General features: G+C 40.6%; 1 protein-coding gene across 1 annotated transcript; it reads left to right on the plus strand.

The window, feature by feature from the left end:
* Positions 1-18,036: 18,036 nt before the first annotated feature.
* Positions 18,037-38,464, plus strand: Defb1 (defensin beta 1). Its single transcript, XM_020187914.2, has 2 exons — positions 18,037-18,195; positions 38,235-38,464. Exons 1-2 carry the CDS (start codon positions 18,135-18,137, stop codon positions 38,375-38,377), a joined length of 204 nt encoding a protein of 67 aa, XP_020043503.1. The 5' UTR covers positions 18,037-18,134; the 3' UTR covers positions 38,378-38,464.
* The last annotated feature ends 33,625 nt before the right edge of the window (positions 38,465-72,089 follow it).

Consider the following 72,089-nt stretch of genomic DNA (forward strand, 5'->3'; position numbering starts at 1 on the left):
TGACAGACTCCTCCCACCCTGACCCCCTTCCACCTGCCCTCCCACCTGCTGCCATCTCTCCTCACTCACCCTATACCCTCAGCTGTCACCAGGACTCACCTTTGTCCATTCCTAAAATGGACTGCTGATCCCCTGCTTAAGAAACTCATGCTTTCTCTCTCCCTTTGCCTGGACAGTTTAGCTCATCGTTTAAATCTCAGCTTCAAAATCCCAGCTCTGAAGGAACTTCCCTCAAACCCAAATGAAGTTTGTGCCCCTCGTATGTGCTCCTCCTCCTCCAGGGGATTTCACACTTGCTATTTGCGAGCTGTGCTCCTAACGAAAGCTCACATCTGCCCTGTCCATATCCAGTGCCAGGCACAGCACTGAAAATGCCTGCAAGCATGTTTGCTGGTGAGTGCAGTGCAAGCATAGCGTAGTATCCAATAGCCCAAGGTTTCCTTGTACAAGCCTCTGTCACTCAGATGTCTGCAGAGTCAGGAGCAAAAGTGGGCTAAAGGAAGGAATGGAAAGGGCAGATCCATTCTCCACACCCAAAGAATCTACAACGTGTTGTGATCCAAGCAATGATCGCAGGGCAACTCCCCCTTCAACCTCTCCTCCACCTCCACTGAACCTGTGCAGGGTCAGGCCAATTAGTCTCTTCTCTCCCAACAGATAATTTCTATTCTACCTCACTTCCTCAAGGGCTTAGTCAACCAGTTCTAGCTCTTGGTCAGCACTGTCTTATCTAATTTCAACAGTAGCCTCCCATTCTTAACAGGAGAAAAGAAACTCAAGAAGTTTAGCAAGTTGCCCAAGGTTACACTGGGAGCACAGAATATAAACATGTTTTTCTGTTGCCAAAGCCCACGTTATGTATCCACGGTCCACTTCCTTGGCTTCTCTGTCTCTGTGCATGGCATCACACAAGCGTCCCACATCCTTGTGTGGACCTCCTGCTCACTTTCAAGCCTCCCTGAAAGTGCTGCTCCCTCCACAAAGCCTTCCCAGCCCACAGCAGAGCTGATCACTCCTCTTCCTCCGTTCCCAGAGGGGCTTCTACAGCTGACACTTGATCCCACCAAGGACACGATTAGCTGTTCATTTCTTCAATGCCCCACAAGACTACAAGCTCCTGAGGACGAAGGACCAGGTCCTTTTTCTTCTTTGCAACCCCCAAATACAGTCCAGCCTTTCATTCAGAAGATGCTCACTGTCAATTTTTGTTGAATAAATCAATGAAGGATAATATGGTCTACTCAAGCCTGCCTATTCTGTGGAAAGAGGACACAAACATCACACAGCCTACTTCATAAATTGATATAAAGTTGAAAAAGTAAGTATTTTCTTAATTTAAAAATACCACTAAATGTAAGATTTACAATTTCTTATGCATCTGGAGAAGGGGGGTTGGGAGGGAGATGGCCACATCAGTTATTTACATCAATCATAAGATTGACCTTAACTTCAAAATTCTAAAATTGAAAAAGTATGAATTTTCAGATCTAGGAAATACAAGTTAAGATCTGTGAAAGGACAAAGCAATGGCATCGAGCCAGTTGTGGTGACTGGAGAACTGTTTAAAACCAGCTGCTCGTGATTGTCACCCAGGGACTGCTTCATGAAGGGGTGCCAGGTGAGCCTGAAGTGCTGCCTGGTTTGTTGACAGGTCCCTAAAATGACATAACCACCCCCTTCTTTTCTTAAGAGGGAGGAACATGAGGATACAGATGTCCATAACTTGCCAAAGATCCTGTACCAGCAGTTCTATCCAACCCTAGCTTCAGGGTTGGCCTCCTACCTGTGCATCCGGGGCTTCCTGCCAGACCACCTGGCTCCTGTTCAGGCCCTCTTCCCAGGTGCTGATGACTCTAGTAGTTCCAGACTCCTGACATCACATGGTCTTACTATTTCTGGAAAGCCAGTGAACAAACTATTGGTAGGAAAGAGCTGGTTACAGCAGGAAGTGGTTTGGGGGATTTCTGATGGGAATGACAATTGCACACACAATGCTGGTTTTAATTCCTTAAGGACTTGCAACCCTTTTATTTCACTCCCAAAATAAATTGCATAAGCAAATCATTCTTTGACTATCTGAAATGCCTCCAATTGCCTTTGTTTTCAACAATGTTGACACTAAGAAACACCCTGAAGCCTGGGTATAGCTCAGTGGTATAGTGCATGTGCAGTCAATATCCAGCATCCCCAAAATATATAAATGTAAGTACAGACATAGATATATGCCTAGAGAAATCTTGGCGGCATTCCACAAAGGACAACCATCATCTCATTTGATGTGAAGCAAATACAAACCCTATAAATCAAAGACTTTGGAGAGAGAGACCTATGTATACACAGATCCCGAGACTCCAAGAAACCAGGCTCAATCTCAAGGGTGAAAAGTGACTTAAGGACTCTTTGGGAAGCACCATTAAACCCCAGCCCAGGTGGTAACATAATCTTAGTGTCAGAACAAGTGAGTCATGGTGTGTTTACTTGGGAAGTTCAATGAAACCTCCCAATGTCCCCTTTTAAGCTCATGTTGTACCTTTGAAAATTCCCTTCACTCTCTGCAGTTATTTTCTGTATTTGTAAAATATCTGATCATGTAGAATTAGGTTCATTTTGTCTTTCTGTTTTTAACTCCCAGAAATCCTTTGTCACCCATAAGCCTGACTTTTGTTAAGAGGCCAGCCTTGTTAGGTATCAATGTATCGCAACTGTTCAGGTTGAGGCGAGGCAAGGTCACAGTTCTGGTTCTGCTTGGTGGAACTCCTAAATCCCCACAGACAACAGCAATGCACAGGAGCAGCAGCTCAGACACTAAGAGGCTGTGATTCTAATTAGCAGGAAGGGGCAATTTTGGGCACAAATGTGCAAATTTGATATCCATACTTGGAATGTGGCTTTCCTGGCAAGAGTCTGTCCTCAGCCCCCCTGTTAGACCACAACTTGCAGCTACCTGCCTGACACAGTTCAGTTATGACTGCGAATACTGTTTTGACTAAGAATGTTTATATACCAGTGAGAGACTGTCAAACACTCAGGTCTGGAAAGAAACAAGAGGGCTGTAACACTTACTGAAGTCAAGAACACCTTTCCATCTCTTTGCCATCTCTAAGACTTGCCCTACTAGGTACTGAAAGAGTATGCGGGAGTAGGAAAGAGAGGGAGGCCACTAATTAGAGCCTTTTCTGAATCTTAGAATCACTACTAACCCTGTGTTTCTTCCAACTGCATGCAGTCAGCTGACAAGGTAAACAAAAAGACTCCTACGCAATTTGTTTTAGCGTGCCAGTCAGAATGGATTATCGTGCCAGCACCATATTTTTCTTCTGCCTTTGTATTTCAGAAAGGATTTGAGCCAGGTGCCAGAGGCTCATGCCTATAATCCTAGCTGTTTGGAAGACTGAGATCGGGAGGACTGCAGTTTGAGGCCAACCTAGGCAAATAATTCACAAGACTCCATCTCCAGAATAACCAAAGCAAAATGAACTAGAGTTGTGGCTCAAGCAGTAGAGTGCCTGCTTTACAAGTGTGAAGGCATTAGTTCAAACCCCAGTCACACAAAATATAAAAGGATTTGAAATAGAATATTCGTATCTCCAAACAGATTGTTTCTCCAGAAAATCATTGATAGCATTTGAAAGTACTAGAAACCTAAAGAGTCAGTGTGGATCTGAACGATTTGCATTACATCTGTAAGATAAAATTAGGTCACAGACTTGTGTATCTTATATTTGGCACTGATGAAACTCAGGATTTCCTCACCGGCTTGCTGGAAACTTCTTCCTCAGTATGATATCCCATAGACCACATGCCCATCTCTGGACCCATCATCTCAGCCTGGGAAGAAGGAGTGCCATGATCGACCACCTATGGTTGCCTTGGGAAGTCACTCACAGACCACACTGTTTCCCTGAGAAACAGAACCTTGTGATGTCACAGGCACCCAAACTAGAATCTCCTGATTGCAGACTATTTTGAATGTGGTAGTGAGAGGAAGGGGGTGACAGAGCATATGGCAGAAAGAGTAAAGGCCCCGTTTTCTAGAGGAGGAAGAGGAGTGTTCATCAGATCAAAACTTGCTGCTCTACACATGCTGGATGCTAAGCTTTGTGAGGCAGGAACCATGTGTCCATTCGCATCTTCTCCCTCAGGCTCAATGCAATGCTCTGCACACAGCACTACAGTAAAGGGTTGTTGCTAGATCAATCTTCCCAACAGGGTTTTTTATTTTATTCACATGTGCATACAAGGCTTGGGTCAATTCTCCCCCCTTTCCCCACCCCCTCCCTTACCTCCCCCCGCCCCCTCCCTCTCACCCCCACCCCCTCCATACCCGGCAAAAACTATTTGCCCTTATCTGTAATTTTGTTGAAGAGAGTATAAGCAATAATAGGAAGGAACAAGGGGTTTTGCTGGTTGAGATAAGGATAGCTATACAGGGAGTTGACTCGCATTAATTTCCTGTGCGTGTGTGTTACCTTCTAGGTTAATTCTTTTTGATCTAACCTTTTCTCTAGTTCCTGGTCCCCTTTTCCTATTGGCCTCAGTTGCTTTTAAGGTATCTGCTTTAGTTTCTCTGCGTTAAGGGCAACAAATGCTAACTAATTTTTTAGGTGTCTTACTGATCCTCACTCCTCCCTTGTGTGCTCTCGCTTTTATCATGTGCTCATAGTCCAATCCCATTGTTGTGTTTGCCCTTGATCTAATGTCCACAGATGAGGGAGAACATACGATTTTTGGTCTTTGGGGCCAGGCTAACCTCACTCAGAATGATGTTCTCCAATTCCATCCATTTATCAGTGAATGATAACATTTTGTTCTTCTTCATGGCTGCATAAAATTCCATTGTGTATAGATACCACATTTTCTTAATCCATTCATCAGTGGTGGGGCACCTTGGCTGCTTCCATAACTTGGCTATTGTGAATAGTGCCACAATAAACATGGGTGTGCAGGTGCCTCTGGAGTAACCTGTGTCACAGTCTTTTGGGTATATCCCCAAGAGTGGTATTGCTGGATCAAATGGTAGATCAATGTTTAGCTTTTTAAGTAGCCTCAAAAATTTTTTTCCAGAGTGGTTGTACTAGTTTACATTCCCACCAGCAGTGTAAGAGAGTTCTTTTTTCCTCGCATCCTCGCCAACACCTGTTGTTGGTGGTGTTGCTGATGATGGCTATTCTAACAGGGGTGAGGTGGAATCTTAGTGTGGTTTTAATTTGCATTTCCTTTATTGCTAGAGATGGTGAGCATTTTTTCATGTGTTTTCTGGCCATTTGAATTTCTTCTTTTGAGAAAGTTCTGTTTAGTTCACTTGCCCATTTTTTTATTGGTTCATTAGTTTTGGGTGAATTTAGTTTTTTAAGTTCCCTGTGTATTCTGGTTATCAGTCCTTTGTCTGATGTGTAGCTGGCAAATATTTTCTCCCACTCTGTGGGTGGTGTCTTCAGTTTAGAGACCGTTTCTTTTGTTGAGCAGAAGCTTTTTAGTTTTATGAGGTCCCATTTATCTATGCTATCTCTTAGTTGCTGTGCTGCTAGGGTTCCACTGAAAAAGTTCTTACCTATACCTATTAATTCCAGAGTATTTCCTACTCTTTCCTGTATCAACTTTAGAGTTTGGGGTTTGATATTAAGATCCTTGATCCATTTTGAGTTAATCTTGGTATAGGGTGATATACAAGGATCTAGTTTCAGTTTTTTGCAGCCCAACAGGCTTTTTATAGTTATTTTCATTCCCACTTAATAAATGAGGAAATTGATCATCAGAGTAGCTTCATAGGGCCATCCCACTATCCAGGAACAGAACCAGGAACAAAGGCAGACCCAGATGTTTTCATGCAGGGCGTGCCATCACCAGTCTGCACTGCAGCTCTCACTTCCCCCAGTGGTGGAAAGAAAGACCTAGAATATTAAAATCCCTCTCTGGGTTCCAGAGGTCAGGGCATGGTGGCCAGTAATAATGGCAAGCACATGTCATTCCTATAGAGTCTGGTGGCTTTTAAACCAAAGTGGCTGGCCTGAGAGTCAAGATTCCTTTCCAATATCTTTATAGTTTTTGTTCATTATAAAATTAATATATGCTCTCTGTAAAACAAAAATTCAAAGCCATACCTTCCTATCTCAGTGAATTACTGACTCTGACTTCTTACCAAAGACTATTATCCTCACCCATGAGTAACTGACTGTCTCAGTTGATGTGTGGAGTGGACAAAGAAGAAACTGGAAGAAGAAAGTGAAGAAACACATCAGAAGGAAATCTACAGGGAAGAAGCATATGCCTGACCAGAAGCCAGCTGTCCATAGGTATCTTTAGCAAGGAGAATGCAAAAGAAAGTGTCCAAGGAGAGAATCTGGATGCAGAGGTGACGGTACAGAAGGGCCATGTAACTCAGTTGGAACAGAAACAATGACCTTGATACAAGTCAAGATTAAGCCACTGAGAGTCCCTGTGATGCACAAATTGCAGAAAATAATTCATAGCATGTAAGATGTGAGAGCTAAAGAGGTCCTGAGGGGCTCGACTGTCATACATCACTCTTTAGAGAACTGAGACACTGAGAAAGGAAGGACTTGCTCAAGACCTCAGATCTCCATCCTGAGCCAAGACAAGGCCATGAGATTCAGCTTTCAGCCAAATGCAGGGTCAGAATAACATTCAAGCAGTGGAGTTCTGAACCTTAGACTCACACTCTCCCTGTGCAGAGTGTTGGTCCTCAGCTGTAGAAAGTGTTTTTGTACTCTAAGTAGCAGAAAGAATATGAATAGTCCTAAGACACTAAAGAAAAAGTTTAAGGAGAAAGTTCAAAAGCAAGTTCAAGATGACTTGTTGGTTCTCAAGGCACTGGCGATCAGGCAACAAAGTGCAGTGGTCACTGAGAGATAAAATCCAAGAAGCAGAGCCGTGTCCCCCCAGCTTGCTGCCAGGAGAGAGGTCAGCCTGCAGCACAGGGAGGAGGAGCCCAAGCAGAGTCTGGAGATTTCCCTGGGATTAGGAGGTGAAATTGAGAATCTAGGAAGACCAAAATGGTGAGAGATCACAGCACAGGGAACTGGTGGAGAGAAAACTACACAGGGAAAGAACCCAGAGATCCACAGGGAAACTGAACAGCACACAGGTGAGGAAAAAACCCAAGACCAGGGAAAAATAGCCTCAAAGAAAAATTCACAATGTCTGGCTTCTAATATAAAATTGTCATGAAGAAAAGAAGGAAAACTATAACCTATAATGAGGGAAAAAAATCATTCAATTGAAGCTGACCATAGGTGACATAGATTTTAATAAAAAACACTAAAGTGTAAGTGATAGGGAGATAATGGGTGGATATTTTTATACTCTGAGAAAAAAGTCCGGTGTAAGTATTAAAGCCAAAGGCCAAAAATTAAGAGATTGATATATTTTGTTTTTATATATTAGCATATAATTGTTATACATTGTGACATTTACATATGTGCTTACAATATATCTTAATTAGATTCGCCCCCTCCACCACTCTCCCTCATCCCCTTCCCCTCCACTTCTTAGAACAATTTCAACAGGTTTCATTGTTCTATTTTCATACACATATACAAAATACATCCACCAACCACATTTACCCTCCTTCACCCTTTTCATTTGATATATTTTATTATTTCTGCTCTGTCAAACAAAGAATAAGCCAGATTAAAAGGGACAAAGGAGAAAATATTAACTTGTATGAGAAAGAAAAGCACTGAATTCAAAGAACAAAAAATTCTACAAAACCATAAAACAAATGACCCAATGGTAAAACTAACCAAGGATATGTTTATGCAAGCAAAGAATCAATTATATGTGCATGTGTGGATGTGTGTGTGTGTGTGTGGTGTGTGTGGATGTGTGATATGTGTGTGTGTGGATGTGTGTGGTGTGTGTGTGTGGATGTGTGTGTGGTGTATGTGGGTGTATGGGGGGGTGTGGATGTGTGTGTGGTGCGTGTGTGTGTGTGTGTGTGTGTGTGTGAAGTTAGGGAATGTCCATTCAAGGGGGTTTTCCATGCTCCATCATTATATTCAGTTTATCACCACAAAATGGTGAATTATCAACCCATATTGCAGAAGAGGAGGATGTTGATTATTGAGGTGACATTTCATGGGTTACATAGGATTTGAACCTGGGCTGTTTGGTAGTGAGGACTTTGCTCTTTCTTTAACAGAAATTACAGCTTAGCTATAAAGTGGCCCCCTCAAAAGGTCTGTGTGTTGAAACCTTGGTCTCTAGCTGGTGGTACTTTTGAGAGGTGACTGGATCTTGAGGGCTCTGACTTCATCCATGGATTAGTCCTTTAATGGAGTCATAATTTGATGACTGTATTGGGAGGTGGTGGACACTTAGGAGGTGAGGCCTGGTTGGAGGAAGTAGTTACTGGGTCATGCCTTTGAAGGGTATCTTGTCCCTGGCCCTTTCCTGCCTCTCCTCTCTGCTATACTGCCTGCCAAGAGGTAAAGAGCTCTGCTCCACCATGCTCTTCCACCATGATGCCCTGTCTCACCACAAGTCCACAAAGAATGCAGCCACCTAACTATGGAATGCAGTCTCTGAAACTGTGAGCCAAAGTAAATCTTTCCTCCTTCAAACTGTTTCAAACAATGACAAAAATTCTGACTAACACACCGGGTTTCTCGGCCTCAGCAGGGCTGACATTTTGGGTGGGGGGCTGTCCATGTTTAGCAGCATCCCTGGCCTCCATTCTGCATGACAGTAACACCTTCTCCCAAGTCGTGGCAGCTCCAAACACCTGTAGACATCTCCACAGCACCAAGTGGCAAAATTGCCCCTGATTAGAAATCTCTGCTTTATTCTGTTTTCAATCAGCTGCTGTAACTCCATCCAGATGGTCAGTAAGAAATTCAACTCACTAGGAAGCCCTTCCAGATGGGTGTGGAAATGTAACTGAACAATTTAAAAGGACATTTACTAGTTGTCTATCTCTCCCTGTGCCCAAGTAAGCTTCACGAGACACAGAACTGTATCTCCAATCTACCTGTAAGACTACCTCCAGCACGGGGCCAGCACATATCCCAAAAAGTTTCTGAATTATAAATGAAAAAATAAATGCAGTCCAGAATTGCTGGCAAGATAGAGAAAAAGGTACAAGCCTACACTTTTTTTCTGCCTGTGATGGAAACTTAGTGAAATCTTTTGAAGGCCAAGCTGGCAGTGTGCATTAGACTTCCCAATTTGGTGCCACGTGCACCATTCAGCTAGCAATTCCAGCCTAAGAATTTGTGCAGGAAACCACACGTCACTTCCTCATGAAAAGCCTCTGCGACTTGCCCTAAGTTACTCATTGTCACAGTGCCAGGTGATTTTCCTTCATAATATTTGTCAATCATCATAACCAAATAGATTGATCATATCTCCTTTTTAAGAGGAGGGCCAGGTACTTCTTAATATGTATTTGCCATGTGAAAAAAATGCAATATATATTGCCATAATAATCACTAAACCAGTCACATCAGCAAAAGAAAATCTCATGCCTATTAGGAGGAATGGCATGATAGGTAATTCTACCCGTCATTTGGGTACCTTCTTTGGAGAAATGTCTTTTTTAAAAACATTTTTGTTAGTATATGATAGTTACACAGGGGGTTTCGTGTGACATTTCCATATATATATATATATTATGGTTTGGTTCATCCCCTCCATTATTCTCCCTCTCACCCCATACTCTTTAACAGGACTTTGACAGGTTTCAGTGTTCTGTATTCATACATGTATACATATTCACACGCCTTTACCCTTCTCATTTACCCTCCTCTTCCCATTCGTGTCCCCCCTTAACATGACCTGTTTTATACTCCTGTCCTTCATTGTTTAAGGGTCTGTTTGTGTTCAGTGGGAATTTTGCCTTGGTATTTTTTTTACCTGCAAATGTATTGCACTTAAATCAGTCTAACCCTCCCCACTACTCTTGCTTGCCCTTTCCCCAAATCCTGTGATGCTCAACAGTTTTCAGTGCATTTTGGTGTGTCTTGTGCCTACACAGATGTGATGTGTTTCATTATTATTCACTCTCTATAGAAATACCTGTTTTTCCACTTTAGAATGAGGGTTTTGTTGTTACTATTGTTGAGTTTAGGAATTCTGTATATAGTCTGGGTATGAATCCCTTATCAGAAGTACAATTTACAAATATTTCCTCCCACTCTGTGGATTGCATTATTGCTCTATTGATAGTGTTATTTGATGCACAAGAGTTTTTTTTGATATTTTGATGAAGCCAAATTGTCTATTTTTTTCTATTTCATATGTGCCTTCAATACAACATCCAAGAAACCATCACCAAATACATTGTCATGAAGCTTTTCCTTTTTTAAATGTTTTCTACTAAAAGATCTAAAGTGCTGGCTCTTAACTTTAGGCCTTTTATCCATTTTCAGTTAATTTTTGTAGATGGGATTAGATAAGGTTCTCATTTCATTTTTCGCATGTGCATATCCAGTTTTCCCTGCACTGTTTGTTTAAAAGATTGTCTTTTCCCCACTGTGTGGTCTTAGCACCTTTGTCAGATGTCATTTAACCATATTTGCAAGAATTTGCTCCTGGGATCTTATTCCAATGGCCTAGGTCTCTGCCTTTATGTCAGTACCATACTTTTTTAATTACCGCAGCTTTTGAAATCATGAAGTGTGAGTCCTCAAACATTGTTCTTTTTCAGTATTGCTTTGGCTATTTGGGGTCCTTTGAGATTACAATATAAATTTTAGAATATATTTTCTATTTCTGCCCCCCAAAATGTCATTGTGGTTTTATAGAGATTGCATTGAATCAATAGAAGACTTTGAGTGAAAGTACATGAAAAGAGGCATATCACTAATTATTAGGGAAATCCAAATCAAAACCATAGTGCTGCCTCACTATCCTTATATCCATTAGAACAGTTATAATCGAAAGAAATAAAGAAAAAAGGCAGGAAATGACCAGCGTTGTTAAGGATTTAGAAAACTTGGAATTCTCGTGTACCGCTAGTGGGAATGCAAAATGGTGCAGTTGTGATTGAAAGCAGCATGCAGTTTCCTCAAAAAAAATTATATATAAGATTCAGCAATTCCACTCTTGTGTCTATATCCAGAAGAAATGAAATCAGAAACACAAGGTGTTTGTTCACTTACGTCTATAGCAGCGTCATTCACAACAGACAAAAGATGGAGGCAAACCAAGAATCTATCAATGAATAAGTGAATAAAATGTGATACATGCTTAAATATTATTCAGCCTTTGAAAGGAAGGCGATTCTGATCCAGGCTATAATGCAAGTGAACCTTGAAGAATTATGCTGAGTGAAATACACCTGTCACAAAGAGACCAATACTGTATGATTCCAATCATGGTAAAGTAATCGAATTCATAGGGCCAGAAGGTAGAATGGCAGTTTCTAGAAGTTAGGGAGAATAAGGAGCTTTTGTTTAATGGATACACAGTTTTGGTTTTGTAAGGCAAAAAACATTTTATGGCTGAACAGTGGCGATGGTCCTACCGTGTGCTGCCCTGCACATTAAACATGGCTGAAATGACAAATTATATGTATGTACACCTTATCACAGTTTAAATTTGTATTTTTAATTGACACATGCATAATAATTATATGTATTTATTGTACTCAGTGTAAAAATCAGATCAGTGCTGGGCACTGGTGGCTCGTACCTGCAATCTTATCTCTTTGGGAGGCTGAGATTGGGAGGATCACAACTCAAGGTCAGCCCAGGTAAATAGCTTGGGAGATTCCATCTCCAAAAATAACCAGAACAAAGTGGACTGGAAGTGTGGCTTAAATGATAGGCTGCCTACTTTGTAAAGTGTGAAACCCTGAGTTCAAACCCTAGTATCACCAAAAAAAAAATCTGTGTATACAGATTTTTAGGTACCCATACATGGATGGGTACCTAATGTTTGTGGAGGAAAACATCATAGACTGAAGGAAACCAAACTGCTGGCAGTTTTTATATCTGCAGAAAGTAGACTTCAAGGTAACTTTCACTTTCAGTTCATATTTACCAGTATTGTTTTAACTTCTTACAGCACATGTGTTATTTTTGCATATAAAAACCAACAAAATCAAAGGGAAGATTTCTAGGACATTCTAGGATGCTTCTGCCTGTGTGAAACTCTCCTGGGGTTAGGGGGTCAGTAGGGGGGAGCTGAGCTCACCTTCCTTAGCACCTGGGTCCCACAGTGAAAGAGAGGACAGTCCATACCCTGCTGATGAGCAGTGATTTCCGGACCTACTTCTTAGCTGTTTACTCCTCTCTACCTACCTAGGTGCTCCATCTAGGGAACAAGTGAGAATGACTTCACACCATGATGAGGATAGAAATAAACACTGTCAGAAGTGGCACTTATTAACACCACCCCCACCCCCCCGCTGTAAGCATAAAGATATTAAGTCCATATAACCTCCCGTGGTTGTGACAAAACTGTCACAACCACTACTAACAAGGGCAGCTGAGCCAGGAGCCACCCTGTCTCCATGTGGAACCTTGGAGCAGAATCCTGTCTGCCTGATGCAGGAGCTAGATGGACTCTCTTCAGATGTGCCCCTCCTGGTGCTGAGGACTGAACGCATCCACTGGGGGATGAGATGAGCATAACTCATGGACAGGAGTTGAAGCACCTGGAGGGCAGGAGGCAAACCTCACTTCTCTGGACCATGCCCTGAGAGGACTATGACTACCGGCAGATGTGCTGATGCAGCCCCCAACCTCCAACCCCATCATAAACACAGCCTGGGGAGGTGCTTGGTCATGTGACACCATTTTTCTTCCTCCTGGCACTAAGGAGCCAATTCCCACCAAACGAGCTTAAACTGGCTCTCTGAAGGGTGCCTGAGTTGGGACAGATGCCAACTCAACCCCACAATGAAAGGACTGTGTCTTGTTTGATCTTTAACAGGTGGGGCCCCAAGGCAGGTGCTGCCCAGCACAGCCCCTGTGCCGCCTGTTTCCCTCCCTCTGCACACCCAGGTCTAGAGCTATGCAGGTGTGACACACACCTGACTCAAACAGCTCCAGCTCCAGCTGCTTAGAGACCTGTCCTAGGGACCAGCAGCCAAGGCTGTGACCTTACAGGTCATGATCAAGGTTGACTACAGGTGAGGCAGGAAAGATAACTGTTGGAGGTTGTGCCCACCGTTACTGGGATTTGTACAGTCCCAAAACAAAATGAAACATCCACATCTGAAACACTGAAGAGGATTGGGTGCATATGCGTGGCCACTGTCAAATATTTTAGTGATTATAGTTCTACAAAGAGCAGTAAGCAGTAAGATGTGGCCCAAACAGTATAACTATGAGGACTTTCGTCTTTCTTGACACACAGTAGGGTAAGAGTTGCTGTTTGTTGTAAAATTCTGGAGACGGGATCTCAGACGGTATAGAAAGAAGCAAGTGGGGGTGACAGGAAGTCAGGGTGCTGCCAGGAAAAGGTTTAACCAAAAGGACACTTGTAATAGTCTACACCAGTGGCCATGACAAACATCACAGACAACAGAACGTCCTAAACAACAGAGCCATTTTATTCTCGTAGTTCTGCAGGATGCAAGTCCACGATCAAGCCTCTGGCTGGTTGGGTTCCTAGTGAGACTTTTTCTAAATATCATACCTTTGGGGATTGGAGATTCAACAACAGGTGGATTTGGGGAAGATGTGTTCCATCCCCGGCAATGCTCTTTTGCTTACTTACTACTCCCCAAACAGTTTGTTTGTGCCAGACTTTGTTCCCTCCCATGGGGGCAAATTACTAGGGTCCCAATTAACCCCTCTCTCATACTTCACCAACAATTTGGAGAGAGAAAGCATGCAAAGGACATGAGAACCCAATGATGGGGGAAAGCATCAGGGAGGCACTACCAAGTGTTAGGGTAAGGAGTGGAGAGATCAAGGAGGGATTCTTGGAAGAGGTGACAGGGCGGACAAGATGAGCGTAACTCATGGACCACAGCTGGAAGCGTGTGGTCCTCATCTCTCTGGACCTGCCGTTAGGAGGACTGTGACTACCAGCAGATGTGCTGATGCAGCCCCCAACCTCCAACCCCGTCATAAACACAGAGACATACCAGGAAGAAATGCCTGAAGCAGACACTAACATCTAGCCAAGAAAGAAGGAGCATAAATGAAATCCTCATGGGCCAGAAATGAAGAAGCAACCAGAACTAGAGCAGGAAAGAAAAGTCAACTCTGCTAGCTGGGAGCTGGGGTGGAGGTGGGCAGTGGCAGGAAAAGATTAGACCCAGGGACTCCAGCTGAACATCAGTGCCACTCAAACAGGACTGATGCCCAGACATCTGGCCACTCCACCAGCCCTTTCTTGTGTTGGGTATTTTTAAGATGGGGTCTCAGGAGCTATTTGCCTGGGGCTGGCTTCAAACCATGATCTTCCTGATCTCTGCCTCCTGAGTCGCCAGCATCTGGCCCTGGGATTTAAAAAAAAAAAAAACTGTCTCATTCACTACCACAGCTTCACCCAAGCCATGTAAAGAGACAAGTTCTAGATCCAAGATTCCGTCCCTCTCCGCGGAGATCCAAGTCCTGTCTCCACACACACACACACACACACACACACACACACACACACACACAGGTGTCCTGCTGCCGCAGGCACTGCTAGGGCTTTATCTGGGGTCCCTCAGGTCCTGATTATCATTCCCATGCAAATAAGTCTGCATTCTAGAAGCCAACACCAGTCTCTCTGACAGAGGTAATGAGCCCATTTATCTGCAGGAATGTTTGGACAATTCTGAGGAACTTCTATCTTGCCAGCAACAGCTTCTCCTCACTGCTGACAGATGTGGGGTGCAAATGCCCGGCTCCTCCACCCCTGACAGCGTTCACAGCTCCTCTGTGCACTGTTCCTGAGACTGGACAGAGCTCCAGTCTGCCTTCCTTCCACATCACTTCTCCCCTCTCTTCCTTATATTCCTTTCTCCTCTCAGTTCACCTTAACCGCTGAAATTCTTGGGAAACCAAAGTCAAGACACTCCTTATACTCCATGCTTCATAGATTTCCTTCAGAGGTCCTCCTCCCACATGCCCTATTTCAGAACACAATATGGCCGTCTGCCTAGTTGAGCTAGAAATGCCGCCCTTCCATCTATCATCAACCCCTGGAACTTCAGCTTCGCATGTCTCTTAGATCCATGTATCCTATCTGCCCTTTCACCACCTTACTCCAAACCTCTACTCCAACAGACCCTCACAGGTCTTCTCAAAGCACCCTTCCCATCTCCATGCATCACATGCCCCTCAGAATAATTCTAAAATAGCAACAGATTCATTTATTTCCTCGCTAAAATCTACCAAAGTCTCACTTTGCCTTTGAAAAGGCCATAACTCTTCATTAATGCACACATACACACACCCTTCTAACATTGGCCTTGGTCCTCCCTACAGTTGAAGCACTTCCCAATATCCCTTCATCTGCTTAGCTTTTATTAGCCATGGGCCTCGTTTCAGGCTTCCTTTGCCGCATTAGACATTCTTCTCCATCCTGGACAGGTCCAGGTCCTCTTTCCCTGGCCTTCTGAACCCTCAGAGCCTTCTGCCACCAAAGCACTCATCAATCTCCTTTGTCAGTCTTCTGCCACCAAGGGACTTCTGACAGCAGAGGCCACCAGGGGACTTCTGGTGGCAGAGGCCACACTTTGTTGACCTCTGATTGAGGAAACCAGGACTCTGCCCAGATCTCCCTCCAATGCTGACACTTTTAGAGAAGCAGAAACTGCATTCTGATCTTGTGTGACCCCCTGGGGGACATTGCTGTCATGGGCCTCCCACCCCCTTGGCATGTCCTAGGCTATAGCACCTCAGTTTTCCTGAGGAGTCCAGTGAATGAGCTCTGCTCTCCCCCTATGTACTGTTGAGTTTCATGGCGGAAAAGAGTGTGATGCTCCCACACTGGCAATGAGAAGCTAAAAAAGTTAATCACAGATGTTTGAGATTCCATAAACACCACCGTAAAAAGCCAAGTGTCTCCCAGGTTCCATGCAGAAAAAGCCAATTCTGAAGATCAGGTTTACCATCCTAATGTAGATTCCTTTCATTCCATGAATGCCTAGATAAATGAAATTATATTGTGCTTGTGCCCAGCAGCAGAATTCTGAGATTTTTTTCGCCTTGTCTTATTTCAGCCACACAATGATTGCATTACTAGATAAACTAGGAAGAAGAAAAAATTGAAAGCTGATAGAATCTCCTAGAGAGGCTGATTCTTCACCCTTCATGCTAATGGCCTCCCTGAGGGCATTAGACAATCCACAAGGGGGAAGAAAAAGGAAGAGACCAAAAGATAGAGCTCCTTTTTCCTCCAAGCTGAGATCTTGCCCTACCTGCTCTCAAGTTCTTGAAGTGAACTGGGTGTCTCACAGGGAAGCTTCTTAGCCGTCCTTCCCTACACCCTCCATGGCGTTCTCTAGGAACTGGCCAGCAGGCCCCCTACCACACAGAGGCAGGTGCTGGCCAAGGGTCCGAGGCCCGGGACTTCTGACATCCTGGGACTCCTGACATCCTGGGACTGTCATCTTCTAGCAGCAACCAGGATGGTCCCTATGTGCCATGATCAGAGCTCCTATCCAGCATCATCAGAAGTCCCTGTCTCTCCTTCTGCCTCCACAGTGAGACCTTTGAAGGAAGTCACTTTAAGGCTTGTCTCTTACTGTTCCCCAAGCCAGGAAAGATTTTCTGGTACATTTTGAATACCAAATAAATATGCTTTAATCAGTGAAGGAAAGAATTAATGGTCTTCAATATAATAAATTTGCTACTTGTTTTTGTCCACATTTTATATCCTTTGACAGTTTGGAGAATTCTCCATTGCAGAGCATGGTGGGAAACAAAAGCTATCCTCCAAGGTGATGAATGAGCACCCAAAGATCTTGCTTCCCCAAACTTCTGTGCAGTCAGCCTTGTGACTGAGATTCTGCCAGTTACACATAGTATCTGGACTTGAACCAGAGCTAGAAGGGCCAAAAGTTGGGATTAGGAGAGAAAAGGCACGAGACAGAGAGAGAGAGACAGAGAGAGAGAGAGAGTTGTGAATATTTCTGGAATGTGCATGACTTGCTGCAGAATGGTGGTGTGTTGGTGGTGGCTGCCATCAAGTCTGTTCTGGTATCTTATGAAAAGTGGTAATTCACAGATCCTCAAACCCAGTTCAGAGGCACAGGTAGGATGTGGTTCCTGGAAGCTGAGCCTCAAGCCCAGTTCTCCCCCATAATAATAATAATTCCATGTCCTCTTAATAAGTTCCTATCTTGCTTAATCTGCCGGGACCAGGTACTACTGCTCACAAATGAAAAAGACTCTCTTTTGATGCACTAGGAAAGCTATTCTCAGAAATGCCCTGAATATTACTAATAAGAAAGTACTTTTTAAACTTTAGAGTCAATGAACACTTGAGGGATCTTTAGAAACTAGCTAAGAAAAAGGCCCAGCCAGACAGTTGCAGTTCTGTAGATTCAACCCAACTGTCCTCTGGGGCCTCTCTGAGCCCACCCTGTAGGGAGCCACAGTGAACAATCCCAGCAAACATATCTATGTGGAAAAGCAAAGCTTTTGTTGCTTCCTCAAAGAGAAAGCTTTACACAAGGCGAGAGATGAAAAGTAACCTTGGCTGAGGAAGAATTTCCATCTCTGCAACCTGCTTAGCTTTTGTTCCAGAAAAGGGAGAAATCTGAGAGTTACCCTAAAGGGGCATGGCTAACCAGCAGGGACCAGCTCCAGCAGGACTTGTGTCTACTTGGATGTCTGGGGTTCTTGTGCCTGGACTTAATGAGCCATGAAAGGGGAAGGACTCCTACTATGAACTGCCTTGCCAGGAACCCCTCAGAATACTCTAATCTGGAAAATAAAACAGGCCTGGCAGGAGGTGCCAACTGAGAGCAAAATCCAGTCCCAGCAAGGCAGAGAAAATGTACCCACATGACTTGGAGATTACTCAGGGAAAATGACATGTGGGTTAGTTATTAGAACTTCACTCAGGATTGCCCAACCTCCTTCAGCTTGACTGTGAGGTGGTGCAACCCAGCATCACTGTATAAATACAGTCACACTCCAGCCTCAGAACACTTCTGTCGGCTCAGCTTCTGAAGAGTCTCTGGTTCTGTCTGCACTCTGAGCCTAGGGTCTGTGGCCACCATGAAGACTCACTGCTTTCTGCTACTGATGTTCTGCTTCCTCTTCTTCCAGATTGCTCCAGGTAAGCCTCGGGATCTGCTGGATGACTTCTAAGTCATCTCTAAGGAGAGCTGAGGGGAATTACCTCCTATTCCTGAGCGACAGGCAGCAGGAGAGCATCCTGAAAGCAATCAGCAGCCTTCAGGGTCTGCGCGGTGTCTCCTGGGCAGAATAGCAACGGGGCTGGCTGGCAGAGATGCAGGGCTGGTGAAGAGCAGTTCCCAGCATCTCCAAGCCCCAGCATTGCCCTGGCCATGGAGGACCATCCTGTGTTGGAAGGAATTCTGCTTCACCTGCAGGAAGGATCCTCACACCAGGAGGCCAGCTTCCTATGCAAAGAGAGGCACCCACACCCTCACCCTGGGTCACTGGGTGGGGCCTCCCCAGGTGCCCTTTGGCAGGACAGGTGCCACCACCCCTCCCAACAGGCCAGCTCAGAGAGGACATGAACTAAGCAATTATGCAGGCAGTCAGGGGACCATAAGTGACCTTCTACCTTCCCTGGGACATCTAGATACATGCTCCAGTCAGTCAGCAAGAGTGAGGTGTTCCAGTCAGAATAGAGGATGTCAGCTTCTTTGTGCCAAAGCAGTGGTGTCCCAGATGTGGGATAAGGTGTGACCTTGCAGGAGGAATCAAGGACATATTTTCCCAGCTCTGTCACTCACGGTAACCTTAAGCAAGTAACATATTTCTGAGCCTTAGTTTCCTCATTATGTATTATGAGCTGCATAATGAGAGTCCTAAGCAGATATCAGAGCTTGGAAATTCTCTGGAAGACACTAATCCTACTTTTCTCCAGGCTGTGACTTTATCCTACAGATGTGCTGAATTGACTCCAGTTGTGCCTCAGCTCTCCCTGTATACAAAAGCATTCTCAATGCCAAGTTTTTCATTGAGCTGGTTGAGACTCATTAGGGAAGCAGACAAATTAACAATTTTTAATAATTAGGCAATAACAGAGCCTGCCAGGCAAGACAGCACGTGCTGTTTGATTTTAGTCCTGTTTGGTTTGTATGTGCGAATATGTTTTTGTTCACTAAGAACAGTCCAAACTCAAAAGTTTTAAAGCAGCTTTTCCAGCGTAGAGTTCTTATTTCCATCTATAACATATAAGTGTGACGACGAGCAGCCCATTCAAATAAGCCAGTGTCCAGAGGGTGAGCAGGACCAGCTTCACTTCCTTAACTTTTATTATCAGATTGAAGCTGACACCAGGGAGCACATGTGTCAGGGTCACTTAGAGACTCTGGCGAGGCTGCTCTACTCTGTGCTTTTAGGTCACATAAGTCCTGTTAGTCAATATCTGAATTCTCCATCTCACCTTCTAGAAAGAGCAAAGAGCAGAGAGCCCACTCACAGCCAGGGAGACTCTGAGCCCCTGAGGTCCCAAGGTCAAATCACTAGCACTTTGGAGCCACTGCTGTCCTGCAATGTTCCAATTGGACCCCAGGGAGGGACACTGCTTAGGATGAACAATTTCCTCTAGAATTTATGTCCTGGCCTGAGCTTACATGTCAGGAGCAGGAGGAAGAACCTACTCCACATATATCTTCTGCATTAAACACAGGTTCCCGACCATTTCTCCTGCACCTTTGCATATGCTCTGCCTCACTTTTTTGTCATGGGTTTTTGTTTGTTTGTTTTGTTTTGTTTTGTTTTTCTTGGAGGGGGAGGTTTCTGGTTTGCTTTTTAAAAATTTAAGGTGTAGATGACAAATATAAATTGCATACATTTTTGGTACACAGAATGACGTTCTTGTTGTACAAACATTAGTAAAATAAGTTAGATCAAGCCAGTTAAAGTATCCATCACTTGACGTATTTTTTGTTGGGATTCTTGTCATGATTCCTGCTGTTGCTCCATCCTCACTGTCTGAAGGCCAGCCCTGCCTGCTAGCTAGACACTAACTGCTATTGCCTAGAAGGTGGTGCCTGCCTGGCCTGGTCTGTGGCTGCCCTGTTTCCTACAGGACACAATTCTACTCCCTTTTCTGGAAGAATCCTGAGCTGGCCTGGACATTTCACACCTGGCAAAACCCAGGCCTGTGGAATCTCATAGATGTGACCTTCTAGGTGTAGGGCTGCCCACTTTCTTCTCCTGGGAATGGTGCTTCTGTGAACAGAGAATGAGAAGAATATGATGAGGCCACTGTCGAGGTCTTTGGAAATCCAGGGCTCTCAAGGCTGTCCATGCACTGGCTGAGAAAATACTTATGAACAACTGAAGGCAAGAATTGTCCTGGGTTGGGGAAAGAGCCAGGAAAACACAGGCCCTCAGTCTTGGGACCTTCCTCTCTAAAATCAGAGCTTAATATGAAAAACTGATAGCAATTAAATACAAAACTACGGCTAGGTTGTGACAGGCTGTGGAACACAGCTGCCAAGAGAACTGTCACAGGAGCTGACCTGAACTAGAGGCAAAAAGAAAGGCTTTTATGAGGAGGCTGGGCTGATAGGAGAAATAGTGGTTTTGATGTGTATAGTGATTATAAAACATAATTCATTTTCAACAATTAAGAGTCAAGGTATGTCACATAAAATTTAGATTTTGATGTTCTTTTGAAAACACAGGTTTGGCAGCATTACACAGTGAGCTGCACCAGAACAGGGGCTACTTCTCTAGACAGGGACCCCCCCACCCCAGGTCACCACAGTTCCTCATTCCCTATGGCCTTCCCTCAGCCCATTGGGCACACAGCCCAGGTACATGTGGCTGCTTAGGGCACTGAATGTGCAGCTCGGGATAAAGTGCGTTTGTGATAGGTGAGAAGGCAGGTGGTTGGAAAGGCAGCATGTGTGAAAGCCCAGAGTCACAGAAGAATAAACGTTATCACCCTTATTTCCATGTAATCCTTACAAAGCCCCCGTGAGGAGCAAAGAATCGTTATCCTGAATCACATGATTGGTGGTCAGTGGCTCAAGGGATCGAACCTGGCCTTCAGCTCCCATGTTGCCTCAGAGGGACTCTTGAGATTCATGGTGTGGCTGGTTCTAAAGGAGGCAGCATGGAAGTGGAGGGAATCCATGCATGTCTGGGGCCAGATCAACTGAGGTTTGCAGGGCAGGGCTCACATCTGGAGTTAAGGAGCTCAAAAGGTTGTAACTGGGACATGAAGAAAAAGGAAAAGGGTTCTTCAAAGACCAGTTGATCTGGATGCTGGTTTTTCCAAGGGGCTGATGACAGGCCAGCCAGAGGTTAACAAGAGTGGTGTCATAGCAGCCTCTGAGCCTTCTCCCATCAGCAAAGTCATCTCAATTACCTCTGTATTGTCCCTGTGCACCAGCCCTGGAGGGCAAAAAATCAACTGAGCCCACAGAAGCTGGCATTATTGGCTCTACCACCTCCTCCTGCTTTCCCTGAAGGCTCCACCCACACTGCTGCCAGGCTAAGCCCAGTTCCTACCTTGAACATAAGGTATAGGCAAATGATTCCAAACTCCAATATCCTCTGGCCCTCCCAGGCCCACACCTGAGGATCTCACCAATTGCCCTAATTCCTTCTATCTCTTTAACCTCTAGCAACAGTTCCCAGGAACCCACCTACCGTGACAGGCAGGCTAGCCTCAGACACCAGGCTAGAATGGGCACTTGGTTATCAGGATTTGGGGGTGGGTTTCTCCCAAAAGCACCAATCAGGACAAAGCCTTAAGAACACTTTATAGCTGAGATGCAGCTCTAAGATGGTCATTGTCCTCAATCTCCAAATAACCCTGCCACAGAGTCTGCTGTGATGCCTACCCCATACATAATTACATACTCAGAGGAGTTGACATTCACATGACAGCCAGCAATGACAGGGACACACATCCAGCTCCGACCCCCACCTTGCATTCTTCCTCATACTCCCCCAAGACCAGCGTTGTCTCCTGTCACACATTCCACCTCAAGAATCTTCTAGGCAGAAAGTACACTGCAGATTCCAGAAAGTTAACCAGAGGGAATACTGAGAACTGGTGGCCAGCTCCAGTTTCTTGCTGAATGTGGGGCTTCATGGGCTACCTGAATTCAGGAGAGACCCTGCTTCTTTTGACATTTCCAAATTAGCTTGGAAATCTGTTTGGCAGGAGTGGCCTGTTGATTTCTTCCCCAGATAGCGTCAACACATTCATAGAAATGACCCCTGATCCTCTCAGTCCCCAGATAATTGCCTTAACATCAACAACCCACAATGAAGTGCCATCATCCTTTATTTTAATACCCACAATGTGAGAGCCTGCTTGCTCCTGGGACCTTCCCAAGACACTGACCACTAACCACCTTGTCCTAACCAGAGGAAAGTGCTTTCGATAACTTACCAATGTACAGAAGGTTCTGAAAAGCTATGTCCTGCCCTATCTCCTCAGTCTCTCTCCATGTCAAACCCATTTATTTATCACCAGAGGTTTGAAGCCTATAGAGACTGTGGGGAAAATCCAGGTTGTACCCTTGTGTTTAGCTTTCTCCTTCCTAGTCTCAAGTTGGCTGCTCTGTGTGCCCCACAACCCTGATCTCTCTACAGATATATGTTTTAATGCCAAGTCTGCCCAAAGGTCAGGGTGAAAGAAATGGGAGTGTTTGGGCCTGATTTCTTCCAAACCATGGTCCTTTTTGCAATTTATTTCATCTCAGGCTGGTAGTCCTTTCCTGCAAGAATTTTATGTTTTAGTCAACAGTTCTCCAGTTTCCCTCCATAATGTTTTTCCAGAACTTCACATTTACCAGTAATTGCATCAAACAAAGCCAACCTTAGCAACCCACAGGGGAGGCTCTGGTTGTTCTGTTTAAAGCAGAACAACCGAGGTCCAGAAGTTCTGTAACCAACAGCCTGATATATGCGTGTTCCTTCTCAGCGTCTCACCCTCCCTGCTGTCAGTCTCAAAAGGCCTCCTTAAGAAATTTTATCTTCATAGATCTTTTACATAAAGTCTAAAGATCCTCCTCTGTGTTTTTCATTCTTTTTCTTTTCTTTCTTATTTTTTGGAGGTAGTGGGGTTTGAACTCAGGGCCTCACAGGCACTCTACCAGGTGAGCCACGCCCCCAGCTCCTCCTCTGTATTTAACATATCTTCTTCATCATAGTCGTTTTACTTGTTTTTTCCTTAAGGCAGCGGCTGACTGGTGCTAGGTCCCATTTGTCTCAGTGGCATGAAAGTCCTTGTCGATTCTTCCTTGTGCAGATTTACTTTCTGATGATACCCTGAAACCAAGCCTGCCCTGTGCTCATTGCTACAGACTTGCTTTCTTCTGTCTCCTGTTTTCCATGGTGACCCATTGGCACACATTTCCTGTCCATTTCCTGCCACGTCATGACAACTGCCCTCCATTCAGCCAACACCTAGTGTTACACTTGAGAAGAGCAGTTGTTGCTGTTGCACCTAGACAAGATTACTGGCAATCCAGCCATATCTGACCTAATAAGTGCATTTGAAGGAGTCAGTCTTTTAGCCCCAAGCATAGAAACCTGCACAATCCTGCTTTCCCTCCATGCCCAAACCCCATTTACCACCTCATCCTTTATTCTTGGGCACAAGAGAGTTCTCTATGATCTACATTCTCATTTTCATGGAGCTCCAGAGTTCTCCAAATAATATGGAGTTTGAATTTCTCAGTCCAGCTTAAGTGAAGACCAGGCAAAAAGCACCAAGTTCAGAGAAAGCATTAGTATCTAGGAGAAAGGAACTGTGAGTTACCCACAGAGCTCATGTGTGCACTGGACAGAAGTGGAGCCATGGAGTGATGACAAAGGAGGCAGGAGCTATACACGCCCTGAGAGGTCCTCAGTTCTGGGAACAGGAAAAAGACTTAGACAACTTACTTAATTACTGTAAGGCAAGCATCCCGTCACAACAATGCAGGTCCTGAAATACGACTTTGCAGCCCCGAGAAGCTTCCTCTAGCTGCCAAGTCACACATCCCTCTCCCCTACGGTAACCACTCACTTGACATTGTGGTAATAGCTTCCTGTATTTCTTATATTTTTCCTATATGAATATTCATGTTGAATAGCAGGGCTTGGTTTAAGCATGTGTTTGTTTTTGCCAAGACAGGCCTATATTCTTGATTTTATTTTCTGAAAGGGGCATTGCCGAGTCATAGAATATGCAGATATTCAATTTTAAAAGCTAATACCAAACTGCTTATACTCATTTATATTACCACAATCAGTGAATGACAGTTTTTTACTCCGTATCCTGCTCAACACTTAATAATGTGAATTCATTTTAAATTTTATCCATATGGTGTACTGTAGTGCTATGTAATTCTAATTTCAATTTGCACTCCCCTGATGAGTAAAAACCTGGACACTTCTGCATGTGAAGTTACAAGCCACTTGGACATCTTTTGTGAAATGCTGTTTGTCTTTTGCCCATATTTTCTATCAGATTATGTCTTTGCTTATTGATTTGTAACTGCCCTTTGCCAGGTATGGGCATTACAAAGCCTGCTGTCTTAATTACTTACTGTCTTAATAGAAACCTTTATTAGTAATTTTTATTTTTATGCAGTTAAAGATGTCTTTTCTTTTGGGGTTAGTGTCAACCGTATTTTTTTTATCAAGTCTTTCTTTACATGAAAAACATGAAGACAGACTCTAGTATTACTTTCTAAAACCTTATTGGTTTTCCTTTTACATTAAGGCTTATGATGCACCTGGCAATGGTTTTCAGTCGTGTGTGTGTGTGTGTGTGTGTGTGTGATGAACAAAGAGTCAGTTGTCTTTCCAGTATGGATGCCCAGTTATCCCAGAAGTGAGAAACAATTTCCCCACTGCTTTGCTGGCTCACTGCTATCCCATGTCAATTCCCCATACATACCTGGATCTCTTTCTACCTTTGTCTGTCTGACCTTTGTCATCACCACACTGCCTTAATTGCAGGGCTCTATAATTAGTCTTCACACCAGTAAAGCAAGTCCTCCCACCTTCTTCTCCTAGACTATCTTGGAATCTGTGGCCCTTTGAGTTTCCAAATAGATTTTACAATCAGCTTGTCAAGTTTCACTAAGTGAAACTCAAGATTTTTATGGGTTATAGATTAATTTTGGGGAAATAGCATTTATAAATAATTATCATATAATTAAACATAGAATTTTCACTTGTTTAAGTCTTCTTTAATTTATATTGTTTATGTGAGTAAAGAGAAATAATACATATTTTCTTAGGTTCATAACTAGGTACCTGATACTTCATGCTTTTATTTTAATATCATTTTTGCTACCAGTTCCTATTACACAACTAAATTGATTTTTTTAACATATTGATCTTATATATAACAAACTTGCCAAACTAGTTTACTTAATCCTTTTTCATCTGTGTACAATTATGATGTCTGCAAATACTAACAATTATAATTTTTCCTTTCCCACATTCATACCTTTTGGGGATGTGTGTGTGCATGTGTGTGTGTATTTTCTTAACTTTGCATTCCCCTGGAATACAATGTTAAATAAAAATGATCATAGCCATTATTCTAATTTAGTTGCCAGTTACTAATGGAAAGGTTTTAAATTCTGATCAATCAGAGCACAATTGGTTGTAGGTTTTGTAGGTATTCTTCGCCAGTCAAAGGAAGTTCACGCCAGTGCATAAATTTGCTAGGAATTTCATCATGAATCAGTGTTGAATTTTTTCAAAAATCTTTTCTGACTCTATTAAGATGATAAGATTTTCTTCCTTATATTTAAGAGCATTACTGATTTTTTGTAATGTTAAATGAAGCCAATATTTGAGTACTAAAGTGAACCTGGTTTTCTTCTGTTTGGTAATACTTTATTTAGAAACTACCTTTCTGTTGATCAATGTTGACCTTTAACTTTGTTTCTTTACTTTCATCTCTATCTTGTCAGATACTGTTACTATCACAGTGCTGACATGAAAATGAGAGTCTGGGCGTCACTCCTTTGCAATTCCACTGAAGAGCATGCATACTTTGATACTTTCTTACTTCTTTATGGCGTGTATAGGATTTCCTGATGGTGCTGGCTTGGTCCAGAGGTTTAATGAAGAACTTTGGTGAATACAGGACTATCCAGATTTGCAAGCTCTCATTGTGTTTATTTTAGTAAGTTGTGATTTTTCTATTTAACTAAAAATGTCAAGTTTGTCATTAAATTGATAATTTATTTTTTTCTGTAAGTAGGGTGTGAGAACTCTGCTTTCATTCCTTACTTCTTCCAAATCTTGACCCAGAAATTCTTTAATTCTCTGACCCTACAAGGGGTGTGTGTGTGTTCTGGAAGTTTAGACTGTTCTTGGTGCTATTACTGGAAGCCAAAGACTGAAGTGCCACAAACGTCAGCAGGCCCTGTTTCCAGTTGAACATCATTACTGCTGTGAGGAAAACCGCACCCCTCACCTCTAAAGTAAGATATGTGCAGTCAAATCCGGCACTTGGCAGACAAATGTCATGAGCAATGTCAAGGACGCACTTGGTGACGAGCCACTAGGTAGACTGTTCTCACAAGAAAGAACCTCATATTCTAGATGGAAAGGTTCTCCAATGTGGTCTCTAAACTAACAGCTTCAATGTCACCTGGGTTCTTGTTTGAAACACAAATTATCAGCCTCTACCCAGACATAGAGACTCAGAAACTCAGGATGGGGGAGGATTATGTTTCAACAAGTGTTCCAGAAGATTTAGATATATTCTAAACTTTAAAGATCGGAGATCCACACTTCTAAGTTCTTTCCTGCACATCAAGTTCATCTGAGTTTCTTTTTAACAAAAATGTATAGACCATCCCAAACAAATAAATCAACATTTCAACAGCATCTCACATAATTCAGATGTGCACAAAGGGAGAAGAACCATGGTACTAGACCAAGATGTCTCAATCTTGGTGCAGCCAACATTTTGGCACAGATAACGCTCTGTGATTGGGCTGTCCTGTGCCCAGGAGCATCCCTGGAATCTACCTCTAGATACCTGAAATAGCTCTGCCAAGCTATGACAACCAAACATTGACAATGTCCAGTCACCACAAAAACCTACAGTTCTAGGCTTCATCAGCTGATGACACAAATTGATAGGGTCCTTTAGCCCATTCCTAATTCCCTTGGTTGGCGCTGGAAGAGGAATGGAGTAAGAAGAGTGAGGGTGTTGTAACTCTCTTAATAAAGAACCACAAATTGTATCCTCAAGTTTCTAACTAACCAAATAGTAAGGCAAATCATAATCCCTCACTCCAAAGTATGGAACATATTTACACCAAGGTGAAGACCAACTTTTCTACAAAAGTTGTCTAAGAAGCCAAACCCTCTTCCTGGGAGTCATTCATGTGTCAGAAACATGAATTTCATAACTCAGCAGAACACAGTTTTGTTGTGATGGAATAATAGACAACTCATTCAATCTCTTTCTGGGCCTCAGTTGCCCTGTCTATGAGTTAGAGAAAAATAATGCATTCCTTGGAGGACTAAGTATAATTATAAATGTATCAGTCACCCACAAAAGGGAGAAGAACAGCCTTAGAATGGAAGAAACAGGTCGAATCGCGCAATCTAGTTTGAGAACCTGGGGCTCAGACAGGCCACATCATAGATCACTTCTAGTGCACAGAATGTGACTAAGGTACTTAGCACTAAATTCATTACTATTTATTTGATGTACTTAAAATATGAGATTATTGAAACCCATAAAAATTAGTTCTTGTTTTTAATTAGCCTATCTATTATCCTGTCTTATCTCACTTTCACTCCTCCTTTTCTCTTTCACAACCCTTCTCCTTTCATATCCTCTTTTTCCCCTATGTTCTACAAGTGAGAGAAAGCATGATATTAATTTTTCTCAGTTAATTCACTTAACATGATCATCTCTACTTGTATCCATTACCCTGCAAATGACATAATTTCATTTATCTTTGCAACATTGTGTGTGTGTGTGTATGTATATATATTCCAAATTTTCTTTATCCACTCATCTGCTGATGGGCACTTAGGCTGATTCAATTACTTGGCTATTGTGAATAGTGGCAGGATAAACATGGATATACAGGTATTTCTATTTTTGTGTGATACTGGGGTTTGAACTCAGGGCTTTGCACTGTCTAGGCAGGTGTTCTCCCACTTGAGCTAAATCTCCAGTCCCCCAGGTATCTCTATTGGATTTCTTTGGTTATATGTCTAGGAGTGGTATAGGTGAATCATCCATAGTTCTATTTTTAACTTTTTTAGGAACCTTTACACTGATTTCTATAGTGGCTGCACAAATTTACACTCCCACCAACAGTGTGTAAGTCTCCCTTTTCTCCATATCCTTGTCAAAATTTTTTTATTTTTTATTTTCTTTATAATAAACATTCTGACTGGGGTGAGGTAGAATATCATTGTAGTTTTGATTTGTATTTCCTTAATGACTAAAGCAGTAAAGAATTTTTCAGGTATTTATTGGCTATTGAAACTTCTTCATTTGAAAAGTGTCTATTTAGTTTCTTAGCTGATTTGTTGATTGAATTTTTTGTTCCTTTTTGCTATATGAATTTCTTATATATTTTGGGTATTTATCCCTTATCAGATGAATAACTGGCAAAGATGTTCTTCCATCCAATGGACTGTCTTTTCACTCTTTTAATTGTTTCCTTTGCTATGTAGAAGCTTTTTAATTTGATGCAATCCCATTTGTTAATTCTTGCTCTTATTTCCTGAGTTATTTGAGTCCTATTCAGAAAGTAAGCTCTTGCCTATGTCTCTATCTAAAGAGTTTCCCCTATGCTTTCCTCTAGTAATCTCAAAGTTTCAGGTCTTACAATAAATTCTTTACTGAATCTGGAGTCAATTTTTATACAGGATAAGAGATAAGGATCATAGTCTTCTATGTAGTTATTCAATTATCCCAGCATTACTTGTTAAAGTGACTTTTTTTTCCAATGTATATTTTGGCATCTCTATTAATCAAACTTTTCATCACTGTGGCAATATAACTGACATAAGGGAAGAAGGACTTATTTAGGTTCACAGTTTCAAAAGTTTCAATCTATCATGGTGGGAAGAGTGTGGTAGAGAAGAGCCCTCACACCATGGCAGCCAGAAAGCAGAGAAGGAAAATGCTACCACTGGACCCTTTTATTCCTTCTATTTCATTTGGGCACCCAGCCGATGGGTGGGTCTGCCCCCTTAATATTCTCTGGTAATGCCCCCACAGATACAACTAGAGGTGTGTTTTACTAATTTTCTAGATAATTCTCAACCAAACCAAGTTCACAATCAAAATTAATGATCACAAGTGCACCTCTTGTCAACTTGACACACACACATCTCCTTAAAACATAACATTCTGCCCCTGGTCCCAAACTGTCGTGTCCATCTTCTAATCCAAATCATCCAGTCCATCTCCAAGAGTCCCCAAAGTCTTAACAGTTCCAACAGTTTTCAAAAGTTCAGTCTCTTCTGAGACCCAAGGTAATATAAAATGGCTCAGAGTGAACATTCTCATTCAAAAAGGAAAGAATAGGAGACTAGCAAGTAAGATATTTGTCCAAAGCAAGACTGCAACCTAAAAGGTCAAATATTAACTCTTATGGCTCGCTGTCCAGCATCTGGGATGTGTGATGGCATGGTCTGGGCCCCACAGTGCTTGGGCAGCCCTGCATCTATGGTCTTGCCAGTTACAGTCCACGTAGCCTCTCTGGGGTTGGCTCCACTCATTATCAGCAGCTTTCTTTAGCAGACTTTTCAAGTTGCTGGCACTAGCAAACATGTAAGCCCTGAGTTCAAACCCCAGTACCACCAAACACAAATAAACAAAAAATCAAGCTCCTAGCATCTCTAGCCTCCTGTGGTGTCTTTAGCTTCACACTCACACCTCCAGGCATTGCCTCCTCAGGGGCTTACATAGGGTTCCTGATCCTGGCTTTGCAGGACTTCCTTTGACATCTGGGTACAAGATTCCAGGGTCCTGTAACTCTTGCATTCCTGTACTTGCAAAACCAGCAACGACACCAAGGTATGCTGCCAACTCATGCAAAAGCCAGTCCCCCTTAGACTATGGCTATAATGGCCTCTGAGCTCCGGGTGGGCTGAACCTGGGGGAAATCTTCCATAGGTGAACTTATAGGAGCGGGATACCCCAGAGGCACTGTCTTCTCAAGGGAAGGTCATTCAAATTAGTTTTCTCTTTCATGCCATTGAGTCTGCCATGGGCGAGGTCTGACCAATTCCTAACATGCCCTCAAGGCATCTTTCTTATTAACCTGACGGGAAGCACTTGGCTTCTTTTTAAGAGTGCTGCTAATCTCTTCAGAAACCATGTTTTCCTTACCCCAACTTTACACAAGCTCTTTGAAAAAAAATTGCAAATTTTCAAGTCTTTCCATTCAATTTTTTTATCATACTTCTCCCTGTAAACGTGGCAGAAAGCAGCCGTAATAACCATGCCACAGCCTGAACTAGACTGCCTTGAAGTTTCCTCCGTTAGATTAATTAGTCTGTCACCTTTACACTCAGCCTCCCGCAAGGTTTTGGGACAGGGACAAAATGTAGACAAGCTCTTTGCCAGAGTATAACATGGATGGCCTCTGACCCAATTTCTGATACAGTCCTGTTCCCTTCTGAGGGAACCTGTGAGCACAGGCTTTACTGTTCACTTTCCTAGGGCCATTCTGAGTTCCCACCAGAACCACCCATTAATCTCTGTTTACAGCATTCATGTCTCCATCTCCAGACTCCTCCTGCACACCAATGCAAGGGCTTAGCAACCACACGTTCAGGTAAAGTCACAGCCACATCCCCACTTCTCTGGCGCTAATTTTCATGTCTGTGACAAAATACCTGATATAAACAACTCAAGAGACGAAAGATTTATTTTGGTTCACAGTTTTTGAGGTTTCAGTGCACTGTGGTGAAAAGGGCATGGCAAAGCAAAGCAGTTCACATCATAGCAGCCAGGAAGCATAGAGAGCCTTTGTCCTTTTTCTCCTTTTATTCCATCCAGGCCACTATCCTATAAGGTGGTACCAACTACCTTTAGGGAGGGTCTTTCCCCTTAGTGAATTCTCTGGAAATGCTCTCACAGGCTCATTCAGAGGCATGCTGTAGTCACTTCTCACTGCAATCAATCTGACAATCTCAAACATCTCAGTTCCTTTGTCAAGAATCAGGTGGCAGTTGTTGTGTGGGTTATTTCTGCATCTTCTTTTCTAATTCATTGTTCTTCATGTCTGTTTTAATGCCAGCACCATGATGTTTTTGTTACTGTAGCTGTGCAGTATAATTTGAAGTCAGATATTTTGATACCTCTAGCATTGCTCTTTTTTGCTCAGGATTGCTTTAGCTATTCAGAGACTTCTGTGTTCCACATGAAATTTAGGATTTTTTTTTCTCTATTTTGTGAATAATCCCATTTGAATTTTGATAGGGAATGCATTGAATCTGTAGATCACATTTAATAATATGCCCATATTGGTAATATTAATTCTGCCAGACTATGAAGATAGCTAGGGGTCAATCTTCTAGCATCTTCTTCAGTTTCTGTCTTCAGTGCTTCATAGTTTTCATGGTAGAGGTCTTAACATCTCTGGTTCACTTCATGCCTAAGAATTTTTATTTGAGGCTATTGTGAATGGGGCTATTTTCTTAGCTTCTATTTTCAGTGAACTCATTATTGGTATATTTAAAAAGCTACTGATTTTTGTACTGATTTTGTATCATGCTACTTTAATGAAAGTGTTTATCAGAATTTAGGGTCCTCTGGTGGAGTCTTTAGAATCTTCTAAGTATATGTTATCTACAAACAGGAGCAATTTGACCTCTTCATTTCCTACTCATATCTGATTTTTTCTTTCTCTAGTGTTATTGATCTAACTAAGATTTTAAGCACTGTACTGAATGAGAACGGTGAGAGTGGATACTGTTGTCTCATTACCAATTTTAGAGGAAATGCTTTTAGCTTTTCCCCATTCGGTAAAACATTGGCTGTCAGTTTGCCATATATGTTATGTTGAGGTGTGATACTTCAATTCTTTATTTCTTTAGGGCTTTTATCATAAAGAGATGCTGAATGTTGTCAAAGGCTTTTTCTGCATCTATTGAGATGATAGTGCGATTTTTGACCTTTTTTTATGTGCCTTATTACATATATATGCATACATTCTTGCATCCCTGGAATGAAAACAACTTGATCATGGTGTATGATCTTTTTAGTGTGTTGTTTAATTCAGTTTGAAAGTATTTTCTTGAGAATTTTTGCATCTATGTTCATCAAGGAATTTGGTCTATAGTGTTTTTTGTATCCTTAAGTGATTTTTGGAATCAGGTTAATACTGGCTTTGTAGAATGAGTTAGGGTTCCTGTCTGTTTTATAAAATAGAGAGAGAAAGAGAGAGAGAGAGAGAGAGAGAGAGAGAGAGAGATTGTTCATATTCATATTCTCTTGGTTCGATTTTAGTAGATCATATATATCTAGGAATTTATTCATTTCTTCTAGATTTTCCAATTTATTGGAGTATAGCTTTTCTAAATATTACTAATAGTCCTCTGAATTTCAGGGGTATCTATTGTGACAACCCTTTTTATCTCTAATTTTATTGACTTTGATCATCTATTTCTTTCCTTTAGTTAGTTAGGCTAAGTGTTTGTCTATCTTGTTTATTTATTCAAAGAAGCAACTCATTGCTCCATTGATTCTATGTGTTGCTGTTTTGTTTTCTATCCCATTAATTTCAGCTCTGATCTTTATGATTTCTTTCTTTAACTAATTTGAGATTTAATTTGTGCTCCATTTTCTAAGACTTTGAGATGCACCATTAGTTATTTATTTGAGATCTCTCAGCTTCTTCTTCTACATCAAGGATTCTTAGGTTTGGTCTCTTAATTGTGTCTCAGAGTTCATAAAGTTGTGGTCATGTTAGAATTTTTTCTTCATTGTTATTTGAATGTAATAATTGAATGCTTGTCTACACTCCCTGTTGTTCTTTCTTTCTCTTGCTGTAGTCTGTCGGCGATGCTTTTCACTGAGTTTTTATTTGATTTATTAAATTTTTCAGTTCCAAGATTACTATTTGGTTTTGTCAGAACCTCTCTTTGCTAAGCCCCTCAGCCCTGTTGCTGACTTTTACAACTGGTTCTTGAATTGAATTATTTTTATTTTATTAACCTAATTGAATCCTCTTTGATGTCATCTATCATTTTTAAAAGTAGAATTTTGAATTCTTTGTCTGGCACTTCAATATCTTTGCATTTGGTTATCAAAAAGTTATAAGCTTTTAGAGGAGTCTTATTGCTTTGATTTTTTCATATTTCTTGCATACTTTTGAGCTATGGTTTATACATCTGTTTAGATAGATACTTCTTCCATTTTTATATAGATGTCTTTTTAGTTTGCAGCAATTTCTTGAAGTCTTAATCTTCAATACACTCAAATGAGAGAATGCAAACTGCAGAAATACCAACAACAATTAAAAACAATCAAGATACTTAAATATAGTTGAAAATATAACAAAACTTCAATCACAATAAAGACAGAAAAGAAAGGAACTAGGATAGGTATAGGATACATGGAGAATTTAAAAATCAGTAAAAGTATTAATATTTAATAACAAAAAGAAGGCAGAATGTGGAAAGAAAAAAAGAAGCAAAATAGGAAAGAGAGGAAGAGTGTATGGGGTGGAGATATGAGAAATAATTTGAGAGAAAACACAATAAAACAAATACAGAGCATGACAAAACAATTTTTTAAAATGAGCCAATATTTCTGTCTCGCTGAAGTGATGGAGGATGAGATGCTTCACCTATAGTTTTGCACTTTACTTCATATGGGGGAGGAAAGGTATTGGGTCATTTTCACTCTGGAGTCCAAACAGGTTAGACCAGAAATGGATGTCTCTGGCTAAGCCCCACCCTGCTTTCCCCATTAAGGCCGCTGCTGGGCTGAATCCCTACAGTGTTCTCTGTATGCAGGTCCAGACATGCTGCAAGTGTAAGAGCCCCCTCAAGCCATTCCCACCGTCTGAGCCTGACCACTCCTCAGGGATTGGGTGCCCCTACACCAATGGCACTCTGCCAGTGCCTGTGTGGGAAATGCCCAAGCACTGGCTGCATTTCCACCAAAAATCACTGGGGCCCTGAGAGTATAGCAAATAGTCAAACCAAAACAATCTGTGTTGGAGTGGCGTCACCCAGGCACTGCACGCCCTGGGAATACTGTACTATTCCAGACTCCAACTCAAATTCACAGACAACCGTGCTCACTCACATTCCCCAGAAGTTAATTCTTGGGGCATACCATGACTAATAAATGAGCACTGTGTTGAAGTACAACTAGAATTAAGATGTAGATCAGGAGACTTCTATTCTGGTCCTGATTTTGCCTTGATGGCTATAAGCCCTACAGACACCCAGAGACCAAGAAACCTAATTTTCTTTATCTGGAAGAGGATCAAGGAGAAATGGAATTGGTTGAGTCGCTGGGTCTCTTCTGTTTACTCAGAGCCAGAAAAGAGAAGGAATAACAATTTGATAATTAAGAAAACAAAAAAGGAGGATGCATAAATGTTCATGATTTCTAAGCATATAAGAAATTTTAGCTCCCTTATCTTCCCAGTTAAAAATAATCACTTGGAAGGATTCGATTGTGCACTAAGATTCCTCTAGGTATCCTTCCTGCCCAGAGATCCTTCCACGAAAGGAAAAAGAAATCTGGAAGTAGAAAATTCTGGAGAGACTTGCTGATTATTATTCCACTTGAGGTCAATATTGCAATGAGACCATTAACACTTAGGGCACCAATAGGAAATAGTATGGCATGCAATAAGAAAATAGCTGCAGATCAAAGACTGCTTTGTGATCCACTGAGTGGTCTTGGCTTCAATGCTTCTGGACATCTCTCCCTTCTTTTTCATCTCCATGGCAGCACAGTGCCCTTGAACTGTCTGTGGTGGTGGGAATGGTCTACATGTGTCCTGTTCAATAACCATGAGACATCTATGGCTATGGAGCACTGGCAAGGGGGCTGGTGAAATTTCTAAGTGGAAATTGTCTTGTCTAGCTAGTGGCCACTATATTGGACAGCACAACTCTTCAGTGAACAAAACAAAAGCAATGAAGCCTTTTTTGCTTTTGGTTGGAGATACATCTAAGGTGTTTTGTGTATACTCAAACCTCAAACTTTAGGAAAACTACTGTCAAACTCGAACGCCTCCAGAGGAGAAGGATTGAGAGCATTGAGAGGGTCTAGAAATTAGGCACAGAGAAAAATGAGAAAAGAATTTTTAAAAAGGAAAATAACTAGAAATGGGGTTACTGCTAAAGTAATAATTCAATTTAACTGCAAAAAAAATTCTAAAAAGCAGGCAAAGATTGCATAGATTGAAATTCCTAAGAGGACAATTCTAGTCAGAATGCAAACCACCTTTCCAACACAGACATATGATTTTGGGATGTGCTGTTTCCTAGGTGGGGGTATCCTATAGTATTGGTCTACTAAAACTGCCATAGCAAAATCCCACAGACTAGGGGACTTCCATGTCAGAAATTTATTTCCTCTCAGTTCTGGAGGTCAGGAGTCTGAGAATATGTGGCAGAAGAGTTGGCTTCTCATGAGACCTTTCTCTCTGCCTTGGGGATGGTGCCTTCTCATTGTGTTCTTACTCATTTTTCTTCTGTGAATCTGTGTCACAAACTCTTCTTATAAGGACACCAGTCATACCACATTAGGGCACTCCCTAATGACCTCAGTAACATTAACTATAAAAGCCAGATCTTATTCTGAGGAATATGGGGTTAAGGCTTCAATACAGGAATTTTCAGGGGTCTTGCATCAACCCATAACCACCCACAAATAGAGGCAGACAAAATGATGCTTGACCTAAATAGCCAAATCAATCCCGCATAAAAAGAGCAATGCTGGATGTATCACAATGGCTGACTTCAAATTATACTACCAAGCCATAGTTATTAAAACAGCATGGTACTGGCACAAAATCAGACATGTAGACCAATGGAATAGAATAGAAAGCCCAGAAATAAGCCCACATTGAAACAGCTATTTGATGTTTTACAAAGGATCCAAAACAATATGTTTGAGAAAAGATAGCCTATTCAACAAATGTTGATGGGGAAACTGGATTTCACCTGTAGAAGACTAAAAGTAGACCCCTATCACTCACCCTCTACAAAAATCAATACAGAAAGGATCAAAATTTTAATGTAATATCTGAATCTTTGAAGCTACTACCGGCAATCATAGGGAAATACCTAAAGATATAAGCAAAGGCAATTACTTTCTGAATAAGGGTTCCATTGCTTAGGAAATAAGAGTAAAAATTGACAAATAGGATTATATCAAAGTAAAAAGTTTCTGCAAATCAAATGAAACAGTTACCAAATAAAGAGACAACACACCACAGAATGAGATAAAATCTTTCCCAGTTATTAATCACAGGACAAATATCTAGAATACATAAAGAGCTCAAAAAATTAAACAACAAAATAACTAGTAACTCAGTTAATAAATGGGCAAATGAATTGAATAGACAGTTCTCAAAAGAAAAAATACAAGTAGCCAACAAATACATGAAGAGATGTTCAACGTTCTTATTCATAAAGGAAGTGCAAATAAAAACAAGAGTCCATCTCACCTGAGCCAGAATCAAGAAAAAAACAACAAATGTTGGCAAGGATATGGAGAAAAAAGAACCCTTATACACTTATGTTGGGAATGTAAATTAGTGTGGTCACTGTAGAAGTCAGTATGAAGGTTCCACTTTTTAAAAACTAAAACTATACTGCCATCTGATCCTGGTATACCATTCCTGGGCATATAGCCAAAGGAATTTAAGTCAGCATACAATAGGAACTGTTTACTCCATGCTATTGCAGCACTATTGACAATAGCCAAACTATGGAATTAGCACAACAGAGTTTTATTCAGCAACAAGATTAAATTATGTCATTTTCAAGAAAACAGATGGTACTGGAGATCATTGTGTTGAGAAAGATAAACCAAGCTCAGAAGACAAATAGCACATGTTCTCACTCAAATATTGAATCTAGACCCCTCCTCCAAAAAATAGAACATGATTGTGAAAGGGGCCTGTTTAGGGAGATGAACCAGCAGGATGGGAGAGGGGGAGGAAAGGAGGAAAGGAGCAACGCGATCAAAGTACACTTTAAATATATGTATGTGCATATATGCACGTATCTCTGATGAACATAGCATAATGAAACCTACTAAAAACTTATAAGGGGAGAGGGAGAAGAGTTAAGAAAGAGTAAAAGACAGGAGAGAGACATTGAAGGTGATCTAGCCAATATATAATATAGGCCTATTTGGAATCCCCACAATGAATCCTCCTTGTACAATGAATATATCCTAATAAAAATTAATGAATATAAATAAACAAAAATGAAAGAGTAATTGAGGGGCTGAATTTGATCAAAATATATTATATGCATGTATGGAAATATAACAATTAAACCCTTTTATACAATTAATCTACATTAATAACAATAGCAAAAAATGCCTGAAGCTCACTTACAGGAAGATCACAGGATATGCCTTGGTTCTCTGGTGCATACTGAAGATGTGTCTAGAGGTTCTCTTTTTTTGGGTGCTGGGAACAGAACTCAGGGCCTTGCACTTGCCAGGCAAGTGCTCTTCCACTGAGCTAAATCGAGTTTCTGTGATACTGGACAGGAGGCAGAATAAATGCCAACTGGAGGAAGTAGTGCAATTATCATAGAGTATTGGTGATTGCAGCCTGACAGTAAGGATTATAGGTCTGAACAGAAATTGTAGTGGGAAAATGGTGTGTGTGACTCAGGTCAGAGAAACCAGCATGGAGGCAGGAAAGTTCAGCCTGTGCTCACAGAAGGATGTGAGTTTGGGGGATGGTAGGATGGAGTAGAATCTTTTGAGGGGGAAAGTCTCAGCAGAAGCAAAACCCCACACAGCACCTGCAGCTCATCTTCGAGGAGTGAGCTCTTCTCAAGCCTGATTCCATTAACAACCCCGAAGATCACATGCAAATTCTTTGTAGGAGAAAATCCTCTCATGGGCTTTGCAAAGTTTTATGTCCTGCATTCACCAACTGTCCCCAATCTTTAGCATTACAGCCCTGATTCTGACATGTTCCTCTTCCTTCCATACAGGTGCTGGTCTCACAAGTCTGGGACACAGATCAGATCACTACCTCTGCGTCAAGAATGGAGGATTCTGTCTCTATTCCAGTTGTCCTCTGCACACCAAAGTTGAGGGCACCTGTTACCAGGGGAAGGGCAACTGCTGTAAATGAGTGAGAGTGACTGGGAGAATAAACACAGAAGCCAAGTGAAGGACTTGTACTCATTGTTTTAATAAAGGAAAGCTTATTTTAAGCATATGCTCTTCAGACCAAAATGTGTCTTCTGTCTCAATGTAGAAGAGGTTGAGAAAAATGTGCGACTAGGGTGGAGGACATGGAACAGGGATGGGGCAGTCCACAAGCCTCCCTATTCCAGAAAATGCTGGACAGGGCTTGAATGACATCACTTGCACTTCTTTCCACCAAGCCCACATGTGAGCAAGGCAGAGGTCCATGTGAGATTTGGATACACAACGAGAGCACTGGGCATGGCTGCAGGGCCTCCTGGGGCCTGGCAAGGGCCAATTCCAATACAGGGACCTCAGCAGTCTGCTCCAGGAGTTGGTCCCTAGGCAGAGCCAGTGACTGTTTCCTCTTCTTTTGGGTTCAAGGCAATGGGTTGTTAACCTTAGAATTAGAGCCTCTTTCATGACCATTAAAGCATCTCACTGAAGTTGTATCCTCTAGGGTTAAATGTCAGAGTTCCCGAATCAGCACTTTTCACTTAATCCCAGTTATACAACCTTGCTACACAGCACAAAGAATCTTTATCACTAACCCACATCGGCATTTCAGGACTTCATCACCAGGGGCCTTCAGAAACCTACAAATGAGGCAAAACACACTCCCTTTTTCCCCCATACACTTTCTGACTATGCACACGAGGCTGGTGTCTTCCTTGAACTGCAACTACAAGTCCTTCCACCTCTACCAGTCATGAAAACAATACATGGTTAAAGCATTCCGCCAGCCACAGTGGTAGACTTTCATGTAACGCCCTCTTCTGCAGGGGAAGGCTGACAGAGGAAGGTGCTGGTCCTAGGAAAACTTTACCTGGACCTGGTCATTCCCAGTATCCCAGGCACAAGGGTGTGAATTACATGTCTCTCAGCTCTTCCATCACCTGAAAAGCTAAGAAACAATCCAGGACTGTTCTGCTCTGAGAAGGAGTCTCAGTTGGCAGGAGCAGGGAATGTGGACTTTGGGGCACTTCTTGCTGTAACTGCCTTGTGTCTTCAAGGCCTGCTCAGGCCAACCACAGACGAACTCCTTCCACTGATAGTGGGCCGTTCTGTGCACACCCAGCTTTATAACCTGGCAGGTCACATGACAGCCAGCTCATCATGGGCAGCTCAGGCACAGGGTCACTTGCTGGCCATGATCAACAGAGAAAGAGCAGTGCAACTTTTCAGAGGTATTCTTGGTCCTTCCACAAGGAGGCCTGGCCTCCCCTTTATTGAAGGGATTCTATGTTTCTAAACTAGCTCAAATTTGGGAATACATAAAGGGTGAGGGGAGTGTGAAGAGAGGAGTGCGGTGTTACAGTACCAAACCGGTTCTCACTTTCCAGTAACCTTGGAATCCTTCCCCATGTATTAATCCAAGGAGATCAGATATTCCCGGGTTGCTCACAGTGGGCCACATTTCGCTCTGCGTTTCATCAAACCAACTTAACACACAGTTACAGCCTTTTCTCACTCCTGAGTTACAACATTAAGTGCAGAATGCTCTGGTAATTAGGCCTTTATCAATAAATACGATTCAACTTTGTATTTTTCTCATTATCCTATATCCTTAATATCCATTCCCACACATAATTCCCAGACTTCAAAGACTAAAGTATCTCTTTTGGAAGATAGTGCACCTTCTCATGGGTCACTCTGTGTGTCTCACATTTAGGGGTCTTTTTGGGATATTTCTAGATCTCTAGAAGCAAAGAGGAAGTGTGCAGGGCCCTAGGGAGACTTGGACATGTCCGGCCTGGCACTGCCTTAGGAGACATGGTCACCATTTCCTCAGGAATTGGAGAGCTCTTTTCATCAAATGGGATGGAGAGGTGACGTCTATTGCCACAACACTCACCAGATGTGGCAGCTCAATCTCTCCAGCTTCATCAGGATCTTCCTCTACACCCATGTTCTACTCTCAGAATCCTATTTCTTCCCAAATAATGCTCCATTTTAATAGTACATACCCTGTGCATCTGAAGATGCAATTTATGTTTTTATATTATTATTAGCATATTATACTAGACAGGGGTATACTGTGACATTTGCATACATGCTTACAATACATCTCATACAATTTGTATTTCAATTCAACATTCTGGTTTTGATATTCAGAAATCTCAGTTGTTCATCTTATATCAGAAACAAAATCAATTCAGAGTGGACTAAATACCTAAATATTAAACCTGAAACCAAAAGTACAAGAAGGAAGCGCTGCAACAGGGTCTAGCAACAATTCTTAGATACAACACCAAAACATAGACCGCAGACAATAACAGAAAAAATACAATTATTGGTATTCTTTCCAATTAAAAAGCTACTGTATGATAAAGGAACAACAAAACATTTCAAATACTTAGCAAAATGCTAATATCTGCATTGTATTGGGAACTAAAGCAACCAGGTAGCAAAAAAGCAAAGAACCCAATTTAAAGGGACAAAGGACATAAGAGATGCTCGCAAAAGAAGACCAAGAATGGATAAGACATCCCACTCATCATTAAGGAGATGCTAATTAAAGCCCCAAAGCGATATAACCTCTACTTGTTAGAACGGCTATTAGCAAAAAATGACAGATAAGTGTTAGTGAGGGTGTGGAGAAAAGGGAACCTTTGTGTGCTGTTGGTGGGAATGTAAATTAGTGCAACTTTTGTGGGAACCTATTCATTATGTGGAGGCTGCTTTAAAAACTACTGGGCAATCCCATACGGTAGTAACACCCAGCGATGAGTGTATGTCCAAAAGAATTGTAAACAGTGAGCTAAAGACATGTCAACAATCAAATGTTCATTATAGCATCATTCACAATAGCAAAAATACAGAGTCAGTCTGTGTGTGCCTCAGTGAAGAATGAATAAAGTGCTGTATATGTACCCAGTGGAATACCATTCAGGCATCAAAAAGAAAGATGCTGTCACTTGCAAGGATATGGATGAACCCAGAGGACATTAAGTGTGTGAAATAAGCGGGCGCAGAAACACTAATACCCCATATTCTCATTCATATACAGAATACAGACACTCAAATTCATATGAACAGAGTAAAAAGGTGGTTCACAGAGCCTGGGCGGCTGAGTAGGGAGTCACTCGAGGAAGAATAAGTGGTTTTGGTGAGGATGAACAAATTTTGAGACTATTGCATAACATGGTGACTAGAGTCAAAAACCATTGGAATTTCAAAATAGCTGAAATAGTAAAACTCAAAGTTCTACCACAAAATGACAAGTAAGAGAGGTAATGGATATGTTAACAGCTTGACTGACTCATTCCACATTGCATGCTTCTATCTGACAAAGATGGATGGAACCGGAAGTCATCACGCTGAGCGAGATAAGCCAAACTCAGAAAGACAAATAGTGTTTGTTTTCATTCCTATGTAGAATCTAGACCCAACAACAAGACATGAATGTTAAAGGGGAACTGTTTGAGGGAAGCAGAGGGAGAAGGGAGTGGGAAAGGAGAGGCCACAAAGGGGTAAACATGTATGAAAATAGAATAAAGAGGAGTCTTTGCTCCCGTTGCCTGTGTGGGGGAACAGGAAATGTTTCTCTCTTTTTTGTCCTGTTATACTAAAATAAATTCTTGCTAAAACTTTAAAAAAAAAAAAAAGGAAGCTAGAATAATGAAAACCAAAAACTGTTAAAAAAAAGTGGGGGTAAGGGGGAAATAGGGTTATGAAAGAGTAACAGAGGGGTTGAATTTGATCAAAATATATTATATGTATGTATGGAAATACCACAAGGAAGCCCCTCTGTACAATTAATATACACTAATAAGGAAAATAATATATGACAATGTGAATGCACTTATTGCCACTGAACTATACACTTAAAAATGGTTAAAACTGTAAAGTTTTAGTTATGTATGTTTTACCACAAATAAGAAAGGAATTTATCATTAAAAATTACATTTGGCCGGCACCAGTGGCTCACTCCTGTAACCCTAGCTACTTGGGAGGGTAAGATTCAGAAGATAGGTGTTTGAGGCCAGCCTGGCAAATAGTTTGTGAGATTCCCATCTCCAAAATAAGCAGAGCAAAATGGACTGGAAGTGTGGCCCAAGGGGCACAGCGGCTGCTTTGCAAGTCCAAAGCCCTGAGTTTAAACACCAGTCCCACCAAAAACGAATACATTTGTCCCACAAGTCTATACAATTATGACTTGTCCATTGAATATTCTATCAATGATTTTTAAAAAGCAATCTCATCCCTGGGCTATTGGAGACCCACCCCCATTATGGAGAGTAATCTGCCTTGCCCAATGTCCACCAATTTAAATATATTATATTGCATTTTTACTACATGCTCTGATATGTTGACACTGTAGAAAGAAAAAAAGAAAGGAAAACAATTGCATGTTTTACTACATACTCTGGTATGTTGACATGTAGAAAGAAAAAAAGAAAAAAATCTGACTACAGACAGAGGGGCTTTCGCAGCAAGAGCCAGGTTTTAAAGGCTGCAAAGGGCCCCTCCCAGAACAAGCTTATAGCATGCAAACTGAATCATCCTCCTTTCTCAGGCCACACACTCCTGGGGACAATATTCCCCTGCCTCAGTCATCCCAGGGCCAGGCTGCAAACCAAAGTCTGCTGAGGCTTTAGACTAACATCCTACACTACTCTATCGCCCAGCCTTTCCCAGAAACCCCTGAAAATTCTCTGGCCTCCTCTCCCCCAACCCTGTTCAGTCTTCTTCCTTCCGACAACCAACGTGTTCCCCTGAGTGTGCCACAACTCCATCTCTGGACCTGTGAAGGTAATGATCTTGCTTTCCTGACCCTCTGCTGTGTCCTCTTCTCACCACATTTGACTGACCATGACATAAAAGAAGATGCATCAAATATTAATCTCATCCAAAACATACCTTCCAGAAACATCTAGAATAATGTTTCACCAAATATCTAGGCACCTCCTCCTAACAAATAAAATTAAACACCAGAGCATCTTTAATGCCATCTTATTTTTTTCATTTTTTAGCATATATTCATCTTCCAGGGGAGATTCACTGTATCAGTTCCCAATAGCCTTATATTGACACCCAGGACAACCAGCAGGTGATGGAGACAGCCTACCAAACACCTAGAAACTGCCTCAGAGAGGTCTCATCTCGAAGACAGTAATAAAATGCTCTGGGTAAAGATCAGAGAACAGAAATGACATTAAACAGTTAAGAATTATTGGCAAAATGAAGAATTTTAAATAAAACCCAAAAGATGAATTTGAGCAAAAGTGACCAAAAGTGGAAGAGATGAGAAAAAAAATAAAATATATTGACAAAACATCTGAGAAGCTCTCTGATTAAGGGAATTGCAGAAAGATCACCCAGGAAAAAAATTAGAGAAATAAATTGTCAAAGAAGAATGAAATAGAGAAAACTATAATTTCTGAATTGAAAGATAATTATCAAATGTTGAGTAGGCCTTGAATGAAAAAAAAGACTAAACCCTAGACACATCTTCAAAAAATTTCAGAACACAAAGTAAAACAGGGAGATCCTAAATTTTCGAGAAAGAAAGAAAAACTTCTGCAAGGCCATAAACCAGTCTGGCATCAGACTTCTCTGTAAGAATGACTTCCACACCATCCTAGAGAAATGCATTCAGAGTTCTCAAGGAAAATCATACTCTAGTTAGCATTCATGTCATCTAACATATCAGTCATGTAAATGTAAGAGCAGGCTATTTTCAACAAAAAGGGACTAGACATTTTACTCTTCAGATCCTTTGCAAGTGAGTGTCTAGAGGGTGTTTCACCAAATTGATGTGGATTTTTGTTTTTGATACAGGGACTTTGTGTGCAGACTACTCTAGTCTTATTCTCCAGGGTACTGTGATTACAAGCATGTACCATGATCCACAGTCTTGAAAAAGAACTTTTAAAAGGGGGCACATTGTGTAACGAGACAATTATTTGACTTTTGATGGTGCAGAATTATTACAGTGCAGTGAGCAGCATTGACTACACTGCCTCTTAAATCTAACTGCGAACTGCCCTGACACTAAAAAGTGAGCAGAGGGCTCTGTGGAGATGTCTGTGTAGCTCAGGGGTAGATTGCTTGCCTAGGATAGGCAAAGCCCTGGGATCAGTCCCCAGCACCACAAAAACTAAAAATATAATGAACTTAATGTTTCAAAACTAAATGTGCAAGTGTCCAGAAGAAAATCTATAAACCAGAAGACAGTGAAAGACAGTTTCCCCTTGATTTAAACACTTACTAAAATTTCATTTTGATGAACTATGTATATTGTAGAAAACATGTTTTCAAAATGGAAGGCATCATTTTACCTCTGGAAAGATCACAGCCATTTGACTACTGTGTGACCAGTGTCCAGTCTCAGATCAATTTTAGAGAATTGCTGCAGTGGATTTCTCAGAGCACGACAACAGCACTGCAATGTTATTGGAACTACAAAGACCTGAACGTCCCAATCTCCACCTCTGAAGGAGCTGGAATTACAGCCGTGCACCACCAAGTCTAGTTTCAAATCTACTCTTGACCTGTTTTTCTCACATATTTCTCTAAGCTTGGTCGGCACATACACATTTTGTTTTTCAGAACTGTACTCATTGCTCAGAGTTGGAAGCACCACCCGCCCACCCACTGAGGCTGCGTGATCCCTGCCCTGCCAGAGGAGTTAGGAATCCCTACCCTGCCTACTGGAAAAGCCCAGGTGCTAAGAGGGGCACTGCCCCAACAACCTTACCTGCCAAGTAAGGAATTCCCTGCCCATCTGAAAAGTCATGGAGCTGGGAAGCACTGTTTGCTTAGATCTGTGCTCCTGAAGGACCTCCACCCACTGGGGTCACTCCCACCAATGGCTCTTCCCCCCCATCCCCCTTTACCCCCAGCCAGAAAGCTGTTGTTAAAGAACCTAGAGCTGATCTACCATCCCAGGATGCACCTAGAGGGGAATTTCTCCAGGCCCCACCCCAGACAGAATCAGCACCAAAATACCAGGTGATTCACAGAGCAATGTGTGAGGGCCAAAGACTGGAAGAAAATACTAGACACCAGGACAAAGCACAGCCTGTATCACAAATATAGATTGTTGATGTTGGTTGTTTTCTTTTTTTGTTTTGTTTTCCTCTTTACCTGACCATTCTGTATTTCTCTGTAATAGTTATACAGTGCTCTCTCACACTTACCTTCTTTTTCCCCACCCCCACTCATTGTATTAAATGGGATATATGTAGACTTCTATGTACAGGAGGTGTTTCAAACTCCCCAAAAGATATTATCAGAGAACTTCACCATGCCATATCATAATTAAAATACCAAGACTATAGAACAAAAGAAGGATAATGAAAGCTGCAAGAGAAAGACGCCAACTTACATGCAAAGGTAAACACATACAAATCACCTCACACCACTCAGCACAAACCCTAAAAGCCAGTAAAGCATGGGACAATATATTACAAGTTCTGAAGGAAAATAACTGCCAATAAATAATGCTATATCCACAAAAGCTATCCTTCAATTTCGGTGGAGAAATAAAGACCTACCAGGAAAAGAATAAGCTAAAATAATTTATGTCCACCAAGCTTGAATTGCAGAAGCTACTTCAGGGAATACAACACACAGGAGGGAAGAAAGAATGTCATAAACAAAAAGTATGGGAAAAATAAAATTTAAAAAGAAGTAGATGAACACATGAGAACTATGAAAGTATCAAATACATTAAACTCAGCAAACCAGCAAACCCCAAAGATGAATAATGGTAAAGGAAAAGAACAAACAACACTATAATTAACCTGGAAAAACCAACAGAATCACAGGAAATAGAAAATACCTCTCATTCATAACCCTAAATACAAACAGATTTAACTTTCCAATCAAAAGACATGGACTGGCTGATTGGATTAAAAAGCAGAATCCAACAATTTGTTGTCTATAAGAAGCTACCTCACAAGCAAAAACACATAGACTAAAAGTGAAAGAATGGAAAAAGAAATGCAAAGCAAGTGGAAGTTAAAAGCGAGCAGGAGTAGCTATCTTTACATCGGACAAAACAGATTTCAAACAAAAATTAGTCCAATGATATAAAGAAGGCTGGTGCATATTAATAAAGAGAGCAATCCACTAAGAAGATGTAACAATTCTAGATAAATGTGCACTGAATGTCAGTTCCCCCAATGTCATAAAACAAACACTCTGAGCATAAAAGAACAGATAGGTTCAGGTACAATAATGGTGGGGGATTTCAACACCCCAGTCTCATCAATGCATGAAACATCCAGACCCCCCAAAAAATCAATAAATATATCTCAGAAATAAACACCACTGATGAAATGGACAAAAAATAGATGCATAGAACAGTGGCTGATTACACATTCTCTCCAGAAGCCCATGGAACATTCTCCAAAGTATATCACATCTGAGGCCATAAACAAGTAATAACAAGTATGAAAACAATAGAAGTAATTTCCTGTATTCTAATAAACCATAATGGATTAAAGTTAGAAATCAATAGCAAGGGAAATTATTCAAACACTTGGGGATTAAACAACACACTTTTAAATGGTCAGTGGATCATTGAAGTAATTAAGAAAGAAATTATAAAATTCCTAGGTTCAAATAAGAATGAAAACAAAACATATCAGAACTTGTGGGACACAGCAAATGCATCACTGAAAGGAAAGTTTATGGTCATGATTGCCTACATTAGAAAATCAGAAAGGTCTCAAATAAACAACCTAAAGATGCATCTTAAACTCTTAGAAAAACAAGAATAAGTTAAATCCAAAATCAGTAGGTGGAAAAAATTTAAAATTTAAGGCAGACTTAAATGAAATGGAGACTGAACGAACAACACAATGAACTGATGAAATGAAAAGCTGGTTCTATGAAAACATAAAAAGATTGACAAGTCATTTGCCAAACTAACCAAAAGAAGGGAGAAGACCCAAATTAGTAAAATTAGAGATAAAAGGGGGGGCATTACAACAGATACCAGTGAAATTCAGAGAATATTAAGGAATACTTCAAAAGCTTATATTCTAATAAACTAGAAATTTTTAAAGTAAATGGATATAATTCTAGATGCAAATGACCTACCAAAATTGAACCAGGAGGATATAAACCACCTAAGCAGATATAAAACAAACAATGAAACTGACGTAGTTATAAGGAGTCTCCCTACACTAGACGATGGAAAGACCTACCGTGTTCTGGATCAACAGAATCAATGTGAAAATGTCTATACTCACGGAAGCAATCTACAGATCCAGTGCAATCTCCATCAAAAGTCCAGTGACATTTTTTGCAGAAATAGAAAAATCGGTCCTAAAATTCATATGGAGACACAAAGGACTCCAGATAGTCAAAGCAATCCTGAGCAAAAGGAGCAGTGCTGGAGGTATCACATACCTGACTTCAATCTCTATTACAGAGCCACAATAACAAAAACAGCATGGTACCAACACAAAAACAGATGTGTAGACTGACAAAATAGAGGATCCAGAAATAATCCCATATAACTAAAGCCAGCTGATTTTTGACAAGCTGCCAAAAATATATGTTGGAGAATAGTCAGCCACTTCAAAAAATGATGTTGGGGAAAATGGATATCCACATGTAGAAGACTGAAACTAGATCCCTGTCTCTTGCCATGTACTAAAATCAGTTCAAAATGTAACAAAGACCTTAATGCAAGATCTGAAATTTTGAAACTACTACAGGAAAAAGCACTGGAAGAGACAGACATAAGCAATAATCTCCTGAGTAGGACTCCAACAGCTCAGGAAATAAGAGCAATGATTGACAGATGGGACTGCACTAAACTAAAAAGCTTCTGCACAGCAAAGGAAACATAATAAAAATACAACCTAAAGAATGGGAGAAAATCTTTACCAGCTCACCGTCTGTCAAGAGTTTAACAGCTCTTTTATATATAAAAGAATATATAAAGAGCTAAAAAACTAAACTCCAAAGAATTAATAACCCTATTTATAAATGGGCAAATATATTGAACAAACAATTCTAGAAAGAAGTACAAATAGTCAATAAATACATGAATAAATAGTCAATATCCCAGACTATAAAGGAAATGCAAACCAAAACAACATAGAGATTTCCTTTCACCCCAGAGTAGCTATCATCAAAAATACAAACAACAACAAATGCTGGCAAGGATGGGGGGGTGGGTGTAGCTCTTCTTCTCTGCTGGTGGTAATGTAATTTAGTGCAGCCACTATGGAAATCTATATGGAGTATCCTCAAAAAACCCAAAAATAGAACTGCCATACGATTCAGCATTACCACTCTTTGGCAATATATCCAAAGGAACATGCGTCAGAGTACAATAAGACACCTGAATATCCATGTATATTGCAGCACAATATTCACAACAGCCAAACTATAGATTCAGCGTAGGTGCCCTTCATCAGAAAAATGGGTAGATAAAATGTGTTATATATGCACCACGGACTATTTTTCAACCATAAAGAAGAATCACATTGGGTCACATGTAGAAAAATGAATGGAAATGGTTTATTTCATGTTAAGTGAAATAAACCAGCTGCAGAAAGGCAAATATTTCATGATTTCTCTTACATGCAGAATCTAGACCTAACACACACACACACACACACACAAATCTCTAATATTGGCTTTCATCTTGTTATGCCTAACACACCCTTCCTCTATACCTAGGAGTGATATTTCTGGATCATGTGGCAGATCTATGTTTAGTTTTTTAAGAAGCTTCCATATCATTTTCCAAAGTGGTTGTACTAGCCTACATTCCCTCCAGCAGTGTATGAGGTTTCCTTCCTCCCCTACCCCAGCCTCTCTAACGTTTGTTGGTGGTGGTGTTCTTGAAGATAGCCATTTTAACAGGGGTGAGGTGGAATCTTAGTGTGGTTTTGATTTGCATTTCCTTTATGGCCAGGGATCGTGAGCATTTTTTTCATGTGTTTTTTTTGGCCATTTGGACTTCTTCTTCTGAAAAAGTTCAGTTTAGTTCAGTTGCCCACTTCTTTATTGGTTCATTGATTTGGTGGGGGGGGGTTAGTTTTTTGAGCTCCCTGTATATTCTGATTATCAGTCCTTTGTCTGATGTATAGCTAGCAAATGTTTTCTCCCACTCTGTGGGAGAAATGATCTTTTCAATTTAAAGAATATTTCTTTTGTTATACAAAAATTTTTAATTTTATGTAGTCCCATTTGTCCATCCTTTCTCTTAGTTGCTGGGCTGCTGGAGTTCTACTGAGGAAGTCTTTGCCTATAACTATTGCTTCCAGAGTGTTCCCTGCTCTTTCCTGTACTATCTTCAAGGTTTCAGTTCTGATATTAAGGTCAGTATCACTAGTATCACTTTGAATTGATATTAGTACAGGGTGATAGGCATGGATCTAGTTTCAGTTTTCTGCAGGCATATAACCACTTTTTCCAGCAACATTTGTTAAAGAGGCTGTCTATTCTTCATTGTATGTTTTTGGGGACTTTGTCAAAAATAAGGTGGGCATAGCTGTGTGGATTCATATCCGGGTCCTCTATTCTGTTCCACTGGTCTTCATGTCTGTTTTTGTGCTGGTACCATGCTGTTTTTATTGCTATTGCTTTGTAATATATTTTGAAGTCAGGTATTGTGATTCTTCCAGCATTGCTCTTTTTGCTGAGTATTGCCTTGGCTATTCACGGTCTCTTGTTTCCAAATGAACTTCAGGGTAGATTTTTCAATCTCTGTAATGAATGTCATTGGGATTTTGATGGGAATTGTGTTGAACATGTTGATTGCTTTTGATAGTATAGCCATTTTTACTATGTTGATTCTACCAATCCATGAGCATGGGAGATCTCTCCACCTTCTGTAGTCTTCCTCCATCTCGTTCTTCAGTGGTTTGTAGTTCTCCTTATAGAGGTCATTTACATCCTTTGTTAAGTTTATTTGTAGGTATTTGATATTTTTTAAGGCTATTGTAAATGAAATTGTTTTCCTATGTTCTTTCTGAATTTGTTCACTGTTGGTGTATAGATAGGCTACTGATTTTTGTAAGTTGATTTTGTATCTTGCTATATTGCTGAAGCTGTTTATGATGTCTAGGAATTTTGGGGTGGAGTTTTTTGGGTCTTTGAGGTATGGGATCATGTCATGTGCGAATAGGGATAGTTTGACTATTTCTTTACCTATTTGTATTCCTTTTATTCCTTCTTCTTGCCTAATTGCTCTGGCTAGGAATTCCAGTACTATGTGGAATAGGAGTGGAGATAGTGGGCATCCTTGTCTCATTCCTGACTTAAGGGGAAATGGTTTCAGTTTTTCCCTGTTAAGTATGATGTTGGCTGTAGGTTTGTCATAAGTAGCCTTTACAAAGTTGAGGTACATTCCTTCTGTTACTAGTTTTCTTAGAGCTTTTATCATGAAGTGGTGTTGGATCTTATCAAAGGCTTTTTCTGCATCTGTTGAGATGATCCACTGGTTTTTGTCTTTTCTTCTATTAATGTGCTGTATTACATTTACAGATTTGCATATGTTGAATCACTCCTGCATCCCTGGAATGAAGCCAACTTGGTCATGGTGTATGATCTTTCTGATGTGTTGTTAGATTCAGTTTGCCATTATTTTATTGAGGATTTTTGCATTGATGTTCATTAAGGAGATTGGCCTATAGTTCTCCTTTTTGGATGTGTCTTTGTCCAGTTTTGGGATGAGGGTAATACTGGCTTCATAGAATGAGTTACGCAGTGTTCCTTCCCTTTCTATTTTGTGGAGAAGTTTAAGAAGAGTTGGTATTAGTTCTTCTTTAATGGTCTGATACAATGCAGGAGAGAATCCATCAGGTCCTGGACTTTTCTTTTTTTGGAGACTCTTGATTGTTGCTTCAATTTCATTTTGTGTTATAGATCTGTGTAGGTGGTTAATATCCTCTTGGTTCAGTTTTGGATGGTCATAAGTATCTACAAATTTGTCTATTTCTTCAAGATTTTCCAATTTTTTGGAATATAGGTTCTCAAAGTAGTCGCTGATGATTCCCTTGTTTTCCTTGGTGTTTGTTGTTATCTCCTCTTTTTCATCTCTGATTTTACTGATTTGGGTCTTTTCCCACCTCATTTTAGTCAGATTTTCCAGGGGCTTGTCAATCTTGTTTATTAGTCCTCCTCAGTTTTTGTCCCTAGTCCAGAACTCTAGAATTTGTTGTTCTTCTTGCAGAGATAATAGGTTGGAGATATCTAAATCTGTTTTTGATGTATGTTTAATCCTATCCCCAATTTTGACATTAAGTTTCAGCCCAAGAGATTGATTGGTTCCTTTTTCAGAGACAAAGAGAAAGATGACTTTTTCAGTCTATCTTTATATCTTATAGGGCTTCTCTGAATGAAGTGACATGGAATCCCTCTCCTTTCACCCCAGAAACTAATAAGCTATCAGATGACAACTGCATACAAGGGGAATGGAATGGTGAAGATGAGCAAGCTACTCCAGAATCAATTAAAAAGGTTATTTCATTTAGTTCAAATACTACCTCTGGATTTATCAAGGGCTCTTGGTAGGATCCCTTAAAATAAAAGAGCCCCTGTCACCCCTAATCTTCATTGAACCACATGAGGGATATCACCTGCTCCTCCTTTTTCCTATTTGGGCATTCTTTCTTGAAATGTCCCTCTGTACCACATTTGTAACATTTGTTTCTCTCTTTTTACCTTGGTTGTCCTTTGGAGTATTCCCCTTTCTGGCATCCTCCTTGAGGAGCTCGCTGTCCTGGGCTCATAGGCCTGCTTTATTCTGAGTCATTTGCTCTATGGTGGACATTATCATTGCCTTTTGGGTTTGTTTTTCTTCATCTCTTCTTATATAAACATTTTGGGCTTCTCTTAATAGTTTTTTCATATTTTTATTTTTCCAGCTTTTTTAATTTTTATAAATTTTGGTATGTCAGACCAGCTAGTTGTTACAAAATGAAGTTTTAACATCCCCTGACTTAAGGGGTCCTCCACATTTACGCCTGACTATTTTCTCCTCTGCTCTTTTAACCTATCAGCTGGGCCTTCCTCTTTGCCTTGTTGGACACCAAAGGTCCTAGCTATATTTTGAGATCAGGGAGCTGCTTTCTGAATTCCCTTTATAATTACATCTCTGAGATCTCTCATGTAACCCCAATGAACAGCATCATTATTATCTCATTGGGGTTCCTGACTGGGAAACTTTACATCTATGGGGATGACATCAGGATCTGGAGGATGCTCTCATTCCCAAGCCATCATGGCAGCCCTTTTTATCGTTCCTTTTCTTCCCCAGAGAACAAGATGCTTAGAATGGACATTAGTTCAGCCCACGAATAAACTTGTGGGCCAAGGAATTGGTCAAGGTTATCCACCACCACATGCAGATCTTCTAGCAGAGACCTCAATTCTGTTTTTAAATTCTCACCTCCTATCTAATGAGAGGAGTGTTAACAAACCCAATTCCCCCACCTCTCAGAGATGGTATAAGGTCTGGAATCGATTTTCACTGGGGGAAAAGGGAAGGTTTTGGATATCCTGTTTACATTGTTCTAATTCCCTCAGGCCACAGAAGGAAGTACCTAGTAAGGGAGGGGACAAGGCTGCTCCTGCTCCACAAGGGCCCTCATTTTCTACCCTTTTCCCTCCCTAGGTGAGTTGGCCTATGGGCTCTCAGGCCTCCTGGATGGAGAACGTTCAGGGGCAGGGCCAAGGGGGGCCATAAGGGGGAGGAAAGCAATCAAGGGACTCCCATTTGCTTTAGTCTTCTTATGATTTAGGGTTTTCAGTCTTAGGCATTTTAAGCAAGAACAAATCATAGGTCCCCTCTGCCAGCAGAAAGCATACTCTATTTCTTCCTGGCTTTTGTCAGTTATATGTTCTATGAGTACTTGGCAATCCCAGTCTTCATCAGAGCCAAATTTTGGCCAGAAAACAGATGGTCTTAAGATTGGTTCCTGGTCCAAATGACAGAACAATATGTAATCATTTTTTGTTTTATTTTTATCTTTTCTCCTAGAATTTTCTGCCCAATATAGTAACATGAGACCAAGAGGGCTATCTGGAAGAACAGAAGAAGATGAGTCTAGTTTCTTGGGGGACTTTTCTAAAGATGACTTTTTTATTTCCCATCCTGAAATCCTGGCTGTGTTATCCCCAGGAGAATATTCATTCTCCCATGATGGGGATTTATTATTCTCTACCCAATATGCTCCCTCCTTCTTCCACTGGCTCCCTCCTAGAACACTGGGGTTAGGAATCTGAAGTTGGCACTTGGTTTTGTTTCTGGGACAAGTCCAAGTCACTCCCACACAGCCTGTCTCTGGGATGTCCCAACCACCGAGGCAGTACTCAACTTTCCTGCCTTGGTCCTGTGCCTGGAATTAATCTGGTCCATCTTGCTTGGGCCAGCCCCTTTTCCCAGCATTGCCAATTGACTTTGGATCTTGAGTTCGAGTTTGTTGTCAGTCACAGAGATAGTGGATTCCCCCAGCCCTGGGGCCACTACAACAAGGCAGCGGGATGTGTCTCCCCTGAGGAGGAGGTATCCACAGCACCCCAGGTGACATGAAAATCCTGGGCAAGCCCCCATGTTGTTAGAAATATCTAGATATTGGGATGTCACAAAAGAGATGACAATACTTAGAAGTCAATAGGCAAGACAAAGTTTACTTCTGCAGAAGGGTGCACACCAGGAAGTCTGGGAGGCATGCACATCAGGTGGAAAGTCCTCAGGGGTTTTATCTGACTCCATGCTGTCCCTCTTCTGCCCCTGGATTGGGCACAATCTATGTGGTTGGATAATTCAAAAGGGGCCAGGTTAGGAGGGGGCTTTGGGAAAAAGGAAGTTTAAAAGTTCAGGGAAGCAATAACTGTTTGTGGTTATCAAGGCATCTAGTGAAATTCTTGCCCTGGCCCAGCTAAGGAGAACAACACTTTGTTCTTAATAGAAACTTTTATCCTATTTAGCTGAGTCCATGAAGTGAGCGTATGGGAAGCAAGTTAGTAAAGTGGTTATTATTGATTAAATTTTTGTCAGAAAAGACCTGACCCACCCCAGGTCACTACAAGCCCCCAATCCTATCACCTACCCTCAGCCCACTAGACACATGGTTGTGATAGGCCTGTTTCTGAAGACACTGAATGTGTAGCTCTGGATGAAGTAAATCTGTGATAGGTGATTGGGCACCATAAGGGAAGGCTTAGGTATACAGAGGATTAAAAACAATAGCTCTTGTTTTAATTTAGAGTTCAAAATGGGCATATGAAGAACAGAGGATCTTTATCCCCACTTGTGGTTAAATAATTTGGCCTAACTCACAAAACAGGAGTTCAGCAGCTCAAGGAGTCAAAGCCAGCCATCAGCTTCCATGTGGCACAGTACTGCTTCCCCAACACTCTGGCCACACATACACACATGCGCACACAACTCTCCATTCTTTGTTCTTACTATTAAGGAAGTTTACTTTTCTCTGCTTTGCGGAATGCCAGAGGCTACCAAATAATATGCTACTTTGCATTTCTTGGCCCAGCATAGTGAGGACCAAGCAAGAATAAGCACCAATTTCAAAGGGAAGGTGAGCATTGTGGGGAAAATTGAGGAGAAGTAGGCTGTGAGCCATCCAAGGTGCTCATGTGCTGACTGGAGAGAAATGGGCCACTGTAGTGATGAGAAAGGATGCTAGTGCCACATATAACAGGGAAGGTCCCAATTCTAGAAACATGAAAGACTTCTTCAGAAGCTACTCTTTTCTAACTTTTAAATTATAAAGTATAACATGCATTCACAGAGTACACAAAATGTGGATGGACATTTTATTCTCAGTAAGCTATTCTTCATTCTATAGAAATTCTAATGAATTACTATAAAGCAAGCACTCTATAAACTCAAGGAAGGTCTAGAAATCAGACTTTATGACCCTGATAAGCCTTGCTCCAGATGTTCAGTCATGATTCCATCTTCTCCAAACTTATCATTCACTTGACTTCTATGTTAATAACTTCTTGTATTCCTTATGCTTTTTAAATTTTTTATCATTGTACTGGGAGTACATTGTGACATTTACTAAAGTTCCTACAACATATCATGGTTGAATTCATCCCCTCTATCTTTTTCCTTTATTCCTCCTCCCCCCATTCCTGGAATAGTTTTAACAGGTCTCGTTTTTCCATTTTCATACATGAGTACATACTATTTCCATCATATTCACCCTCCTATATCCTTTTCCTAATTTCTTATGCTTTTACACATTTTTTCATGCTTAATAAGCCGGTTTAGAATAGCATGTCTTTCTACTGACCAAGTGAACTTATATGTGTCTATTTCTATGTGCTGGAAGGTGATATTGCTGGGTCATAGGATATACATATGTTCAACTTAATAGACAATGAAAACTATACTCTAAGTGTGTTTATACTAATTGATATTCCCAAGATCAGTGAATGAGAGTTCCCATTACTCGTTTTCCTTAATATTTGATAATGTTGTTACTTTTTTAAATTTTAGCCATCCAGTGAGTTACAATGCTGTCTAATGAGAGTTTCAATTTGTATTTCTCTGGTGCATAACAAATTGAGCACTTTTTCATATACTTACTTTTGCCAAATGCTATTTCAGGTTTTCTGTCTTTTCTCACAGATTTCTGGTAGTTTATTACATATTGTGCATAAAAGCTCTGGGAATGATAAAAATTTGTATGTAGTAACAATTTGATTGCTGAGAAAAACATGCAGAAGGACTTTCACAATAGCTCAGTGCTGTCAAATTTGTAGCTCATTCATCTTTCAGTAAGATAATCACTTGGAGACAGTTTATCACGCAGCAGAGGAAGAGACTGTATTAAGCATCCTCTAAGTATCTTTCTTGTTTGGAAAGTCTTCCACGAAGAGACAAAGGCTGGAACTGGACAATTTTTGAGAGTCTGGTTAACTATGACCCAACTTAAGAACATTTCAGCGAGACAATTAACACTTAGGTCAATCACAGATAGCATCAAAAGGAATCAGTATAATGCAGAGACAGGATGTGAACTGGAAATCATAAGACTGAGAGACTATGCTTCATGCTTCTTTCAGTGTGGGATGGGATAATGGAACAAGAATGCTCTCCATTCTCTTCTACGTCCATGGCAGCACAGTGTACTTGAACCTGCTATGATGATGGAAAGTTCTATATATGCCCTGTCCAATGCAGGAACCACAAACCATTTATGTCTATTGAGCACTGGCAATGGGGCTGGTGAAATCTCAATCCATTTAAGTGAAAATAGCCCCATCTGGCTAGTGGCTATCATATTGGATAACACAATTCTACAATGAATAAAACAAGAGCAAGGAGGCCTGTTTTGCACTTGTTTTGTGGGACACATCTAAGGTGCTTTATATTTATTTCATGCCTCAAACTTTAGGGAGTCTACTTATAAACTGGAACACTTCCAGAAGAGAACTCACAGAATTGTGAGGGACTAGAAATTAGGCATGGAGAAAAGTGAGGAAAAGAATTTTTCAGGAGGAAAATTACTAAAAATGGAGTTACTTAAGAAGTAATGATTAGATGTACCACAAAAAAGCAGAAAAGGACCTTCTGGCTGGAAATTCCTGAGAGGGCAATTTCAATCAGTATGCAGATTACCTTTCCAACACAAAAACATACAACCTTGGGATGTGTTACATCCTCTGGTGTTATCTGTCTGCTCAACCTGCCATAACAAACCCCAACAGACTGAGGACTTCCACAACAGAAATTAATGTCCTCTCACTTCTGGAGGATGAAAGTCTGGGACCAGGGTGGCAAGAGTTGGCTTCTTCTGAGATTTGTCTCCTTGACTTGCAGATGGAGCCCTCTCCCTGCATTCTCATTTGTCTTTTCTCTGTGTCTGTGTTTGGATTTTTTGTTTTAAGGACACCAATCATTCTGGACTAAGACTCACTCTAAGAACCTAATTTAGCCTTAATTATCTCTTTAAAGGTCTTGTCCCCAAATATAGTCACAGTCTTAGAAACCTATATAAATTAGGGCTTCAACACAGGAATTTGGAAGAAACAGCAGTCAGCCTATGTGAAAGTCAGCTTTCCATTGCTGTGACAGAATACCCTAAGAAAATGACTTTAAGGAGGAGACTTTCTTTCTTATGGTATTAGAAGCTTAAGTCCAAAGTCAGCTGGCTCCATTACTTTGAATGACCTCTAGCAAGGCAGAACATCAAAGCAGAGGAAGTGTGTGGTACACAGGACTGCTCACCTCATAGCAGTCAAAAATTAAAGAGTGAGAAAGGGTTAGGGACAAGATATAGTCCCCAAGGCATACCACCACCGACTCACTCCCTTAAAACAATCCAACTTACTAAGTTTTTTCTAACTCATATGTGCATACAATGCTTGGGTCATTTCTCCTCCACCACCCCCTCCCTCTTCCCCCCACCCCCTCAATACCTGACGAAAATATTTTGCCCTTATCTCTAATTTTGTTAAAGAGAGAGTATAAGCAATAATAGAAAGGAACGAGGGTTTTTGCTAGTTGAGATAAGGATAGCTATACAGGGAGTCAACTTACATTAATTTCCTGTGCATGTGTGTTACCTTCTAGGTTAATTCTTTTTGATCTAATCTTTTCTCTAGTTCCTGGTCCCCTTCTCCTATTGGCCTCAGTTGCTTTTAAGGTATCTGCTTTAGTTTTTCTGCATTGAGGGCAACAAATGCTAGCTAATTTTTTAGGTGTCTTACCTATCCTCATGTCTCCCTTGTGTGCTCTCACTTTTATCTTGTGATCAAAGTTCAAACCCCTTGTTGTGTTTGCCCTTGATCTAATGTCCACATATGAGGGAGAACATACGATTTTTGGTCTTTGGGGCCAGACTAACCTCACTCAGAATGATGTTCTCCAATTCCATCCATTTACCAGCGAATGATAACATTTCGTTCTTCTTCATGGCTGCATAGAATTCCATTGTGTATAGATACCACATTTTCTTGATCCATTTGTCAGTAGTGGGGCATCTTGGTTGTTTCCATAACTTGGCTATTGTGAATAGTGCTTCAATAAACATGGGTGTGCAGGTGCCTCTGGAGTAACCTGTGTCACAGTCTTTTGGGTATATCCCCAAGAGTGGTATTGCTGGATCATATGGCAGATCAATGTTTAGCTTTTTAAGTAGCCTCCAAATTTTTTTCCAGAGTGGTTGTACTAGTTTACATTCCCACCAACAGTGTAAGAGGGTTCCTTTTTCCCCGCATCCTCTCCAGCACCTGTTGTTGGTGGTGTTGCTGATGATGGCTATTCTAACAGGGGTGAGGGAGAATCTTAGTGTGGTTTTAACTTGCATTTCCTTTATTGCTAGAGATGGTGAGCATTTTTTCATGTGTTTTTCGGCCATTTGAATTTCTTCTTTTGGGAAAGTTCTGTTTAGTTCACTTGCCCATTTCTTTATTGGTTCATTAGTTTTGGGTGAATTTCGTTTTTTAAGTTCCCTATATATTCAGGTTATCAGTCCTTTGTCTGATGTATAGCTGGCAAATATTTTCTCCCACTCTGTCGGTGTTCTCTTCAGTTTAGAGACCATTTCTTTTGATGAACAGAAGCTTTTTAGTTTTATGAAGTCCCATTTATCTATGCTATCTCTTAGTTGCTGCGCTGCTGGGGTTCCATTGAGAAAGTTCTTACCTATACCTACTAACTCCAGAGTATTTCCTACTCTTTCCTGTATCAAGTTTAGAGTTTGGGGTCTGATATTAAGATCCTTGATCCATTTTGAATTAATATTGGTATAGGGTGATATACATGGATCTAGTTTCCAACTTACTAAGTTTTCATCACCTTCTAATATCACATTCTGAGGCCATCCATGGACTGATCCACTAACAAGGTAGGAGCCCTTATTTACCAAAAACCTTGTTTCCAAACATTACTAAATTAGGGAATAATTCTTCAATACATTAGACTGGGGTACATTCAAGAGCCAAACCCCAATAACATACACCAATGGAGGCTAACAAATGATGGCTTGATTGGCCAATTACCAGGAAATCACAGAGTGACTTTGTTCTGTATTGGATACAGTATAAACAAGATTAAGAAACCTGCTAATTATGAGACTCTCTGTCCTACTGGACAAAAGGCAGAATACATAGAACTCCAGAAACCTATGAACTCTACACAGTGCAACTGTAATTTCAGCCTAAAAATAAGAGTGTCAAGAGATGTGGTGATGCGGAAGGTGACAAGGGGGGATTCAACTAGAGGGACCCATTTAACTGAATTCAGGGAGGCAGCATAATTCAGAATGTGCCCATGGCGCCCAACGTAGCATGTTTAAAATAGAGGACACACGTTTAGGGATGGTAAAATGCAAAGTAAACTTATTTGGGGAGTAGTTTGAGTTCCCTGTATTTCATAAAACGTCTCCTCAGAAGAAAATCCCTGCAGAGCCTTGGGGAGTGAGCTCTTCACAGGTCTGTTTTCATTAGTAGCCCCAAAGATCAATTACATGAAAATCTTGAAAGAGAAAATTCTCTCTTGTGTTCTGCTTAACTGTCTATCCTGCCTCAACAAATTTGCTAAAGTGATTATGGTTAGAAGCCAACAGTCTGCAGTGTTTCTGTTTCCTCCTTGTAAGTGTTGGCAATGATACACATGTTCCCAAAGAAGCTGAAGTTGGCGTGTCAGCTGACTTTATGAGATGTCTCACATGTGAAGGACACTGTCATGCTCCAAACTGCCCTTAAAATACCAAAGTTGTTGGTGGCTGTTATGAAGGAGCGGTCAAGTGCTGCAAATGAGCTCAGAGTAATAAGGAGGAAGAGCACAGAAACAAGTAAAGGATCTAGAGTCATTACTTTAATAAAGGGAAATTTTCTTTGAAGCATACCTTCAATTTTTCAGACCAAAATGAGTCTTCTGTCTCAATTTACAAGAGGCTGAGAAAATGTGGGGTTATGGTAAAGGAGCTTGAAACATAAAGCAAGCCACCTTGCACAGCCTATTGTGACCACAGGAAGACATGCCAGGGCTTGAGCGGTGCAACCTCCACTTCATTTTATCACCAAGCCCACATGTAAGTGATGCAGGGGTCCACGTGACAGTACAATACACAAAGAGAAAGAGGACACAGCTGCAGGGCCTCCTGGGGCCTGGCAGAGGCTGATCCTATACAGGGTCTCAGCAGTCTGCTCAGTGAGTTGGTCCATCTGCACAGTCAGGGCCACTGCCTCTTCTTTCTGGCTTAGAGCAGTGGTTGGTTAACCTTAGAATTAGACCCATCTTCGTGACATTACTAGCATTTGGCTGAAGCTTCATCCTCTGGGGCTGATGTCTGGGTTTCCATAGCACCATCTTTCACTCATCAGTAGGTACAAACTTTAGCTTCGTATCACAAAACAGAGTTATCATTGAGCCACATTTTTGTTTCAGGCCTTCCTCACCATGGGCAGACCCCACAAGTGGAGGAAAGAGGGTCACTGTCACTTTTTTCCAATAAACCTTTTACAGCTCCTGACTGCACACAAGGCTGATATGTCTGTAACCTGCAACAGCAGCTTCACCACACACCACCACAAATTATGAGCACAAATAAAAGTCACCCATGATAAAAAGCATTTCCTTCCAGACCCCAGTGGTAGACTTCCATGTAATGCCCTCTTCTGCAGGGGAAGGCTGACAGAGGAAGGTGCTGTCCTGGGAGGACAATACCTGGACCTGGTCATTCCCAGTAACCCAGGCACAAGGGTCTGAATTACATGAATCTCAGCTCTTCCATCACCTGAAAACCTAAGAAACAATCCAGGACTGTTCTGCTCTGAGAAGGAGTCTCAGTTGGCAGAAGCAGGGAATGTGGACTTTGGGGCACATCTTGCTGTAACTGCCTTGTGCCTTCAAGGCCTGCTCAGGCCAACCACACATGAACTCCTTCCACTGATAGTGGGCCGTTCTGTGCATGCCCAGCTTTATAACCTGGCAGGTCATGTGGCAACCAGCTGATCATGGGCAGCTTAGGTCACAGGTTCACTTGCTGGCCATGATCAACAGAGAAAGAGCAGTACAATTTTTCAGAGGTGTGCTTGGTCCTTCCACAAGGAGGCCTGACTTCCCCATTATTCAAGGGATTCTGTTTCTCTAAATTGGCTCAAGTCTGAGGATACATTGAGGATCCTTAAGTCCTGTTTTCATGATTCAACTGAGATATTTGTTCATTTGATTTACAAATTATCTGTGTATAGAGACATTAGCCTAAATTTAAAAAATTAGAATGGCTCACCAAAGAATACTGGTATTACAGGAAATAGCAGATCATTGCAGTACAAGTAGCACAACATTGCATTGGGAGTCTGCACATCATAACAAACTGTGGGCTCTATGCAAAGAGGTGGAAGCAACCAGAAATGAGTGGCATTAATGAAATGTCTTGAAACCACAGTCCTCAGTCACAGTGACGACAGGCCAGGACTGGACACACATTTGTTGGGCAGATGTCCTTACAGAATGCTTTGGTAGAATCCCTTTTAATGAGCTGCAGAATTAAGCGTAGAGTCAATGAATATGACCTGGTCCAATTTTGTATTTTGTCCCTTACCTTATACTCAAATTGTCACACATATTCCCCAAATTTTTGTGCATAGAGAGAAAATGAAGGTGTTGTTTTGGAGGATAGTGCACCTTTTTGTTGGTCACACTCATGTTTAAAGGATTGCTAGAACAAGTTCACTATAGGTCTAGGAGAAGTGAGGACACATAAAAGATCTTAAGAAGACTCAGCAGTATCCTGCAAGGCCAATGCCGTCTCCTTAGACAATGCAGAGTTAATTTCCTCAGACTGGGGTAGAAGAAAACTCATCAGAACATAGAGGCTCAACATTCCCAACTTCATAAGTGTTTTCCCACACACCCTCATTCTAGTAGTCAGGATCCTCTTCCTTCTCAGTTAACACCCTCATTTTAATAGTAGACACTTTGTGAGTCTGAGATTATATCAATATTATAATTCAGCCACTCACAGATAATTGAGATTTCAGGATTATGTTTTCAGAATCTCAACCCCTTAAATGAATTAAGAATTTAAGGGTAAAAATCTAAAGCAATAAAAGTACTAGAAGTAAAACTCTGCCATGTGGTCTGAGCACATTTTGATGTGACCTCAAAAACATATAAAAGCAGAAATAGGCAAGTGGGCTTACATCAAACTAAAAAGCTTCTCCATAGGAAAAAGAAACAACAAAGTCAAGAGACAACCCATGGGTTAGGAGTCATACACATAACAGGGAATCAATACATAAAATATATAAAGAACTAATACAACTCAATAGCAAGAAAAAAATTTAATGAGAAGAGGCCATCAAAGACATTCTCAAAAGAAGACATACAAATGGATAAAATGTCCATGAAAAAATATTCAGCCTCACTGATCATTAAGGAACTGAAAACAAAAACCACAATGAGATACTAACTCATACTTCTTAGAATAACTATTATGAAAACATGAAGGAAAACAAAAGTTGGCAAGGATGTGAAGAAAAAGAAACATTTGTGCGATGTTGGTGTGAAAATAAATTTACACAGCTATTATGGAACATTATTATATGGAGATTCCTCAAAAAATTACTAGGCACTTCTACTACTGTATTAGCAATCCTACGACTAGGTACCTATCCTAAGTAAGAGCAGTCAATATGCCAAAGACATATCTGAACCTGAATGGTCATTACAGCACTAATGGCAATAGCCAAAATATGGAATCAACAAAAGGGTGCCAAGTGAATTAATGAATAAAGTAAATGTATGTACACAATGGAGTCTTCTCAGCCATGAAAATAAATTAAGCCCAGTTATTTGCAGCAGCATGACTAAGCTTGGAGAACGTTATGCTAAATGAAATTAGCCAGGCAAAAAATACAAATACTTTGTGATCTCACTCATATTTGGAATCTAAAAAGAAGTCAAACTCATACACGCAGAGTTCAAAAATGGTTAAGAGAGGCTTGGGTAGGTGAAGAATGTGAAGAGCTTTTGAAGGGTACATAGCCTGAGAAAGGTAGAATAAATATTGATCATTTTAGATATGCAATGTGCAATGATTAAAACAAGCTAATTAGCAAACCCATCACTTCACTTACTCATCACTTTATTTTGGTGGAAACTTTGAGATATACTATTTTGACTATTTTAAAATCTAGTACTTTGTCTATATACCCAAAGGAATCAAAGTCACTGTGTGATGACAGAGATATCTGCACAGCCATGTTTATTGCAGTACTATTCATGATTCCAAGTTGTAGGATCAACCCAGGTTCCTGTAAACAGATACATACAAAATGTGATATACATGCAGGCTGAGTGTTACTCAGCCACAAAGCACAAAATTGTGTTATTTGCAGGAACGCAGAATGGAGAGCATCATGTTAAGTGAAATAAGTCAGACTCATAAAGACAATGATTAAATGCTTTTAAATTTGCAGAGTATATTTTTTAAAATACAAGAAAATGTAAAGGATATTGTTAGAAAAGAAGATAAGGAATGGGGGAGAAGGAGAGACAGTAAGTGAAGATAATGAAGGGTAGAGATGATAAAAGCACATTATATGATGTATGAAATTGTCACAGGAAAACCCATTGTTCTGTATAACAAGATGCACTGATGATATAAAAAAAAGTTTAACCTCAGTGTGTTTTGAGACTTTTTATTTTCTCATTATTAATTTATAGCTGAATTTCATTATGGTCTGAAAAGATAACAATGTACCATTTCTGTTTTTTCAAATTTGGTAAGTTGCATTTTAAGACCAAAAATATGATCTATTGTGAGGAGGAATCCATGTGGGCTGGAGAAGGACACATATTTTATCCAATATTGGATTAAGTAGTCCATAGGTATCAATTGTATCCTGTTGACCAGTGGTGGTGAGTTCACCTATGTCCATTTCTGACAGACAATATTAAAGACCCCAAAGACAATTGTGGGCTCATCTATTTCTGCTTACAATTCTATCATTTTTCTCCCTCATGTAGCTTAAAACACTTGTTAGGTATATACACGTTAAAGATTGCCTATATTCTTAGGAATTGACTTACCCAAATCCCTTCTTTATTCCTTCATAATTGCTTCAGAGCCTGTTCTGTTGGATGTTGACATACATTCTTTGATTAGTGTTAACATGTCATTTGTTCCATTAATTCACCTTAAATTCTCAATTGGCTTAATACTTTCTGGTTCTGTTTTTATTCTCCCTATTCCCCTCCCCCCTAATTAAAATGGTTTCAATGTTCTGCTTCATACACATATATAAAGTATATCAACCATACTTATCCTCCATTCACCCTTCCCCTCCCACTAGTACCCTCTCCCTAGCAGGACCTTTTTACATTCCTGTTCTTCATTGTTTAAGTGTGCATTCATTATTCAAAAGTGTTTTGACATGGTATTTCCCTGTGAATATGTTTTATTGTAATCAGTCCAACCTGCTTTATTACTCTTCTTTGCCCTTTCCCCACTTTACATATTGTTCAACAGCTCACTTAATATTTAAAGAGGTTTCTTAGCTGAGTACAGTACACAGGCTTCTCAGGAAGCTGAGCCCAGGAGTTTAGGGCCAGCCTGAACAATGAGACACTGACTGTTAGGAAAATAGGCAAATAAAAATAAATGAGTATCTTATAAAACAATATATTATATTTTAAAATAGTACATCTCAAAGTTTCCACCAAAATAATGTGATGAGTAAGTGAAGTGATGGTATGTTAATTGGCTTGTTTCAATCATCCCACCATTGCACACTTACACCAAAACACTGCATTGCATCCATAAGTGCATATATTTATGGGATGATAATTTTAAATAGGAGCTGGTATTAACACTTTTTAAAAAGAAATCTCTGCCTGAGTTACTGGAGATAGGGATCTTGCTCAGGTCAGACATATAGCCTTCAGCTCAAGGATGCAAATCTTCAATTGGAAATTAGAATCCCTGAGATCTGTTTCTTTGCCTACTCTGTCCAGTGACATTAGTAACACCCCTCCTTTCTTTTCATACTTGTTAGTTGACAAAAACATTTAAAGGTATCATACACTTGGTGACTCAGATCATGGCCTCCTGTAAGAGTTTGATTAAAAGTATCCAGTGGGGATATTTTGCCCATCTCTAGAGCCACACAACAGAGAGGACCAACAGTCTTCTCTTTCTTACTTAAAAATAGACATTAGAATCTATGATCGATGGATCAATCAAATGACAGCTAATCCACAAACTCCATAAAACTCATTCTTAAGATTCTGTTTTACAAGAGTCATCCCACTTTTGATATCAAAATTTCTACTATTTAAAGTTCCCCCCAAGAGAATAAGACTATATTTGCACAGAAAGAGAGAGACTAATTTCAAGTAATTGATTCAAAGGTGGAGGCTACGTGTGCAAAAAATCTAAAGCAGGAGGCTGGCAGAATGCTGACTCAGGAAAGAATTGCAGTCTCAGTTGCCAAATGCCTTCTATCTTCATGGAGGTCAGTTTTCATCATGTTGAAGTCTTCAGCTGATTCAATATTACCCACACACAACATGGAAAACAGTTCACTCTGCTCAAGTCCACCCATGTAAATGTTGTATTACATATGTTTTATTTTCTATATACTATTATGTTTGAATATTCTACAAAGAAATATATAAAAGCTATTATTCTACCTTAGTCACTTAAAGGCAGGTGCCAGGTGACCAGGAACCATTCTACCAGCCAGAGCTCACAGAAATTATCCAAACTAGCCCATCCTAAACCATAAGCAGTCCATGCTTGTCCTTCCAGAGGGAACTCCAACAAATGGCATGTCCTTCCCTTCCCCTTGAAACCTTCTTTTGCTTCCTGATCATTTGGGATTCCCTGTGTACCCCTGCATAGTGTACTATGCCTCTGGGACCTGTGAGAATAATAAACCTTGCTTTCCCATCTACTGTGGCTTCTTGTAATCACAATCCTCTGGTGAAGACATAAAAGAATACAAAACAAATGTGACTCTTATCCAAAACAATCTTTTGCTGAAACACCTAGAATAAGGTTCAACCAAATAACTTGGCACTGTGGACCAAACAATTTGACAATAAAATTAACTATCAGAGCATCTCTAATACCATCTTTGAGGAAAACATCCACACACTGTATCATCAATATGACCTCCATACATAAAAGTTCCCAATCACTTTTACCCATCAAAGAAAAGCTCATCAGGGAAACAGATCTTCCAGAAGAACAACTTAAGAAGCACACACTGCCAACCTAGCTCACAACTTAGATCTTCACCCTTAATGTAAATACACAGCCAAGAATAACAAGACATAGAGGAAAACTAGCATGTGATGGAGAAAACCACAGCAAACAAATAGGAACTGCATTTGAGATGTCGCATCTGTAAGACAATAATAAAATGCTCTGAGTAAAGATCATAACAGAAAGAAGATATTTGCCTCTAAGAAGTTAGAAATGAAAATTTTAAAATAAGACTGCAAGAAGAATTTAGTGAGTGGAAAAAGGCCCAAAGGTGGAAGGTGTGAAAAAAGTAAAATACATTTCTGATTCACTCTAGAAGTTCTCTGATTAAGTAATTACAAAGAGGACAGAAAAATAAGGTAATAAATATCAAAGAAATATGGAAGAAATTAACCCACAGGTAAAGAAACATATAATTTATTAACTGAAAGTGTGAGGCCCTGAGTTCAACACCCAGTACCACCAAAAAAAAAAAGAAACATAATTTATGAATTGAAAGAGCTTGTTCAGCCCAGTAGGCATTTAATAAAAAAAGACTGACATCGAGATACACCAAAAAAGGGAAGATCCTAAATCTTTAGAGAAAAAGAAAAAAATAGGGGGAGATTCCAAGATGGCGACTAGAGGGAGGAAGCAGAAAGCCTGCTTCCTAAAGTAAAATCTTGGAGAGATGCTGAAGAAACACCTTACAGGAAAAACCACCAAGAAGAAGCAAAACTTTGACTCCTCCACGCCCCCAGCCCACATAGCATCCCCACTCCACATTAAATGGAGAAACCAGGAGGGCTCCTGTGCTGCCAGACACCAGCCCCTACCAGCTTGAGAGAAGCAGACCACCAGGTGAGCTAAGTGGCATGCAGTACTTCCACAAATAACCCTGGGCCAGATCAGCATAGCCCCCTGGACAGACTGACCCCCACCCAGGGAAAAAAAAACAGAAAAAGAAACCAAACTGAATAATAAACAACAACAATAAAAGACACATAGCAAAGAGGGCGGGGTGCCCTGAGCACCGAAGGGGAGGGAGGGGCAATCTCTCACAGAACTTTAAATAAACAAGCTGCCAGAGAAGGCAGGAGTGGTGGCACCCGCCCAGCAACCTTGGAGCAGGAAAGCTTGTAACAGTGGCCATGTGAGGAAAGCTCCACAGGAGAAGGGGGAAGACCCACTTCCCATGTGAGCTGTAAATAAACACGCAGGCCTGACAATGCGGGTGCAGTGTCACCTTTCCCAGTGTGCTGGGAAAGGGGAAAGCTTGTAATCGAGGCTCACGCACAGGAGAACTCTGAGTAAACAAAGCCTGTGGGGCCAGGTGAGTGCTAAGCTCACCCCAGAGATCTGCATAAATAACACCTCCAGCAACAGCAGGCTGCCAACAGTGGGCAGGTGAGCTACAGCCTCAGATAGTCGTTCACAGAACTGTCTCCAGACTCTTTTATTTTTCTCTTCCTTTGATGAGACAACAACTGAACTACACCTGCATGCTGAAAAACTTACTGAAACTGTATTGCATTTGAATTTGGGATATTTTGTTTTGTTTTGTTTGTTTGTTTTGCTTTTTGTTTTTTTTTCCCCTTTGATGAGACAATGACAGAACTACTTCTGAGACACCATCTCCAGGATTGGAGGCTGAGGGACTAACATAAAAATTATTACGACTGAACTTTATTGCATTTGAACTTGGAGATTTTTTTTCAATCCTCTCTCTGTCTCTCTAATGCCTGTTTAGCTTACTGTTGATTAGTGCACTACCTCTCCCTGTTTATTTCTTTGGCACTGGTTTTTTTGTTGTTGTTATTTTGTTTGTTTTTAGTTGTTTGTTTGTTTGATTTTCCCTTTATCCTTACCTTCTTTGCCTTCCCTATCTTCTCACCCTCCCATTCTAGATATCACCATAGTTATTATTACAAGCTAGAAAAGACTTAATTCCACACAGTACAGGGACAATAACAATAGCAAGGGCAATGATGGGAAGACAGAAAAAAGAGGGAAAAGAGTTTACCCCCAGTAATAAATTAGTACAGGAACCAGAGGGAAATGAAGAAAAGAGATACTCAGTTCCAGACTCCAACAAAACGAAGATAAACTATGCCAAAGAACCCAATGAAGCCCACAAGAACACCATGAAAGAAGAAATCCTGCAAGTAATCAATCAGAATTTTATAGAGATAATTCTGGATATGATCAACCAAAGTGTACAGCAGACACTCAAGAAATTCCTAGAAAACAAAAATAGAGAATTTGAGAAAGCAGAAGAACAAATAAAAAGATACTATAGAAGCACTGTATAAACACCAAAGTGAAACACAGAACATGATAAATAAAGAGATGAATGAAATCAGGATGAAAATAGACAACATTAAAGAGGAAGTGACTCAGGATATGGGAAACCTCAGAAAAAAGAACAAAACAGAAATGCAAAACAAAATAGAAGGCCAATCCAGCAGAATATAACAAACAGAAGACAGAATCTCAGAACTTGAAGATGAAATGGTAATTAATTGAAAAACTGAAGAACTATTAATTAAACAACTCAAGACCTGTGAAAAGAAAATGCAAGAACTCACCGACACCATCAAAAGACCAAACCTGAGAATCATGGGCATCCAAGAAGAAGAAGAGGTGCAAAGAAAGGGAATGCATAATATATTCAACAAAATAATTACAGAAAATTTCCCAAATCTAGAGAAATCTATGCCCATATATGTGCAAGAAGCCTCCAGAACACCAAACAGACCTGACCAAAATAGAACCACCCCACGGCATATTATCATTAAAACAACAAATACAGAGACCTGAGAAAGAATACTGAAGGCTATAAGACAGAAAAAACAAATAACATACAAAGGTAAACCCATCAAAATCACAGCAGACTTCTCAACAGAAACATTAAAAGCAAGAAGAGCTTGGTGTGAGATCTTCCGGGCACTGAATGAAAATAATTTCAACCCCAGGATACTCTACCCAGCAAAACCATCATTTAAAATGGATGGAGCAATAAAACTCTTCCATGATAAGCAGAAACTAAACCAATATGTGACCACAAAGCCACCACTACAAAAGATTCTTCAAGGGATTTGGCACACAGAAAGTGAAACTCAACATAACCATGAAAGGGAAGGCAGCGCCAAACTACAGGAAAAGAAAAAGCAAGACGGTAGAGAGTAATCTCAACTTAGGTACACACAATCAAACCTTCAAACAACTAAGACAACTAAATGACAGGAATCACGAAAAACCTATCAGTACTAACGCTTAATGTTAACGGACTTAATTCCCCCAGCAAAAGGCACCATTTGATGAACTGGATTAAAAAAGAAGATTCAACAACTTGTTGCTTACAGGAGACCCATCTAACTGACAGAAATAAGCATTGGCTTAGGATGAAAGGCTGGAAGAAGATTTGGCCCCCGAAAACACATAGGAGTAGCAATACTTACCTCTGACAAAGTAGACTTCACACTTACATTGATCAAACGAGATAAAGAAGGACATTCCATACTAATAAAAGGGGAAATAGACCAAAAAGGAAATAACAACTATCAACCTATATGCACCCAATGTCAAAGCACCCAATTTCATCAAACATACCCTGAAAGACCTAAAAGCATATATTAACTCCAATACAGTAGTCGTGGGAGACCTATCATCAATAGATAGGTAATCCAAAAAAAAATCAATAAAGAAATCCAAGATCTAAAATATACAATAGATCAAATGGACCTAGTTGATGTCTACAGAACATTTCATCCAACTTCTACACAATATACATTCTTCTCAGCAGCCCATGGAACCTTCTCCAAAATAGGTCATATCCCAGGGCACAAAGCAAGCCTCAGCAAATATAAGAAAATAGAAATTATACCGTGAATACTATCTGATCACATTGCAATAAAACTAGAACTCAACAACAAAAATAAAGACAAAAAACATGCAAACAGCTGGAAACTGAATAACTCATTGCTTAATGAACAATGGATCATCGAAGAAATAAAAGAGGTAATTAAAAAGTTCCTGGAAGTCAATGAAAATGAAAACACAACCTACCGGAACCTATGGGACACAGCTAAGGCAGTCTTGAGAGGAAAGTTTATAGCCATGAGTGCATATATTCAAAAGACTGAAAGATCTCAAATCAAGGACATAATGATACATCTCAAACTCCTAGAAAAACAAGAACAAGCAAATACCAAAACAAATGGAAAGAGAGAAATAATAAAAATAAGAGCTGAGATCAATGAGATAGAAACCACAAAAACCATACAAAGAATTAATGAAACAAAAAGTTGGTTCTTTGAAAAAATAAACAAGATTGATAGATCCCTGTCAAACCTGACCAAAATGAGGGAAGAAAAAACCCAAATTAGCAGAATCAGGAATGCAAAAGGGGAGATAACAACAAACACCATGGAAGTCCAGGAAATCATCAGAGACTACTTTGAGAACCTATATTCAAATAAATTTGGAAATCTTAAAGAAATGGACAGATTTCTAGATACTTATAATCATCCAAAACTGAACCAAGGGAACATTAATTACCTAAATAGATCTATAACATGAAATGAAATTGAAGCAGCAATCAAGAGTCTCCCCAAAAAGAAAAGTCCAGGACCTGATGGATTCTCTGCTGAATTCTATCAGACCTTTAAAGAAGAACTGATACCAACCCTCCTTAAACTGTTCCATGAAATAGAAAGGGAAGGAAAACTGCCAAACACATTTTATGAAGCCAGTATTACACTTATCCCAAAACCAGACAAAGACACCTCCAAAAAGAAGAACTATAGGCCAATCTCCTAAATGAACATTGCTGCAAAAATTCTCAACAAAATAATGGCAAACCGAATTCAACAACACATCAAAAAGCTTATTCACCACAACCAAGTAGGCTTCATCCCAGGGATGCAGGGGTGGTTCAACATACAAAAATCAATAAGTGTAATAAATCACATTAACAGAAGCAAAGACAAAAACCACTTGATCATCTCAATAGATGCAGAAAAAGCCTTTGATAAAATCCAACACCATTTCGTGATAAAAACTCTAAGAAAACTAGGAATAGAAGGAAAGTACCTCAACATTATAAAAGCTATATATGACAAACCTACAGCCAGCATTATACTTAACAGAGAAAAACTGAAACCATTCCCTCTTAAATCAGGAACCAGACAAGGATGCCCACTATCTCCACTCCTATTCAACATAGTACTGGAATTCCTAGCCAGAGCAATTAGGCAAGAAGAAGGAATGAAAGGAATATAAATAGGTAAAGAAACTGTCAAAATATCTCTATTTGCAGACGATATGATCCTATACCTTAAAGACCCAAAAAATTCCACTCAAAAGCTCCAAGACACCATCAATAGCTACAGCAAGGTAGCAGGATATAAAATCAATATAGAAAAATCATTAGCATTTCTATACAATAATAATGAAGAAACTGAGAAAGAATATATGAAAACAATTCCATTTACAATAGCC

Source organism: Castor canadensis, chromosome 14, assembly GCF_047511655.1.
Source record: "Castor canadensis chromosome 14, mCasCan1.hap1v2, whole genome shotgun sequence".
NCBI classification, from domain to species: domain Eukaryota; kingdom Metazoa; phylum Chordata; class Mammalia; order Rodentia; family Castoridae; genus Castor; species Castor canadensis.

Bases quoted from the DNA above. Each gene is read 5' to 3' on its own strand.
- Defb1 (XM_020187914.2), top strand. From the start codon at position 18,135: ATGAAGACTCACTGCTTTCTGCTACTGATGTTCTGCTTCCTCTTCTTC. The intron at 18,196-38,234 runs GTAAGCCTCGGG...CCTTCCATACAG, and splicing joins CTTCTTCCAGATTGCTCCAG to GTGCTGGTCTCACAAGTCTG.